Below are 71,691 nucleotides of genomic sequence, written 5' to 3'. Positions count from 1 at the left end.
AATCGCTACTCTTCAGAGCAAAACGGAGCCAAGATTGTCGCAACGAAGGAATGGTTAGCTGCGCCCTTTATACTTTCTGTTCCTGTCATTGAAATGGACTGACATTTTCCAAAACCACCAAACCAAAAAGGCCTTTTGATACCTTCTGTTATAGCTTTGGTGATAACGTGTTTTTCTGTGTTTTACTCTTCCTCTGTACATATACCCTCTCCCACCTTCTGTCTGTCCTTCAGGAAACGAAATGATAAGATTGAATATCTAGTGGGCTGCATTGCCGAGCTTTCAGAGAGCGAGGAGAACATGTTGCTTCGCCATGGGGAGAATGACTTCAGCGTCATGTACTCCACACGCAAGAACTGTGCTCAGCTTTGGCTGGGACCAGCAGCCTTCATTAACCACGGTACTGAAGGGTTTACTGGCAATATAATGCAGGTTGTCCGAAAAATGCTTACCTGTGTAATTTGCATCGCTATGTATGCTTAAGGTTAATAAATATTCATAAGGGAATAAACCAACTTTTTTTTTTTAAAGACCTCACTTCTAAATGAAGTATTTGCTTTTCTGATCTGTTGCAGTGTGTTCTTAATACACTAAGAACTCTTTAGTTTTAGTACAATGTTCTCCGTCTGTTGGTGTTGATTGTCGTGAAATCGGGTCATGGTAGCAACTGGGTCTTCAAGGAAATTCACTCCTTGTTTAGTAAGATCCTTTGAGGCAGAGAAACTGGAAGCAGGCGGAAACCGAGAGGAAATGCCCCCACAATGATAGTGATTGTGCCTCCCCCCAACACAAAAAAAGAGTGCCATAAGATACTGAAATTAACGAATGTGTTCCTAATCTTTTGTATTTTGTATCTTTCTTTTTAGATTGTCGGCCGAACTGCAAGGTGAGTGCCATTATAGGGTGAATCCAAGGGGCTTTCCTCGGTGGGGCTGCGTTCAAGTGTATGTTTGTTTGTCACATGTACCGAAGAAAAAGCCAATGTTATTACATGTGCAGTGCAAATCCAGTGCCCCAATGTTTGTATTGACTGAGGCATTTTGTAATAATAGTTGAATGCTGCTCAGTGTATCGCTTGTTATAATAGTTGAATGCTGCTCTGTGTATAGCTTGTTATAATGGTTGAATGCCGCTCTGTGTATAGCTTGTTATAATGGTTGAATGCCGCTCTGTGTATAGCTTGTTATAATGGTTGAATGCCGCTCTGTGTATAGCTTGTTATAATGGTTGAATGCCGCTCTGTGTATAGCTTGTTATAATGGTTGAATGCTGCTCTGTGTATAGCTTGTTATAATAGTTGAATGCTCCTCAGTGTATAGCTTGCCAAACAAGGCCCTGGTATGAATTTGTCCACTGGTGGGGACAAGTCACTATTTTTAATAAATCTTAAAGGTTGTTAAAACTTGGATTATAGTGTTATAGGCACAACATGTTATTGCGTCGTATGTATGTTTCTTGTCTGGCTAGCTAACCTTGTGACACATTTTCACTATCTAGTCAGTTGGCACATAACGCCATGGCAACAGGTATTCTATAGATTATGCTTATTCATTCAGGTGGTCTCCTGATGTGGCTTTCAGGTTAGGTGTTTTTATGCAATATTAACATCCACTTTTTACCATTTACTCTTTTATAAAACATCTAAATAGAATTGCTGATCCAGGATCACCCGCTGCCTGTAATCTTATTAATTATGCTCTTCGAGGTTGAGCTGATCCCATGTAATTTAGCACTCCTACTCGGATGGTTTTTGAGTAGCAGGTCAGGTGTGTGCCAGCATCACAGCCAGATGGTTCAGTGTGTAACTCAACGTTGCGGTGTGTACCAGTTTGTGTCGACAGGACGTGACACAGCCTGCGTCAAGGTGCTGAGAGACATCGAACCGGGGGAGGAGATCTCATGTTACTATGGCGATGGATTCTTTGGGGAAAACAATGAACATTGTGAATGCTACACATGTGAACGGTACGTCCTGACATGCCCGCTGCCAGGCGCGGGAACGGTACGTCCTGACATACCCGCTGCCAGGCGCGGGAACGCGTAGCATCGTGGATTTACAAAATTACAGATTTTGGGGATTTAAATATAATTAACCCTTTGACGCGTACGATCACACCCGTGTGTTTAGAACGCACCATTAGAACAGCTGGTCAGACCGCGCTGTTATTTACTCACATTTAGCTCAAACAGTGTTTCTAACCTTATTTCCTGATTGCAATTGTTTCAAGACCACACTATGATATTAACCAGGTAGCGAGCATTCAAATCGGATAAGTCCACCACCAAATTGAAGCATGCTGTTTTGCAGACGCCTCACTGGTGCTTTCAAATCCAAAGCTGGGCTGCCGGCGGAGGCTCCGGTGATCAACAGCAAGTACGGGTTACGGGAGACGGACAAGCGCCTGAACCGGCTGAAGAAGATGGAGCTGGGAGAGGGCAGCCGGAGCTCGGACAGTCACTCGGTCGGCTCCCACACCGACATAGACTCTCAGGACACACCAAAAACACACACATGTAAGGACCGGTCCAACACGTGGTTAAATCTGGGGTTGGGCTCCGCAACAATTTATCCCAAGTTTGTTTTTTTCCCCCCGTTGTTTTATTTTTGTGTTACTTCCGCATTTTGACTCCTGTGCTGAATGTATGTATGTAAAATCAATAAACAACATTTTAACATTTATCGAAGTATGTTTTGAAGTCCAATTAGAGTATTTAATAAAAAGGGAGCAGGATGAATCACCTGATGGCTTTCTTTGTTTCCTCCCTTCAGCTGTAAGGAAAAGGACTTCCTCTAGTAAGTTCAGCAAAACCAGGACTCAAACCAGACAGTCTCTTCCCAGGGCTCTCACCTCTACCTCACCTTCTAAACAAAGTCATATAGACAGTAACAGGGTACCAAAGAGACTAAGATCCAAACCCGCCAAGTCTTCCCTCTCCAAAGTGCGGTTGCGGAGTCGGGTTTGCAGCACGGGCAGAGGGTCGGAATCCAAGGCGGCGGCGGGGGCGGCGTCCGGGACCCGAGGAGGGGAGACGGTGGGTCCCGGGCCGGGCCGCCTCGGTCTCCGTGAGTCCAGAACGTCCTCGCTGTGTAAGGCGGGCGTGTCTGTGAAGAAGGAGAAGGATACGGAGGGACCGGTCCAAACCGCTCTGGGCCAGCGAGGGTGTTTGACCCGCCACGCGGCCAAGGAGAACAACACGCCGACAGCCTGCGAGAGCATCCCAAACCAGCCTTGTACTTACAGAACTCGCAGGTCCACCAGGACCCTGGTGAAGGCCCAGGAAGCTGCCGCCGGCTTGGCCGGAGTTAAACTAGAGCCGGTGGGCCTGGAAGGCCACAGCGCCGTCCTCGGTGGGGTAGTGATTAAAACCGAGCCCGCTGACCTGGAGGAGTATCTGGGCCACGGGCTGGGGGGTCTGGAGCTGGCCGGGCGTCTGAACACGAAAAGAGGAGCCGGTACCAGGCGCAGTCGGCTCACTCAGCTCCGTCCTGAGCGGACGATAAAACGCGAGGACTCTGCGTACGGCGAGCCTGTCACGCCGGTGGCTACGGCCCCGGTGGCGTCCTCCCGTAAACCCGGCCACCGCCACACCGACGCCGACACGGCGGACTGCGGCACGATGCTGCTGGGCTTCCCCGTCTCGGAGCGGCACTGGGACTACCACGGCGTGGCCAATGGCAGCAAGCCCCTCCGGAGGAACCGGGACAAGGGACGGGAGAAGGGCCGACGGGACAAAGACAAGGGGTGCTACCGGAGCCGCAGGGCGGAGCGGCGCGGCAGGGGGGACCGATCGCAGGGCAAGGGGAAGAAGAAGCGTCGGATTACGCGCTACGACGCCCAGCTGATCCTGGAGAACAGCGGCGGAATCCCAAAGCTGACCCTCCGCCGGCGGAGGGACAGCAGCAGCAGCAAGACCAACGAGCCCAACGAGGGGGAGCCGATCGGCACACAGCAGCAGGCCAGCAGCACCACAACCGCTCTGCCGCCCACGGGCCAGCCCGCGGGCAACTCCTCTACGTCGGCCTCCTCCAAGATTAGCATCAAGTTCAGTAAGGACCGCTCGCAGGACCGGGAGAGGGGCAGCTCGTGCAGCTCCTACCACGTGTCCAAGCTGAACAACGGGTTCGGATCGCCCGGGCACCACGGTACCGGCAGCTCCACCAAGCTGAAGATCCAGCTTAAGCGCGAGGACGACAGCCGGAGGGTCACCCAGACGCACCCCGACAACAGCTCCTTGAACGGGGAAGTGGTGGGGGGCGGGTTGGGCGGTGGGGGCTTCAGCCTGGAGGCCCGGAACGGTGGGAACCACGGAGTGCACCGGACACAGAACATAGTGGTTGATGATTCTTCGTCTGATGAGGTAGAAGAGGAGGAGGAGGATGATGATGAGGATGATGAGGATGACTACTTTGACGATGAGTTTGAAGACGATTTCATTCCGCTTCCCCCGGCAAAACGGTTGCGTCTCATCGTGGGGAAAGACTCTATAGACATCGATATCTCCTCCAGGAGGAGGGAAGACCAGTCTCTGAGGCTCAATGCCTGATAAGCTCTCTGGATGGAAGTCGTTACTGTGTCCAAAATGGCACCCTCTTTCCCAAACAGAAAACAGCTTTCAATGAGCTCTTGTAGCTCTCTTCAAAAGTAGTGTACTGTCTAGTTAATAGGGTGCTATTTGGAACGTAGGCTCAATCCACCTTTACATGTAAATAAAACACGACTCACTAATCAACTGTCCTGTTGATGTAAAAGAAGTACAGTCATTTAAAAAACTCAAACTAAAAAGTTGCTGAAAATTAAAAAAAAGAATAATAATCAAAACAAGTTATTTTTTTTCTGTACATTTAAAGTGAATGCACTTGTGTTTTATTATTCATAATGAACATGAATATTGTAGAAAGTGTACAGTTATTATGGTGGCTACTCTGTCCTGAAGGCAGACTTTTACTGAACTTTATTTTATTATAATTTTTTTTTGTCTCAGTACGCAATTCTAATTTCTGTTGGCAAACAAAGACCTTTTTGTTAAACACTTACTATATGGGAATATCAGTCCAGTAACATTGTGACGAGATCGGTCTGTTTTTGGTTGTGCCTAGTTTCCATTGTCATATCAGGTCTGCTCGTTACCACACAGTCCCGCCCCACCATGGCATTCTGGTGGGCTTATCAACCTCATCATGATCGGACGCATTGTCTTAGTTCAATGGGAAAACAAACTGGAATTCTGAATGCTAGTTGGAATTTACTCTAACGATGTGTCTCTTCCCATGCAAACTGGCTGTTCTCTGGTATTTCCAGAAGAAAATAAATGATTAGCTACGTTGACTTCGTAATTATGTAGGAGGTGGGGATTTAGCATTTGTGAAGTATATGGGTTTGCATTTGGTGAAGTTATAAACTTGTTGGTAATAATCGCCAGCAGGCAGCCTCAACTAAAAGTACAGCTATCATGCTTTGAAGAAATTGGCGTTAAAAAACATTTATAGATTGATTTTTATAAATAATGTTATTTAACTGCCGAAAATGCTGTTTTCGGCTGTTTATTTTCTTAGGAAGGGATGTCAAAGGTCAGCATGTGGAGGAAAGTCTGAGCTCAGGGATGATAGGCGAGTTACCCCACTAGTAATTACCCGTCAAAAGGCCATTCACGTACATTTTCTAGGTGTACATGGTAAATTCCCACTTCCAACAAACAGCATTAAAGCAAACCGCAATGTTTACACTACATTATGATATGTATTGGGTATTTAAGGGAGGAAATGGACCAATGTTCTAGTAATTTCTGCTTCACTTCTAGAGCCTCTGATGGTTTTACCCACATGGTAAACGGAAAGTAGCAACTTAAAAAAAAGAAATTGCTGTATACCCTCTTACCCATAACCCTCTCTGGTCAATGGAAACATGGCACTCTGGTGGTTCAATCAGTAACACTAATCCAGTGGATCCCAACCTGGGGTATTAGGACCCATGCTGATACTTCACCTGTCCACAGGGGGACTTCAGTTACCAGGCTTATTGGTTAAAAGACATTTGCAGCACTTCTGAGTAACTCAAGAGTCTAGTAAATATTCAGTTGGCAGTACTGTTACCAAAATGGTTGGGAACCACTGCAGCAATCAGTGAAAAGGTCAATTCATGGGTTGAGTAGCATACATGTATGTGATATCTGTATGCTTTTATTTTATAAACATGCAATCATGAAGTTAAAATAGTGTCGAAGAAGTAATGTATTGAAAGACTGTTCATGTTCTGGAAATTATTTAAAATGCATAAACATATTAGTAGTTTATTAGATCCCCTGAAGAAAGAAAAATTACCATTATGGAAAAAGTATTTATAGAATAATTTAGAAGATTAGTTACTTAAGGGCTATAATGCCCCACTCCCAGTCTTTCTGTATATTATTTTGAGTTATTTTAGGGCTGGTATCCCAGACACCAATTAAAGCCTAGTTCTGGACTACAAAAGCTGTTTCGATAGATATTCTCCATTAAACGTGCTTTTTTGTCAATGACCAGGAAACTGGTCTTTAGTGTAAAAACTGCCAAACATTATCAAGGGATCAACTGAGATGAATGTTAACCCCTGTTTTCTGTTCTCCTGTACTGTTCATATCACCAGCAAGCAGCTAATCACAGTTATAAACCAGGGTTGTGTTGATTTGGGTGCTAAATGGAACAAAAAGAGTGCTTCCTTTCCAATGTTGAACTCGTTTTTTGTTTTCTTTTAGAAAATGCTGTGGTATTTAAACCTCTCCACAGGGACCCCGAGGCAGATGCTGTTTCATTTGTTTCGTCTAACTAGCATGCCTGATTCAACTTCTCAATGAATCACCAATCCCTTGAATATGTGAATTGGGGCATGGTAGTTTAGAGCTCCTAGCAAACAATAGTGAAACGCGGGTCCACGTGGAGATGTTTGAGAACCACCACCTTAATGAACACGACCCAGGCTATATTTGTACCTCCACTGTAGGGCCCCTCGGTCAGATGGCACGTTCCCCTGCTCATAGGACCGCAGCATCAGCTAACAGATTTCTAGAACACAGTGTGTGACGTGGATAGCCGATATTTGAAAATTCCTATTTAGGCGTTGTGAGATCTCAATCATGCCTACTGTCTGAGCAGAGGAAAGGGTCTAGTCTGGCTCCATTTTTCACTCTGTACTGTTCTGGGTCTACTGTTTGTGTGCTCTTTGTTCGGTAGCCAGCTGTCTACATTTCTGATGGATGGAATTAAAAAGAAATGTGAATGGTTTGCGGACATTTTAGAGTGTTCTGTGCAGTAGGGGGAAACACTTCAGCATAATTTGAAAGGAGGGCAGTGCTTATGTAAGTCACATGAACACGCCTTGTACTTATTTAACAGTTTTGAATACTTGAAAACAACATTGTTTCTTTGTGAGAATAAACTCTTTTTCTGTGTAGTGTGTTGCCTCTGATGTGTTGAATAAGGAATCATTCAGCTCTGCATGTGTAAGAGTTGCCATCAGAAAAATCGTATCGGTCTCTGTTCTGTGTTTCCAGAATATATATTTTTTTGTAACAGACCTGATGTTTTACAACATAATCCAACTAATGGCTACAAGCCTGAATTTTCCCCTAAAATGTTTTTCTGTTGCTGTCAAGCATTGTTTGATAGTAACTGGATGTTTGGAGTGACTCAATTTTGTTTTCATCAAAGCCATTTCAAACAACTATCATGAATAAAACATAAAAACTCTCTACCTTACAGCTAGCTTGCTATGGACTGTTGTGGTTAGGCTTAAATGACCAATTTTGTATGTTACATTATATCCTTTGAGGCACAGAGGATGTTGCGGTGACATGCTCTTTCATTGTGGTATGAAATATATTTTGGTTGTAAAAGACATTGAGCCAAACTGTGACTCTGAAAACCCGAGACTTTCTTTCAAACTTGGAATTTCATGGCGAACTTAGTAATGACAGTGATTCTGCTGGCAGATGATGCACACATAAACAACATATTACACATCCAGACAAAATGAATGTGAAAACAAGCCCCACACTGTGTTTAGTGTTGCTACATGGTTTTAATTGGTCAATCCCAGATTAACCCTTGCTTCCTCCATTTGCTAATCTCTGCTACTTTTTGTAGATTTGACCAGAATTTAGCCAAAAACTGTATCCGGTCTAGCCAGGGATTACCCAAAGGTCAAGTGGCTAGGGGGAAAGCCAACAGAGATGGCGGGAGCCAGTCGCTTTCATTTGACCCGGAAATGAAAGCGATTGGCGTCAGAGGCCTTGTAGTGTGGACGGCTCAAGAAGACACAGGAATGGAAAACGAATCAGGGTTTTCTCAAAAACATTGGTTAGTGTTGGAACTACCCAGTAGTACTCTGTGTAAATTTGGTGAACGTTAATCAGTTGGATTGGTTTATGATTGAGTACCTCTTCTGAGCTCTCAAGGACTGACTAGGACTAATTAAAAAAGTGATGGTAAAAATATGAGGATGCAATTACACAGAATCCCATGTAGTGTAATTGTAATATTTACCGACATTTTCTATTGTCTGTTGCAGGTTGTGGTGAGGATCATATCATGTGTTGTAATAAGAATTAACATTTTAAATGTTGCAATCATGGTGGGAAACTCATGAGACAGATGCTTTTCAACATCTGACAAGGTATGTCTGTCCCACCCCCACAGCTTCCTAAAATATGACCCCCTGGTATTTATAATGACGACAGAACACGGGAGAGGTGGAGTTAGCCTGGGCTTTATTACAAGGGCGCACCTGCTTCAGACAGTGCTTTGATTGTGATGTCAGCATGGCTTGTGGTTCATTAGAAACGATTGGCAGCTCTTCAATTAAAAGGCTGTGATTGTAAAGATTTGATGGAGCAGTGTGGCTTGTTGGTTCTATCGCTGTCAAGATATGTTGACTTCAGACACTTCATGTTGTTATGTGTCATGCCTGAAAAGCTGAAGTTACTAATGACTTCTCTAATCGGCACAACTTCTTCTGGTTGCTTTTTTTTTTCTTTTCTTTTTTTTTTTTACTTGCGCAGTGACTCACACAACGTTGTCTTGTCCAGCTTAATGCAGTTGAATGAAGGCCACAGTAATGCTACAGAATCAAATATAACCATATGTTAGCTCAGTAGAAATCTGAAATTAAGTGCGAAGATGTCACAGAAACCTGTCTTCCCATCATCAAGAAAACCAGCATATTGTTATGTTGGTCATGTTCTGAGTTGCCTCAGATTTGACACCTTGGTCCTTCTCCATTTCAGAGAAAAGTTAAGGGATGGACATAATCATTAAGGTGAAAAGGTCATGGAAAGCGTTTGTTACATATTGTACAGAGGAAGCCTTGTAGTTACTAGCAGGCGAAGTTGATTGGCTTGAGTCTAAAAGCTCAGGATTCTACTGGCTGTTCAGATTTAAAACACATGCATTCTATACCTGCCTCAAACTGAACTATGAACCTCGAAGATGAGGACGAGCAGACAACCAGCACTCTCCAGATATACATTATTGTAAAACAATGGAAATCAACTACTTTTTACTTTGCATATTATGATAAAGACTCCTCCATGATCCTGTGTCGACCACTAAAGTAAACCTTCTGCTGTGGAAAATGTCTAAGCCTTTGGCTGTAACATCTTGCCAAGTCTGACAGGGAGGCTAGGTAAAAGGACTGCTTATGTGTATAATGCCATTCTGGGCTATAGCAAAAAGAAACATTTGCAAACTTGCCCCACGACTTGAAAGGCTTCAATGAGAGTTCACTTTCTACACATTTGATAGGGTTATAGACTTAATGTCTAATGGATCATATTGTATTTTTCTGCCATCAGTCTGCGCTGAACGTAAGTGCTTGAAAGATTTTCTGAACAGCATGTTTTGTAAGCTTTGCCTTAAATGAGGCCAAATACTTTCCAGTTCTTACAATGATTGGACATGTGTTTGACTGTCAATGAGCCACGTTTTTGAAAGTTTTGTCATGCATGTGTTTTTGTCTACTCTGATGGGGGTTGGACATGAAGAATCAAAGGAAGTGAGAAAAAAACTGTTTTAGCCCAGCTGCTGGGATAATCAAACCAGGGATAAAGCCAGCAACTGGACATATTTGAAATACATTTTAGAGGTTGTCACCATCCCATGGGGAAAGCTGCCATTTGGAAGAGCTGCTGTAATGGGTGATCTTTGCACTGAAACAGAAGTTTCTTCTCATGATATCCCCCTAGCTTGAGTATGAAGCCACAGTTAACTCAAGCGGTATTGCCAGTCATATTTTGGGCTCAAGCATTAGGGGGAGCCGAACGCCTTAATTTGAACAACATTTCTCAAAGACGATTCCTTTAGGAGGGTGTTTGAAATTACAGAGCCTGAAACAGGAGTTGACTGTTGGATGAGTTAGGTCTGCTGAGTCTGAATGCATGGTGCAAACCGTGTTGTGCTTCAGAATCAGATTTAGACCCCAGTTTCCATCCTTGGTTTGAGAGGTGTTGAATGCCATTGGGCATCTGGTTAGAAGTACAATATGGTTCTAAGGGACCAGATAGTTGTGTGGTTGTGTTGTGTGCCCCAGATATCTATGCTGAACATGCCAGTTTGGTTTGCTTGTTTTGTTTTGCCGTCAGGGAATATTGATAACCCACTTCATGGGTATTTGTTCATCAAATGTTATTGAGTAAATAAAGCCATGAGATTGATGTGTGTGTGCTTTGCGGACGAAAAATAATCTTTGACAGCCAGGACTTTGCAACAAAAAAAGATTGACATTTCTGCCAATTTATTGAAGATGAGAACTGAGATTTCTCATGTACATTAGTATTCAGATCCTTTTCCATGACGCTCCATATTGTGTTCAGATGCATCCTGTGATAAAGCACTGAAAGTTGCTTGGGCACTGCATGTGGGACCCATCGTTTTGAAATTGAAGAAGTTTGGAACCACCAAGAATTGTCCTAGAGCTGCCCGTCCACCCAAACTTGAAAAATGGGCAAGACCAGCCATGTTTAGGGAGGTGACCATGAACCCAGTGGTTTCTGACAAAGCTTCAGAGTTTCTCTGCAGACATGGGAGAAACTGCCAAAAGGACAACCATCAGTGCTACAGAGCTCAATCAGGCTTCATGACAGAGTGGCTAGACAGAAGATTTTCTGGTCTGATGATACCAGAAAATCAAAGCTTTCATCTCTGCCAATGAGCCTTCTACAAAGTACTGAATATAGGGTCTAAATACTCATGTACATCGGTACTTCAGTTACACTTTATTTTGAGAGTCCCGATTTACATATCTAGATGTTCTATAGATATTTTGTTGAATCTGTTAATAGGCAGCTTCTTTCTGAGGTTAGGGTTAGGCTTAGAAGAAGGGTTAGGGTTAGGCTTAGAAGAAGGTTTAGGTTTAGGCTTAGAAGAAGGTTTAGGGTAAGTATTAGGCTTAGAAGAAGGTTTAGGGTCAGCGTTAAGCTGGATAATGTTTAGGGTAAGAGTGAGGATTAGTTCATAGTTAATTAAAATGTTACTGGTTGTCAGTAGTTAATCTGTAGAGCATCTAAGACACATTTTTGGTGTAACAGATTTTTAATTTTTTTCATTTTCAATAACTTTTCAATTGCAGAACATTTATAAAAACAAGCATTTGTTTGTCATTGTTAGGTATTGTGTGTAGACTGATGAAAAAAAACAACAACTATTTAATCAATTCTATATTTAGTCTATAACACAGCAAAATGTGTAGAAATTGAAGGGGTCTGAATAGTTACTGAAGCCAGTGTATTTAAAGGCGTTGAATAGTCCATGCATTACGGTACCCTCTTTGCGCGCGAAATCTTCTAGTCTTACCTTTACGGTAAAGCCATGTATTTGGCGGATTCTGTTCAGGAACTCTTCAGCTTTATGTTTTGCGCGAGACATAAGCTTTGGATTTGTAGACTGCCGTTATTGTAAGGGAAGTTAATTGTCAACCAGGTAAGAGGCTTTACAAAACTATTAACGACAGAAAATACATGTGATTTGCTTGTTGTTTTTCAGGCGTTCCTTTAAATTCTTACAATGATTTATAAGGCGCTTGAGTGCAGTTTATTGGGGATTTGGGTAAACAATCGAAGTTGCATTTTGCGCTGTGATTTTACTTTCGTCGACTGCAGCCAATGAGTACTCAATAGTTCTCCAAAAATTACTGAATTAATATGTTGATATGTTGATTTCCATTTATTTCAATAATGTTGATTTTGTCTATTAATTAGAATTCCCCATGTTCAGGAAGCCTATATTGTTTTCAGTTGTCCTGACGAATTCTTAGCGTCCACACTTTCCTGAATTTTCTCTTGGCATGGAGCACACCGATAGATACAGTAGCTTTTTTGATTTTGTGCGGTTTCGTCCCGGTCCTCTGCTCATGCAGTAATGTTAGACCGCGGCCTACGTACTTTTTTTTAATGGCTTTGGTGCTATTTTCGCATGTATGTGGTCATCTTTCTAATACAAAAAAACAACAGATCAGAAACTAAACACTTTTTACCTTCTCTGACAAATACTGAAACAAACACTATGATATAATCAATGTTTAATCTAGAAGTACATGTTTCTCATTTAAATTATGTTCCTACATAGTACTTTCATAAGTTCTTGCACACTTCAGTTTCACTAATCCGATTGCGCTCAATAATCATCACGCAATCGTTTGTTTAGTATTTAGGTTTTACATTGTTTTGCCCACTGTGGTCAGATTGAAACGCACAGAATTACAACTATGGTGTCGGTAGTGTAGTGATCTAAAAAACTGAGCCACAAAGGACCACTGCGACCCCTAATCACGTACGGTAAAATACAGTACATGCTTACCACCGCGATTAAATGTCTGACTTACTCCACATGATGTTCACCAGGTAGGTAACCATGTAAGTGGCGTGGACACCAGCAGTCTTTCAACATGGACCAGGATCAACGTCAAGGGAGAGGAAGCCATTCTTCCTTTGAGTCCTTCAGGGACATCTATCTGGTCTTTCCAGGTGTAGGGGTCTACCATGTTACCCCAAATTTTGGGATTCCACCTTGCAGAGGTGGTTCAGGAAAGGTTTCGAAAGAGTCCCCTGTTTCTGCCCCCTGTACCTGCCCCATTACTCGCCTTACCTCAATCCTACTGAAGATCTGTTTTCTGCATGGAGGTGGAGGTTACCCGTGACTCTGGCATCCTCCATCAGACCCGGGACGATGTGTGTGGTGGCGTCACTGCTGGCTAAATTCAGGCTTGGATTTGCCGGCGGTTTTTGCCGTTGGTGTGTGAATAATGAACATACTCTCTGTGACATGGCCAAGAACATGTGGCCGAAGACAGAATTGACCAAAATTACTGTAGTGTATAGTCTGCGCTAAACATTAAATTTATGAAATTTCTTACCACTTTTTGACAATTCATGAATACATTGTCTTTGCAACAGTGATCGTGGAAGATGGCTTATGACATTGACCACACCATTGATTGTGGGATACAAATGATGGCTTTTCTATACGATCCATGTATCGTATATAGGTTGTGTACAGTAACAGTTTTGCTAATGTGGAAACTGTGTAATGTACTTTGCGGCAGGTTTTGCATGGTTTGCCCTGGGGTGGTTTGAACCACTACAGTGGTGGCATTGTGTCAGGCTGCGGGTGTTGCTGTGCCATGTACTCGTGTTTAACTAAACATAGGGGCTGGATCAATGATCTTGTGGTGAAAGATGTTTGCAAAACAAATAATTCAAAATGTTATTTGTCCCAACGGATCAGTCGCACCTTCTGATATTGTCAGTGGCCGCTCCTGTGGATGCGTTGTGTTGATTGTGTGTAACTCATGATTTTAACAACTTTCTGTCTTTTTGAAAGTAATGGTTTAAAGGGCCAGTCATGGACCTCGTTACAAACCGGGCGCTTTGAATCCTGAACGCTGGTTGCCATGGTATCTGGGACTATTCTGCGTGTATGACTTCGCATCACTTTTAACGGTGCTAATAGTGTTGGTCACTGGTTTATAATTGCTATAAAGCCCTTCAGGGGTTTGTTGTATGTTGCCAACACACCACAGCTGAGCGCTGTATCCAGGCACTCTGCGGTGTGTCGTGCCTAAGAGCAGGTCTTGGCATTGGTTTACTTGCCATATACAACAACCCCTTGGGCCTTACTGCTTGTATAGACCTCTAACCCCCGCCTCTCAGATGTCCCTGTGACTGGAACTGAAATCAACAGATTATATTCGTCACAATGTACATAGCAACTGGTAGGCTAACCGCAAAATGCTGATGGAAACCAGTAACAAGAGTCAACACACACACACACAACACCGGGAATATATGCATATAACACAGATCTCTTGATTCAGGACACCTTCTTTCCTGACCATATTCCCCCAGGTACATCCACACTTCAGCCTCCCAATTTCCAGCTAACTGTTATATTAAGACACCCCCAAATGACAGTGTTCCATGTACAGTTCACACGTTTGACTGGCCTCTATGGAGAACAGGGGGCCATTTGATGTGTGGATAGCAGGCCGAGATGTGGACGTCTACCGCAGAAATGTGTCATGTTCACAAAATCCTGATGAATTTCTATTTAAGAAGCTCTGGCCTTTTCAGCCTGTAACTCTTTCTGGGAGAACAAGTAATCTGATTAGACGCGTCTGTGTCCTAAATAACACCCTGTTCCCTGTAGTGCTCTTTGTGACCTGGGCCGTAGTGCATAGGAAATAGGGTGAGATTTGGGATACAAGCCCAGGCTCTGCGGTTATTTCCACCTCTGGCAGACAGTGCTTTTTAATGACTGCAAATTGGCCTGAAATAAGTCCGTAATGAAGAGATTTTTATTGTGAAAATGTTGATTGTCTCGTCAACCTCAGGTAACGTGGGACGCTTCCGACCGATACGAGCTGTGGTTGCTGAAGCCTAAAGACAATGTCTTGCTTGGTGTGTATTGGACATAGTCCCCCTGGTTGTGAAGTCCCCCTGGTTGTGAAGTCCCCCTGGTTGTGAAGTCCCCCTGGTTGTGAAGTCCCCCTGGTTGTGAAGTCCCCCTGGTTGTGAAGTCCCCCTGGTTGTGAAGTCCCCCTGGTCCATGTATGAACAGAGCCGTGGGGGGGGTAAATATGTGTGTGTGTATATACACACCGATCAGCCATAACATTATGGATCAGACTTTTATTGTCCAGCACATCCCACAGATGCTCGATTGGATTGAGATCTGGAGAATTTGGAGGCCAAGTCAACACCTGGAACTTGTTGTGTTCCTCAAACCATTCCTGAACCATTATGGCTTTGTGTTAGGGTGCTTTATCCTGCTGAGAGAGGCCAATGCCATCAAGGAATACCGTTGCCATGAAAGGGTGCACATGGTCTGCAACAGTGTTCAGGTAGGTGGTACGTGTCAAAGTAACATCCACATGAATGGCAGGACCCAAGGTTTCCCAGCAGAACATTGCCCAAAGCATCACACTGCCCCTGTGGCTGGCCTACTTCCCATAGTGCATCCTATGCCATGTGTTCTCCAGGAAAGCGACGCACACGCACCCGACCATGCATGTGATGTAGAAGATCATGTGATTCATCAGACCAGGCCACCTTCTTCCATTGCTCCGTGGTCCAGTTCTTATGCTCACATGCCCATTGTAGGCGCTTTCGGCAGTGGACAGGGGTCAGCATGGGCACCCTGACTGGTCTGTGGTACACAGGCCCACACACAACAAACTGCGATGCACTGTGTGTTCTGACACTTTTCTATCAGGACCAGCATTCACATTTTCAGCAAATTGAGTTACAGTAGCTCGTCTGTTGGATCGGACCACACGGGCCAGCCTTTTCTTTCCACATGCATCAATAAGCCTTGGCATCTAGGTAAAGTTGAGGCATAAATGTTACTTTATTAAGGTTAGGTTTAGGGTAAGGGAGCATGCAATTTCTATTTTCTGGTCCCCATGAGGGTAGCTTTACGTGTGTGTGTGTGTGTGTGTGTCAACTTAAAAACCTTTCAGACTGGCGCATCATATTCTGGTAGTATCAGCACTTGTAAACAACAAAGTCTGTGAGTTTATACTCCTTCCAGGTCAGAGGTCAGTCCAAAGCCTCTTAGGGCGTATCTCTGGCACAATGAGGGTCTCTTGTTGCTAGTGGGAATCAACATGTCTTAACATTATGTACAGTACATTCTATTTTATTGTTGGACTCTAAATGGGCTCTCTGTCTGTACCGTTAATATAAAAGTAAACAACAGATCCCCCTCTTAAAACTGATCCCAGATCGCCCCCCTCTTAAAACTGATCCCAAATCGCCCCCCTTTTATAACTGATCCCAGATCGCCCCCCTTTTATAACTGATCCCGGATCGCCCCCCTTTTAAAACTGATCCCGGATCGCCCCCCTCTTAAAACTGATTCCGGATCGCCCCCCTCTTAAAACTGATCCCGGATCGCCCCCCTCTTAAAACTGATCCCGGATCGCCCCCCTCTTAAAACTGATCCCGGATCGCCCCCCTTTTAAAACTGCGGGCATGGGATCCCCATAGCAGCGGCCATTCCGGTGCAGTCTAGGCATGCTCTGACCCAGCTCTCACACGGGCAATAATGTGTTTTGGCTTTGTCTTCCTCTCACAATAGCACTCATCATGGCCGAGCCAGCTAGCAGACGGTCGCCCGCCTGGCAGAGCACGAGGTTACCCAGTGTCTGGCGGGGCCGAAGATAACGTGTAGTTCAGAGGAGGGAAAAGGAGAAAGGGAGGTAGACGGAGGGAGAAAGGGAGGTAGACGGAGGGAGAAAGGGAGGTAGACGGAGGGAGAAAGGGAGGTAGACGGAGGGAGAAAGGGAGGTAGACGGAGGGAGAAAGGGAGGTAGACGGAGGGAGAAAGCGAGACAGTCCCGAGTGAAATGGAGTGCGAGACAGAGAGACTCATTCGATGACTCGCGCGTCGGTCTTCCTTTCCCTTGGGGCTTTGTTTTCAGAGCTCCCTGAGGAGCCAGGCAGTGAGGCGCTAATAGACAAATGTGTTAGAAATATAATCACACCAGGCATCAAAAGACTGGGGGTTCACACATTAAACCTGGAAGACCATCGTTTACCTGTGGCATTGATATCCTTTGATCGGGACATAAAGGCTTGTCTGTCGGTCTCTGTTTTTTTTTGTCTGGCTCACCCTGCTTACTTGAACTTTGGTTACCCTCGCCCCAAAATATCTCCTGCTTCAGAGGTAGAACCGAAATAAGTGATCATAAGAACTAAATAGTAATAACGCTGTGATTGGAGGAAAACTGTCTTGTTGATGAAGTGTAATGCTTTATTTATTACATTTATATCCCGGCACTGTAAAATGTACAGTTACAGATAGAGAATGCGTATGCCTTTTTATATTATTTTGTGGTCATATAATTTAAAATGAGTATTTGTTGTACTTTGATCTTGTGATGAAAATATATAGAAAGATAACATTTGTCCGATACCCAGTATTCATATAAAAATCATCATACGAAAGTTATCAGCATGTCGTCATCATCATCCCTAACTGCCAATGACCATGCATTTGAAAATGTCAGTCAAGAAAGTTGTTTTATTTCTGACTGTTCTCCTGTGTATATTGACCCAGTTTGAATGTGTTTAGAGAGCCCGGTCATCTCACGCTGAACTCCTTCTCTGGCCCGTTTCCAGCAGGTTGTGTTTGGAGTCCAGTGGTCGAGGAAACACCACGCCAGCTGGGATGGGGACTTGTTTACCCCCTGTGACCCTGTGGGTTGTTGTTGTTGTTGGGGAAGCTGGGTGGTGGGTGAAGGGTGTGACCTGATGTGAGAGAGGGCTTGTGGTACACAGACCATCCACCTGTCACCCCCGACAAGCGGAAAAGGGACCAGACATCTGAGACTCACTAAGCGTTTTCTATACCGTGATTGTTTTATTTACAACCCTGTTTGCACATTTTTTTTGGATGTTGAAAAAATAAAAAATGTAAAAACAGAATGCAATGATGTTCAGACCATTTATCCCTATATTTAAATGCAAATGGTACAAAAACAAATGTTGAAACAAAAAAATATAATATTTTTGGAAAAATACATGCCCGTTTATTTTTGAGTCCAGCAACACATTTAAAAAATAGTTGGGACATGGGCATGTTTACCACTGTGTTGCATCACCTTCTAACAATACTCTGAAAGTGTTTGGGAACTGAGGAGACCAAATTCAAAATGGGGGCATATATTTTTCAAGAAAATAAATGTCTCCATTTCAACATTTGATATGTTGTCTTTGTACTATTTTCTGTTAAATTAAGGGTTTACATTTAATGCAGTGGAATGCAAAGCATTACATTTAATGCTTTTTTTGGAAACAGGGTTGTAGACGAACAAGACTTGTTGCCCAGTTTGCGTTGGAAATGCATTCTTGATAGTGTGAACGTGTGAAAATGTTGCATCTCACTTTCTGAGGTAATGTGGGAAACATTTGCGACAGATATTACCCACGGCCACTGAGGTCATACCACAAAGTATTGCTCCGTTTGTATTGGAGTGCAATGAGCGGGGATGTAGGACGTCTGTTTCTGTAGGTCTTTGTAGCTCACGAAAAATAATCTAAAAAATATATTTGTTTGATTTCGAGAAGCCACCAAAAAAAAAACATCCCACACTGGCGTCAAAATAATTCTACATTCACCAGCAGCAATCCTGCTGCTTGTTCGGCAAAGAGCGCCATGTTAATTACCAGGTAAATAACATTGGCGTTGAGTTTGTAAGCCAGATCCAATTATTATGTTATATTGTTGTAGTCAATTATATTGTTTTCACAATTGTTGTAGTCTAAATATTATATTTTATGTTGATTTAAGATGTAGCTGGCCCATAGTTCTTTATCCAATCAGAAACATGTAGTGTGGCAGAGGGGGCAGGGACGTTGGGTTTATAGGTAGGTGGGTAGCCAATCAAATAAGTCAGTAATAGTATTCTGTGAGCCGTTAACCAAAACTTATTGTGCAATGTACGCAGCCCATTTTGGTGAAATTTCTGGAAATGAGATTGGTTGATATTTTACCTTTACAGTTGCCTAGGTTCAACAGCATTTCTGACGTTGTTGGACCTTGACATGTTTCTAGCCAGTGGATGTGATGGGGCACACCGCTTGCCTGAAAAATGTGTGTACTGTATTGTACATGATGTCAAATATCTTTCCAGTTTCATAGAAAATAATGAATACGGACGAAGTCAAACGCAAACTCTCCAAGGTTGCCTTGTAATCGTCGAAAATGAAGTGAGAGAGGCTGCCGTATGCAAATGTTGTTATTGCCGGAACTAAGAAGCCAACTAAACGTACCTGTGGCATAACGACAAAAAAGCGAACGTCTACGAGCTGGTCTTACACAATGAGCGCTTAAATTACCCAACACCTACTGTGAAAAGTAAAAAATTACCCAGCGCATGCTGTGAAAAGTGTGACAGGCTTCAGAACTGACTGAGTGAATAATGAGGTAGTGATTATATCTTTCTGATTATTCACTGGTAAATTTATTCAGAGACTTTCATTTGATGTGATTATGGAGGGGTGTGTTAGGCATGTGAGACCGGATAGAATGAGCTACGTGACTTGCTTCTCTTTGGCGTACTATCTTCTGACGGTAATCCTTGCAAGCCAGAACACCGGCAAACCAACACAAAGTACATCATGTGTCTTGCTTTCCATTTAGCCGATACCCGACTATTGGTCGCACCATGTGAAAAGCTAAATTTGGTGTTGCAGGCATGAATGCGTCAGGCTGAGTAGTTGCTGCGCACACACACACATGCACGCACACATCCCTAATCCTTGAAAGGAACGATTATTTATGACACATTTTATTTCCCTAAACTTAAAGCTAGCCTTAATTCCTACCCTTGTGAAGAGTAAAAACACACACACACACACACACACACACACACACACACACACACATAATATGGTGCCACCAGGGACTTAGAGAAGTCTCCCTTTAACATCTCTACTCAGTGAGTGTGAAGTGGTTTTGTAATTTTCATAATAGGATACACCTATCTAATAACCAGGTCTGTGAAGGCTACATAAAGGACATTTTGTGATTTGTTTAGAATTTTTCAACAGAAAACCAAATCCTGATCCCTGCATTAGTTACTTACACTGCCTTTGGAATGCATTCAGGCCACTTCACTGACTTTTGTTGTGTCCTAAACTTTTTTTAATTGATTAAATGTAATGGCTTTGCCATCAGTCTACACGCAAAGCTATAAAAGGACAAAGGAAAAAACGTTTGTGGCAGTTTATTGAAAAGGTTTCTCCAGGGCAGGAGTATTCAGACCCTTTGCCAGGACACTCTAGACTATGCTCAGATGCATGCTGTACTAAATTTATTGGATGTTCCCAGGAGCACAGTGGGCTTCGTCATTGTAAAATGGAAGATGTTTGGAACAGCCAAGTGGCTTGTTGGAGTTGGCTGACTGCCAAACTATGGGCTGGTCTATATAATGAGAGGGAGGACAAAACGCTGAATAGACTTATTTCCATAGCATTTGAATTCACACTGGCACTTTTGAGGCCACCTATTGCTGGAGAAGTTAGAGCGCCAGGGGGGGCTCTTTCGAAAACGTTCTGCACGATACCTCTCAGAATGTGGTGTCTCGAGGTATCAATATCTGCAACTTTAAAACAACAAGGTCATTGAGTCTCAAATCCTTGTGTCTCTGAGAATGTAGTGTACTGTAAACAAGCTCTAAGTAAACCAGGCCAGTAGGATCTATTGTCAGGGAGGCTTCTCTACCAGAAGGACCACCAACCCTTCAGCATTAGATCAGTCCTTCGTGTTCATGACCAGATAAGCCAGTCCTGGGTAACAGGTTATATTAAGAGGGTGCCGAGTTATGTTAGGAATCACACACTAACAATGAATAATGGGGTAAAATGTGGAGGGCCCCATTTTTCATTCGGGGTACTTGTAAGTAACTGAATTAACACTGTCTTATTCTTGTTGCTGATGAGGTATGGTCTGTCAAGTGGAAACACTGAAGGCACCAGCTGATATGCGAACCGGGGGCCTTTGATTCTTTGATTTGGGCCAGTTGCTGCAGGCTTTCCAAGTGTCCTTGCCGATTCGTTGCCATCAATGTTGACAATGTTGAGCAGGCATTATTAAATTGCATCCCTGTCTCAGCCCCCGGCCCACAGCCTATCTGTCACTCAGTGTTCTGCAAAGCCAATCTGGCATTTGCTTAGGATATTGTTTTCACTGAGGAATTATTGGAGCGTCTGTCTCCCTCTCGCCCCACCCACTCTCTTTGTGCAATGGGGGAAGTGTGGTTACATGAATCACAAGGTGTCAGAAAGGAGGGTGCTTCGTGTGTGTGTGTGTGTGTGTGTGTGTGTGAGATTCTTGGAATTGATAACCTTGTAATTATATTTTATCACTCTGGTTTAAGTTACCAAATGAAAAACAGGTTTCAGAAGACCCCCATGTTTTATCAGCACAGTACTAGATTTAAATAATCTACTGCACTATTGAATTCAAGCAGCCTTCAGTGTAGAAGTCATAGCACAGTTCTGTTGAACTATAACTGTCATGAGACTTCTATTTAATGTCATTCATTTGAAAGGGCAGCTCTGCCCAGGTCTCCAACTGTACAGCTAGAATACCTTGCCGGTTGTTTTCCTCTCTTGACTGCTTCTTGAAGAGGATCTAGCTGAGGTGATCGATGCTGATCAGTCTTAAGTGCTGTGTGTGTGAGCTGTTATTAGGCCACGCAATTAGAGGCTTGATCAATAACGCAATTTTAACTTCTAGGCTTAGGAGATCACTGCTCATCTACTACCCCCAGACCCTAATGGCTGTTGGCAAAGGCACTGTCCTCTCCCACCGAGTTCACTTTTCACACAGTGCTCCTGAGTAACCCGAATTGCTCTTCTAAGTACTGTAGCTATGTATAGAGCGGATAGAAATGGAAATGCATCTGCTATATTTTGGTGTAACAACGGTGTTTCTGTACACCAAGGAAGACCAGGGATTTCCAGACTGCCATGAGACGAACTGAAACTGAAGAAATGAGGCACAGCTGGATACAGTGGACCGGCAGATCACAGCTGGAGGGAGGGAAAGGAAAGAGATATCTCGAAGGACCATCTTGACAGAAAATAAATTCAGTAAATTTGTTTGTTTACGCAACCAAGGAGAACGGGGGTTCTGTACTCCCCCCCCCCCCCATACCCTTTTTAATGATTATCTGGGGTAAAAAAAGATCTTCATTTACAGTATTTTCTGTATAGAGCTTCAAGCCATTTAGCATTCTGTGGTCTCAAGCATGTAAACCTGACAACCTGCATCAAAAATAATGTCTGCTTAAGAGAAGTGTCTGGTAAATATGAGAAATATGGAATAATTGCAAATATAAATGTTTGTCTATCATAGAATCCGTACTAAGTACATTTTCATGTACTCAGAATTCCCATTGGTGTTTTGGTGGTGCTGATGGTATACAACATTTATGATCCCATTCATTTAAACAGTGCCCTCCGAAATTATTGCAGGCATGGGAATTGCCTGGACCTTACTATATGAAATTATTACAGTGCTTACATCACAATACAATATACATTATTCACTTTTCTCATTTGTAATAAATGTTTTCCATTGATGGTAATACGTATACGGACAGACACACAGGCCCAAATCCACTACACTTCAGGAAATATTACTTGGGTGCCGTTTTGATTTGGTTTAGGGCAGAAGTTACAATTGGGGGTAGTGTTAAAATCTGGGTGGGTGTGCGTGCATGCACTCCCGCCCCCCTGTAAGGTCTGCCTGAGGAAGATGGCCCAATTCCATGGAGACAGAGAGTAAAGCTGATACTCCAATTTGTCCCCAAACAAACCCTGCAACTCTGTGGCTTTTAACATTTTACAAAACAAGTGTAGTAGGCTAAGCAGTGTAATTGTGTTTTGGTTCAGCAGAATTTTGTTTTTATTATAAACAAGGACAGCATCATTAAATCGATGACTGTCTAAAAAGGCACGCAATGTTTCCAACTCAGAACCCATTTGCATCGCGTACATCCACTTGACTACAACAGGACTGTAACTAACTGATTCCAAGAATATCTTGAGTGGTCTGCCCAATGAAATGCAAGCCAATCAGCCACATTTCCTGATCTGTCCCAAATCGCCCCCTTATCTCTCTACTTTGGACCAGTGCCGCCGTACAGAACTTCGCAGGGAATAGGGGGCCATTTTGGACCCGTTGTCGTTTAGATGAGGCTGCATAGATCCTAGTTAGGTGTAATGAGCTGTGGATTGACACAGATTTCCCTGCTGGATCTGGGCCCATCTATTCACTGGAGGCCAAAGGGTTATTAGTGACCAGGGCAATGGGACTCGGTTAGTCTGGATCCCTGATTGACTGACTGAAAGTGTGGAGAGTTACTCTGCGACACAAGTTCCTCCTTTTCCTACATTTCCAAGTGATTTTTAAAGCGGACCAAAATGCCCACGTCTCGATGTCAGAATTGTCCTGGTTTTCTGCGCTAGCGCCGTCCGAGACCCATGCTTGCTGCTGTAACTTAATTCCATTTTGCATCGTTAAGCCTGTCGGGCGGCCCCTCGTCGACTTCACTATGAAACCTTTTGCTAACATCAACCAGATGTCTTCAGTATATCAGCCCTCCTCCTCCTGCTCGTTTGTCTTTTGCGGTTTGAAGGATATTAAACCGAACGCTGTACGGCACTACGGTTCAGGATTTTAAGACGTTGTACGCTATGTACAGTCTCAACCGCCATGAGGTTCTGCTTGTTTCACCCGCAGAGACTTGTGTCCGGGCACTGTGTTTATGGGACACAGAGTACACTCCGTCGGTCGGTGCCTCTGGCGGTCTGTGGTGGGGGAGCACTCCCGCCTTTTCACCGGCCTCACCTACTAAGGTGTAACATCCTTTGGGTCTAATGTGCCTGAAGACAGAAAGCCATTTGAGATGGGAACAAATGCATTGCCATGAATTTCAATGACCGGCAGCACTTATGTCTGGACACACACACACACAAACACACACTCTCTCACTCACACGTGTGTATATACACACCACTCCCAGCACCATGGCAACTACTGTTTCTACTCTGCTGAAAGGTCAGTGTTGATCCGGGTGAATTCATGGACATGCATATTGTGTCTCCCTGCTAGTGTGTATAGATTCAGATGATTTCAGGGGAACCAGTTTCGGGGGCAAAATGTGTTCAGTTTCTGGAGTAAGATGTGTTCAGTGTCTTTGGTAAGGCTTGGTGTCATTTGTGTTCATGGTTGAAAAGGCACAGAAAGCCCAAGGGGCAAGTTTAGCCTCAATTTAGCATTACAATGTTACTTATTATTGTTTCCGCAGAAGTAAACAATCCATTTACTTCAGGTCCACGCTGAAGAACATCTGCGACATTTCCTGTATTGGGACTTAACCTATTAATATGTGACCTTTTGGTGAATGAGCACGTTGCTTCTTTTGAACTTCATCAGCTGACACCGTTGTTCTGTTGGACAAGTTGTGTTATATTTTTTGTACAGGCTCCCTGAGATCCAACCAAGGCATGACACACACACACAAACTCTCTCACTTGCACGCACACACACACACACACACACACACACACCACCTGTGTAATGTATTTTTTCTCACAGCATTGTTACAGTGCAGTTGGTCTGTGTGGGGTCATTGATTGAACAGTCGTGGAGTTGCCTCACATACATTGTCTCGGCCTTGGGATTGGTGAGCTAATCTTAAACCATAAGAAACAGCTGGTCTGTTCCACAGTGTGACCCCCCCCAAAACACCCAGCGGTGTCCTCCACCTAGGGGTAACCAGATTCAGTAGGGTGAAATAAGGGACGTCTGGTCACCCTGCCTCCTCCCTTCTGTGTTTTCAGGAGTCCTCAGTCAGTACCCCCCCCCCCCCCCACCCACCCACCCACCCCCATCCTCCAGCCCTTATCGACCATGAGCAGCAAGACCCACCCCCCGCTAATGAAGAAGCACAGCCAGACGGATCTGGTGAGTCGCCTGAAAACCCGGAAGATGCTGGGGGTCGGCGGAGAGGATGATGACGGAGAGGTTCACAGGTCAAAGGTCAGTAGCGTGCAGGCACACAACTCGCCGGATCGTTTATTTTCATCTCGATTGGTCAGTGAAGCAGCTGTTCAGCACAAATCACATTTTCCGAAAGTCAATGTGCCGTTAACTCGCGAGCCAGTGAAAGTCGTCCGCACGTCATGGGCTATGGTAACTTTTAGAAGTTGCTAGAAAATATATTAGTTGCATCTAGTTATTTCCTAGCAGAATTCCTTCGAATGGTTTTAGTTAGAATCACTTGATTGATGTTCTTTTCAGTGATGTATTTCTTTGGTTTTCTGTTGAACAAAACCCCCAGAAAATCTCAAAATACATTTGATCATGGCTGCAAATTATGTAATTTACCAAGCATGACACATTTTTTGGGGGGGTGTTGGGTTTTTTTCTCCACTTATTTTACTCCATGTCTTACAATGTTGTGGATATTTATTGTGGTTTGCCGTTTCTGGGGGAAATTCATGGACATTCGTGGTGGGTATGTTTTTATGACTATTTAATGTTCTGTGGATGTCTTTCCAATACCCATTCTTACCACTGAAAAAGATTGGATCGATAATAAGATCAGTTAGTGAAGAAAAATCACAGACTGGCTGTCTGTTTGAATACAGCCAATTGTACCATTATAAAATGTGTGAAATTTTCTCAATATGTCTCAAGTTGAAAGCCTCCAGTTGTAGTGCAGGCAGCCATTACCAGTGCAACTATGACAGCTTTGTTGTGAGATTTCTATTTATTTTATAATGAGTAGGTAAATTAACAAATTAGGGTTTCTTTGAAAATAATGGTACATCCACAAGTATTGTCCTCAAATACTTTAATTAGAGATGCTTTTTTTCATCAGAAAAGGCTTTTTATTCACATGGTCAGCCTGGAGTTCTTTTGGCTTCAATGACAGGCAACAGCAACAGATGGTGTCCTGATACTTACATGAATCCACTGAGACTCTGTTCATGGAGATGGCCTTTGATCAGGCATCAAACACCTGCCTGTCACTTTACCTCCGTCTCTGTACATATACTCTCCATTCGTCCCGCTTGCTCTCTCTCGCTCGCTCCCTCGCTCTCGCTCCACACATTCTCTTTTTGATTAAAGCTCCTGTGATGGGTGGGGGCAGGCAGGTATTGAATAAATGAAAGGTTGAAACAACATGGTGGCTGCCGTGTGGGAGGAACAGGAAGTGGATGAGTGGCGTTAAATATTCATGTTGTGTCCGCGTGAGGTGACGTCACTCGTGGTTATTACACTGGAGCTGTAGTCTTTGACCACGCCTTCATTTGGTAAGGGATTAGGTCAACGTTAGACAAGCTGCAACCCACGTATTGGAGGATTACCGAAAAGCAACAGGCTTCAGACTTCCTGATAGGCGTTCATGTAGGAAATGGTGTAGAATGTACAAATGTATTCACCAGGCACTGTTGCCTGCCGTCCTGAAAATCATGTGCGGAACGCACGCTGTTGATTTCCTCAGTCCCTTGAATCCCTGCGTCCATTTCCCCCGCGTCGGTCACAGGGAAGAGGGCACAGGCTGAGGTTCTGATGAGGAGTCGTGCCATTTTGACATGCAGTATGGACGGCCAAATATCACGTGCACAGTCATTTCTTTTGCATTTCGAACCTTATATTTGCTTTTGCTTGGGAGCTTACAGCTTTTCCTGTCTGTGTTAATATGGTATTACACCCTGTCAGGACCATCTTCCGGTCCCCAGAAACCAAATGGCACCCTATTCATTTTTATAGGGAACTGATATTAACCAGAGCCATATGCATCCTATTGAAAACAAGCACCACAAAGGGAATGGAATGTACTCCCTTTTCTTTTTTCTGGTTGGTTGAATTGGGGGGGGGGGGGGGGGGGGGGGGGGGGGGTTCTGAATCTGAAATACACTGTCAGCATTCCCACCATGGTCTCTGAGTGTTACATGTTGTTTCCCAGACCCTGGTAGGAAGAGGTCAATGTCTTCCTGTTTGTCTAAAGGTTTTTCCAAGCTGGTTGTATATCTGGACCAGTTTGGTTTCCTTAAAGGGTATTATTTCTTCCTGAGGCTGTATTGGGTCACCTGTCTGGTACTGTTCTATGTATCATTACTTCAGGTATGTGAGACGGGAAGAAAGGATTGACTTTTACCGTACACTTTTATTGATTTATTTGTATAATATGTATTGAAATGCGTTTTTCTCTTTATCTTACAGATCAGTCAGATGCTTGGAAACGAGATGAAGTTTGGTGTACGCGAGCCAATCGGCCTCAGGTAAGCCCAGTGTCTCTGATTAGGACTGCTAATCTAGAATCAGTGTGTCTGCGTGCCCAATTCAGTGTGGTCTAGAACTAGTCCCCCCTGTCTGCGTGCCCAATTCAGTGTGATCTAGAAGCCCAAAACGAAACTAAATCATCCTTCCCACTACGCCCACGACCGTGCTGTAATCATTGGTTGAAACTGCCGCAAACAGAATACATTTTGCAATTAAAAATAGTTTGTTTTGAAGAAACTCTAGTAGATCCTTAGCGCTTCCTAGTGTTCGAAGATGAGATGGTCCTGTATCAGGGGTTCCCAAACTTTTTTGGCCGACGAGCCCATTTCGATATCAATTCTCGCGACCCCAACCATGTGAAGAAAAACTATATAATTGGAGTTTTTTTTTTTTTTATTTGAGGCTGTGAGAATCAATTGTATCATTGTCCCCCGACCCCATTTTCATATCAGGTGACCCCACATGGGGTTGCGACCCCTAGTTTGGGAACATCTGGCCTATATTGTCTTCGGTCTGTATGACTGCATAGCTGGAATCTCCACCATCAAGTTACATATGCTGCACATCGAAACAAGAGTCCTACAGAAGCTGGAGGATATAAAAGAAAAGTAGCCATGAAAAGAAAACGAATGTCCACCGACCGCGTTACCTCACCGCGTTACCTCACCATATCCAAAGGACACCACTTTTCCTGTTAGCTATGTTCCTTTTGCCGAGGGGCGTGGTGTAACGTGGCGTGCCATAAACGGAATGGGGGCCCTTTGGAACAGTGTCTTGGCAATGAGAAGATGTCTGTCCCCTAGACTGGGCAATAGTAGGGCCCTTTACAGTATATGGAAAAGTGATCCCTGGTCAACAGTAGGGGCATTTAATAGTGGAGAATAGGGTGCCATTTGGGAAAGAGCCCATGTTCTCTGAGCTGTGCCTTGTGATTCGAGTAATAACTGGTGAATACCTTGTTTCTGATCAATATCTGTTTAAAGTGAGTATTGATCAATGGCTGTGCTTACGTCTCTCTTGTGTTCATTTTCTTTCCAGAATATGGATTTTCATGTCTGCTGTCCTATTCACGACTATAGCCTTCATAGTAAGTATCATTCGTTAACTGAACACTAATGAGTCCACGCTTGGTGGAATGAGTTTGTTTGAATATGTCTCGGCTAACTTTGCACAACTAGACTGTGCAATAAAGCTAAGGATCTATGGTCCGGCCCTCGTAATTCAAAGGGATGCTGTGTGTTTATAAGGATGGTCAGGACAGGGCTTTGGTTATTAGTGTTATTGCAGCTACTTAAACACTGGGATGCCCCTCCCCCCTCAGGCTCTGGCGTTTCCCAGTCAGCTGTATGAGTTTGTGTTCGAGATTCGCACCACCAGGATCTCCATTCGACTGTACGGAGGAGCGCTGCTCAGTAAGGACCGCCCACTGTTACACCTCAGCTTGTGCACAGAAACACTCAATAATAAACAACATATGGTACACAAAACACACACACAGTCAGTCGCTCTCATCTTATTTTGATCTAATTATATTGGACAAGTCAAAGCAGTGTACTCTCTAAAAAAAAAAAAAAAAAAGGGATGTTTATTTTACATAACAGTAGTTTGTCATTTTGGTCAATATTGGTTTCAGTTTTTGTTCACAAAAAGTGTCTTTGATGAAAACTCTGACATTGGGCTGTAATGCAGGACATTATTTCTGTCCAGCATTCTCATCATAATCTTGTAAATGTGTTACCCAAATTTTATGAAATGTGTCCACGGCTCACAACTCGGAGTCATTTCTAGTCTTCAAATGAAATGTGTTTTTCAGTCAAGGGTTCTTGAAATAATCCTCACTGAGCAAACCTAACCCAATGACTAATCAAAATGACATTTGGAGTTAAACTTTCAAAGTTTAAAGTTTCAAGCTGTTTGTAAAACTCCATGGTTTACTTTTAATGAAAGAAATATTTTCATGTCAGTCAATGTCCTCAAAGGTAAATGTCCACATTTTGTGGTGAAAAGCAACTTCCTCATTGTTACGTCACCCAACATCCCCACCTACGCGACGGCATGCAAGTCCAATGGTTGAGCAGGTTTTGCCGGGACGTGCCATGTCCTCTCCAGAAACATCAGAATGGACTTAAACTGATCCATGAAGACGTACAGCAGTGGGATCGGACAGCTGTTTGGGAAGGCCAGGCTGGAAACAAATGGAACTCCGATGGTGATGACCGTTTCTTACCGGTAGCTGAACTCTGTGAGCCCCAGCACAGGAAGAAAGCTGGGATGAATGTGGGAATCTTAACCGTACGACGGGAAGTCCAGGCAGGGCATACCACGGAAACACACCAGTCCACGTGGATGACAGCCGGGATGATGAAGTGTGTGAAACTGTTGACAAAGGCGAGTGAAGAAATGCAGTGAAGAGAAAGTCGGGAGGCGCGCCGTGTTGGGGAGGCGCGCCGTGGTGGGGAGGCGCACCGTGTTGACAGTCTGCTTCACCTGGAGTCCTGTCACCCAGTTGCATGGTGATGAGTGGTCTTTAGCCAGCTCTGTTTCCAGGAGACATAGGAGTGATGTTTAAGACTACTAGAGGTGTAACCGTACGCAAAAGGCACGGTTCGATATGTACTGAAAATGTTCAGTCTCTGTTTGGTACGATTTCAGTACCCTGGAAAAGGTATTGCAAAACATAACATTTCTTTTAATTCAATACATAGTTATAAACTTGGCCCATTGCCACTGTTGCTACAGCTGAACTAGGTAGGATGGTTTCAGTAAAAAAAACAATTACAGCATTTTGCAATTACTCACCGGTCAGAAAGCAGTTCCACACCAATGCCCAATGGAGAATAATAATATGGAAAAAAGAATTACCTGTTTTTTTTAAAAAGCGTTAACTCAGAGTTCAACATTATTCTTAGCCTTGCTAAGGATAGTTTAGGGTTCGTTGTTGCTAGCTATAGAGAGCTAGGCTACGTCTTCTTCTGCTTCTTTGCAGTTTTCGTAGTGTTTGCTGTAGTAGACAAGGGAGGTGTTGGAAGTTTGTCATCCTGGTCTCTAGCTGCCATTATAGTTTCTTACAGTAAGCAAACTTCGCTCCTGTTCTTATGCTTTATATATCATCCAGGTAAAATGCGTGTTCACAAAGTAATTCAAAGAGGAAGCCCAGCCTTGCAGAAGGCAGTTGGCTATTACGGAATTGCAAGAACAGAATTGGTTGGAAAGTAAATTATAATTTGACATTGCACTGGCGCTGAACTGTCTGTGTTGCTAAACAACAACATGTTTATAGGGGACGAAACTTGAGTTTTTCTTTTACTGAACAAATCCTACCTAGTGGAGCTTTAACTGAAAAGCCGTAATTTTACCAAACGGGAGACGTTAAGGATACAGGAGGTTCCTCAAGCACATTTATTTACGAGGCTGCATTGCGTAACGTAGGAGGCCTGATTGGGCACAAACACTTAAAGGCAGATGTCCGTTTAACGACGTGCCTGGAAGAAATGGGCGAAGTTGTTTCATCTGAGTAAAACTCAAGCAATGTTACACAAGTTCATGTCTATTAACGTGCACACCGGTGCCTCCTTCTGAATCGGCGTTGGCCCGACGCCCCTGTGTGAACCGACTGGCCCTGAACGCAGCTTGGAGGCTTCTCCTAAACCAGGTGCACCTGTGCCCCATCAGGCCTCATAGGTTGAGGATGAAAGGAGCCCTGAGGGGGATGAGAAGTATAAGCTATAGAAGCCAAGCAGTATGCGCGCCTCTCTGAATCGTTCTCTGCCTGGTGTTGGTAGAATGTTTGTGATTTTTATTAATTTTTTTCCACTGCTCCTCCCTTGATTTGTGTTGATGAAATGTCCTCCATGACCTGGAACACTTGTCTGGTGTCTGTTCCCTCTGTCTCTCCGAATTACATGTCTAAAAAGTATTTTTTTGTCCTGGTTGTGACGTTGTCTGTATGTTTTATTGTTTGGATAAAGAACCTTATTCCACCACTGTTCAGACCTGCTGCATTAAAATTCAGGTTTCCTTCAAATCTCCCATAGAAATTGAAAGATTGAGGCTTTTATTCTTGTTAATGAACAGATTAAATTCCCCTGACATTTCTAGTTGCTGTTCATCTGCATGTCCCCTAGAGGACAGTGGCACACTGAGCTATGCAAGATGATGCTTTACAATGTGCTGTAATAGAGAGAAGTGCTATTGTCTATGTACTTTTGAAATAAAACTAACATTTCTTCTGCAAGAAATATAGTTGATTTGGTGATATTACTTTCTGACTTCAAATGTGTCTTTGAAGTCAGACATTTTTCAGATTATTGTTCTTGACAACCTGAATATGTTAGTGTTTGCAGTTTTGGGCAGGTATTTTTTTTAAGTTTAATTTTCGAACACTGAGCCTAACTCATTACTCCTTTGTTTCTTTGTATGATTGGTGAGATTTGTCCGATGTTTACCAACTCACAGTAGTGCATGCATCTTCATACTGGTCCCCTTTGGGAATTGAACCCACAACCAGTTGCAAGTGCCACGCACTAAAAGAGGATGTGCTCTGGTCATGGGTCAGCTGTGAAATATGCCATTATCTGTCACGATTTTCCACCTTGGTTACAAGGTGTGAAGTTGAGATCTTGCAGAATATAGATTCCTCTTACATTTCTGTTTTTAAACGGACCTGTTGCTAGTAAAGCCCACATGCCTTCTTGTATTTTGTTATATAGTCTTCACAATTTACAATTAAATTTAAATCTAACAAGGTGATTAAAACTGGATTGCTCATGACATTGCTCCCCACTGTGAATTAAAAGAACAATTATTGTGTGGGTGTGTCCGTGTGGGTGTGTCCGTGTGGGTGTGTCCGTGTGGGTGTGGGTGGGTCCGTGTGTGTGTGGGTGTGTCCGTGTCCGTGTGGGTGTGTCCGTGTGGGTGTGTGTGTGGGTCCATGTGTGTCCGTGTGTGTGTGGGTGTGTCCGTGTGTGTGTGTGTGTGGGTCCATGTGTGTCCGTGTGTGTGTGGGTGTGTCTGTGTGGGTGGGTCCATGTGTGTCCGTGTGTGTGTGGGTGGGTCTTTTTGTGTGTGGGTGGGTCTGTGTGTGTCCGTGGGTGGGTCTGTGTGTCCCCGTGTGTGTGTGGGTGTGTCCCCGTGTGTGTGGGTGTGTCCGTGTGTGTGTGTGGGTGTGTCCGTGTGTGTGTGGGTGGGTCCGTGTGTGTGTGGGTGTGTCTGTGTGTGTGTGGGTGGGTCCGTGTCCGTGTGGGTATGTGTGTGTGTGTGTGTGTGTGGGTGGGTCCGTCCCGTAATGGCAGTTGCTACAAGCAGATGAAGGTGCAGTCCCTAAATTTGCTTCAAGTGCTCTTTATATTCAACTATTACCCTATGAGGTCCAGAGCCTGCTTCATCATTAATCGCACCCAACTGGTTTGTCGGGTCTAAAGACCTTGGTTAGAGGGTTGCAGTACACAGTGGAAGTGGCACTGAAGTTCAGGGTTGAGTTTCAGGGTTTTATAAAGTGCTACTTATCTTCTTTTTTTTATTCTCCAAATGCCATGTTGCTAGGAAGACATTGCAGATGGGCTCTGATGTGACGTGATCCAAGAATTTCAGTAATCCACGCTTTTCACACCAGTTATAGCAGTCGAGTAGATGAGATGGATTAAAGGAAATTGATTGCCTAACCATACTACTAACGGAACCGCTTTTTACACTGCCCACCTTTTTACACTGCCCACCTTTTTACACTGCCCACCTTTTTACACTGCCCACCTTTTTACACTGCCCACCTAACTCTAGTGCTAAACGGCATACTCTTTCCCCAGGTGTGTCCTTGATCATGTGGAAAGGTCTGTACACGGCAGAGAAGGCCATCATCCAGTGGACCCTGTTGACCGAGGCCTGCCTCTTCGCTGTCCAGTTCCTAGGTGGGGATCCATTGTCTTTGTTGTTCTCCCTGGATTCACTGTCCTGAAAAACAGAAGGCCAAAGCCGCGAAGATGCGTCACTGGTCATTATTGGCGTGTGATGCATGTTGATGTGTTGGCGTCACTCTGTGTATCGTCAGCAGGAATGTTAAATATTATTTAAAGGATTATATTGTTGGCATAGCATTATTAGTACAGCAGGTGTTGTTATAAGCGTGGTACCTTAATGACCAGGGTTAAGTGTGTCTGATTGATTGTCTAATTCCAGTGACCACCATCACCCTGATGGAGCTGGGTCTGCTGTCCAACTCGGCCATCGTCCTCCTCCTCAGCGAAGTCCTTTTCCTCATCATCACACTCCTGTACTATTACCATCTGGGCCGTCGGACCAAGAAGACTCAGAATCATACATTTAGCAGCTGTGATTAGACCAGCGATACCTGAAGCGGGCCACCGGGCCCTCAGCCTTTTATACATCGGCTGTTTGATGTGTGCCAAAGCTACCCTGTCAAGCAGGAAGACTGTCATTTCCATTTCCAGTAGTAAATATGACTTGGATGCATTCGTGTGCTTTAAACCTGTTGAGAAATGCTGATTGGTTGATGACACACAAAGTCCCTCGACCAAACGTTAAACTACAGCTGTAGGTGTATTCCTTTCAATTAACCTTTTTGTTGTTGCAAAACATTCACCTTAAAACAAAAGATTATTTGCGGTCCTTACCAGCATGTGGTCAACACTATCTTCCACTAACTTGGTTAAAAACACAGTCTACATGACTTTGCTTAAAAAAACAATTCAAACCAATTCTCCAACAGGTCCTTCATTGGTGGAAACAGGCAGGCTAATGTTGTAGTAGACTGGACGTGTTGAACGGCTGAGGGTTACGGGAACCGGTTCTAGATGCCCTGGATTAGACCCAGAAGATCCAGAGCTAATGTACAGCCCAATTTCTCATTGGACGGATCTTCCTTTTTGCGTGAAGGAAAGATGTTACGTTAAACGGTCGTTCATGACCCGTTCATGTAACTCTGCCAAGTTTTGTTAACTTCGACCGTTGGAAGAGTTGCATGTTAAGCTCCCTTGACGAGTTTAGACTGTGGCTTCAAAAGTAGCTCTCGGCTGTGATTGCTTGCCCTCCCAGTATTGTTCCTGCGTCCCAAATGGCACGCTATTCCCAATTTGGTCCATTAGGGTACTTTTGAGTGCGGTTGCCGATAGGGCTCTGTTGACGTCGTCCACACGGAGAGTAGGGGGTAGGGGGGGACCATCTGGGACGCACACCAGGCCAGGTTTTGTTTAGACGGCCACAAGTGGTTTCTCATCCACGGAAGTCCATCTGCTTCACAGACAGACCTTCGTCGGAGGGTTTAGCGGTTGTAGAACTGGCGTAGACGATGCCAGAGAGTTGGTTTTGTTTGGGGTCCAGTCGAAAGGATCCTGTCTGGTGTTCCGCTGTCTGTGGGTGTTTCTGGGAGAAGGACCATGGCTGTTTGTCTGCATCTGTTGTAGTTGGTTTTTAGCTGGATTGATAAAAGACTGTAACAACGAACCAATTAGGCTAATGAGTCTTTACAGTTTTTGATATGGTAACCAAGGCGCATTGCTGGAGAATCATTGACTTATCTGGCTAACTAAAGGTAAAATATAAGGCAGGGTTGTTTAGAGAAAATGGAAGGTAAATCTTGTCAGGTTGCCTCAGGCATCTTTATTCACAATTAAATGGCGTGTGTTCAGTTAAACAGAGTGTACTTTGGATTTGTAGCACCTTTTGATAACTTTCTGCTGACAACAAGCAACGTCATTCTCTTAATGTCTGTATTCCTCAATACAGCACGTCTTTCAGTGCATTTTGGGACCATTTTTAATCATGAATGGTGTAAATGCTTTAAGTTGTGTTTAAATGTTATTGTGTCTCTATTTTAAATGTAATTTGAGGAGAAGTATATAGACAAAGTATTGTATTTTGCAAATGCAACGTTATGTATAGATGGACAACAATAAATGTACAACTTTTCAGTGTTTTCCTGTTTTATCATTGCTGAAACAAATCTTCCACCAGTATGAATGTTACTACCGAGCTATTCCTGTTTCCTGTTATTCCTGTTAGTCTGACATTTACATATTTTGTTTGGAACCTTACATCTCTGCAGGGCGTTAACAGTAGTTTTCATCCAGAAGGTGCTGTCTGTCTCCCCCGACTACAAACACTTTTGCTGTAGTGGCCACCTCCTAGATCCAGAATAAACTGAGTAATGACTCCCTCCAGCCAAGGGTCCTGGGGAAACGGTAATGACTCCCTCCAGCCAAGGGTCCTGGGGAAACAGTAATGACTCCCTCCAGCCAAGGGTCCTGGGGAAACGGTAATGACTCCCTCCAGCCAAGGGTCCTGGGGAAACAGTAATGACTCCCTCCAGCCAAGGGTCCTGGGGAAACGATAATGACTCCCTCCAGCTAAGGGTCCTGGGGAAACGATAATGACTCCCTCCAGCTAAGGGTCCTGGGGAAACGATAATGACTCCCTCCAGCTAAGGGTCCTGGGGAAACGATAATGACTCCCTCCAGCCAAGGGTCCTGGGGAAACAGTAATGACTCCCTCCAGCCAAGGGTCCTGGGGAAACGATAATGACTCCCTCCAGCTAAGGGTCCTGGGGAAACGGTACTGACTCCCTCCAGCCAAGGGTCCTGGGGAAACGGTAATGACTCCCTCCAGCCAAGGGTCCTGGGGAAACGGTAATGACTCCCTCCAGCCAAGGGTCCTGGGGAAACGGTAATGACTCCCTCCAGCCAAGGGTCCTGGGGAAACGGTAATGACTCCCTCCAGCCAAGGGTCCTGGGGAAACAGAGTAATGACTCCCTCCTGCTGAGGGTCTACATAGGAGCCAGGCTGCTCATTCCCTGCATCTGTATTTATGTTCCATAACGCCCACAGGCATTAGGTGTGTGTTTGTGTGTCCTGTGTTTTATTATTTGTTTTCCATCCAGGGCAGGAAGGCACTCTCTTCTCTGAGTGAGTCCTCGTGATGGAACCACAACCATTTATGGAAACAATGGTGCCCAAGGGATCAGGAGAACATCTCCATTAAGGTTCTTCATACGAAAATACCACCTCTTATGCGCGCCCACACTAGTAGCTCCTAAATTATAATTGTGTGTGACAGTGTTTTTGTTACTATTATTCTTTTATCCATAGTAGCACAACAATAGTTGGTTATGTAATATATGTCATTTTAATGTTGTTGTTGTTATTATCTTTCTCATTACCTACCTCAGCTGAAACACATTTTTAGTCTGGGCCAAAACAGGAAGAAAAGAGGATGGGACTAAACTGTGATATGTCTCTACTGCAGTTTCCCACAGAGACAGAAACTATCTGTAACTAACCTGGTCTCACATCAGTCTGTCTGTCTTGTAGCCTGCTGTAACTAACCTGGTCTCACATCAGTCTGTCTGTCTTGTAGCCTGCTGTAACTAACCTGGTCTCACATCAGTCTGTGCCCTTGCCAAGTGTTTTTGCTGAGAAGGCAGTAGGTCAGGTTCAGGGACCATGCAGCAGTGCGTGTGCTCCAGAGATGGGCGGAGACCACTGGGCTTCCCCACTGCCAATTTTCTCAAACATGTTTGGCCAACGAATGACAGGGTTTTGGCTGGCGAAGGCTGTGCACCCCCCCCTCTGCCAGAGCACTGCCATGACCCCATCTTAGGTCAGTGTCACATGGAGACGAGAGGGAGAGAGGTCATCCCCACATGCTAATCTAGGCTGTCCGACAGCGTCGTACGATGGGAGGCCGATGAACAGCGCTACGTCAGACCGACCTGTAGTGTGCATTGTTCAGGACGCGGCAACACACACACTCACAGACCGGGCCCTGTGTAACAGACACAATGCCTTATTGTGGGGACTAGAGAGCCACGTCAGGCCCCACTTCGTGCAGTCCTACGCTGACACTTGAAAACGTGACGCCTGTGATGGCATAACCCTGTAATCTGCTTATACCAGTCAATGATGCCCCTAAACAAATACCTCACTCCCACATTCCTTTTCTTATCTAAACATGGGGACTCAATACTTTAATCAGTAAGAATACATCTGTTCAAGAAATTGCCTGATCCTGCCGCTCTGCAGCCCTGTCAGGGCCTGATCCTGGCGCTCTGCAGCCCTGTCAGGGCCTGATCCTGCCGCTCTGCAGCCCTGTCAGGGCCTGATCCTGCCGCTCTGCAGCCCTGTCAGGGCCTGATCCTGCCGCTCTGCAGCCCTGTCAGGGCCTGATCCTGGCGCTCTGCAGCCCTGTCAGGGCCTGATCCTGCCGCTCTGCAGCCCTGTCAGGGCCTGATCCTGCCGCTCTGCAGCCCTGTCAGGGCCTGATCCTGCCGCTCTGCAGCCCTGTCAGGGCCTGATCCTGCCGCTCTGCAGCCCTGTCAGTATGCAGAGCTGAGTGTCCTGTCCCAGGGAGGCGTTATAGTAGAATAAAAACATAAAATAGGCAATTCAATGTGCTTTACACAGAATAAGAATTATAACTGGTAGATTCTGTAAAAGCTGTAAGGCTAACAGTATGGTTAAGTTTAAGCGCTCAATCACAGGCACGTGAAAAGAGACGTTTTTTTAAAACCTAGATTTAAAAATGTTTCGGGGCACGTCTAAGATCCTTCCAGTTGTATTCAGTATAACTGCTAAATGCAGCTTTGCCGTGTTTAGTGGACTCTTTAAGTCATTTAGCAGTCTCAACTAGAGTGGGTAAACTCTTGAACCCCTCCCACTGGGGAATTCGAACCCATAACCCTGGCGTTGTAGGCGCCTCTGTCTTAACTGCATTGGTTACGTGGGTACAGATCTACGGTCCGCTTCAGTGCCCCCCCCCCCCCCCCCCCCGGTCGGCAGGGACACTGACCCGTAACGCAGAGGTGATAAATTGATAACGTCCCTGAGAAAGACGTTTTACTGTGATGTCTGTAGGATCACTGAATAAATGACTGACTGCCTTTGGTTGGGGCCCCCTCTGTCTGTCTGTGGGACCTAATCATATGGAAAATAGTTTTCACGTGTGTATATAACACCTTGTACCTGTGTGAAATAGGACATGTATAATAGTTTTCTTCACATCATTTACAGTACCTTCTGAGGTTGGCCACAGGGTGAAAAAACTGCTCTAGATCGAGATGCCTTCCGGCTGGGATCCTGGTCTGAGTTGGGTTCCTCTTGAAAAAGATGAATCTTATTAAGACAGCCTTTATAAATGTTTAAATAAATACGCAGCTCTTTCTTCCAGTTCTGCAGTTAAATGGCTGAATGTCTGTAACACCAGTCTTCAGTGTTTCTGGAGAAGCTGGCATATGGCAAAAGCACCTTTGTACAGTTGAAGTGCCTTATCTTTATTACCAGGGGCAGACAGGGATCAGAAGTAGACCCTGGCATTTTTTAAACAGAGCATTTTCCCATGGGGGGAGGGGGGGGTTAGTAGACAGGAAAAGGATCACTTGGCACCAAAAACCCAAGTTGAACCGGCAGGCTGAGCTAAACATGGCTAGGTTGGAACTGCATAATACAATATTCTGCCATTAGGCATTTGTGGTATTTAAATGTGTGGATCGTGGGATTGCCATCTTGATCTGTACAATGAGATGGTCTGAATCAATAGGCTGCTCCCTGGGTTTTATGGTTCTATAAATAGACACAGCTTGGGGCTGCAGCTTAATTATTCCCTGATGGAATTGCCCAAACAGATTCAACCTACTTTGAGAATGCAGCAATACCCATCTGTTGACTTGTCAACAACACTATTTTCATACACTTCATAACCAAAAGTAATAGAACCAACCAACGCTTTTTCTGTTTTGTTCTCGAAACAATTATAATTCTATTCTGTCACGTTTTTTTTTCTCATCATTAATTATTTTATCTGCCGCATGGCGGTGGTTCAAAGAGGATTCCCCAGTCTGTCGTCCAATGCGTTACGTCGACCGCGCTGCTTGTGACGCTGAGCGTTGAAAGAAGCAAACCGCAGGGTACGTAACGCGCTGGGCTAGAGCTACAATTCCCAAGCTGCGGTGTTGTCCGCGCTACGCAACGCTTCATGTTCACACTTGGTTTTGCTTTGTTATTACCAGTCTACACAGGCAGGCAGGCAGACAGACTTACTGCTCGGCTCACAGGACAGACCTGTTGATTGCACAAAACATTCCTCTGTAAAATCAACGCAAAACCGTAAGTAGTCTTTATTTCGACCAGGAAAACTTCATGCAACAGTTTGTAGTTTTTTTTGTGAATGTTTGTCATTTGACTTTGACAGGAGCGCGAAGTATTTTTGTAATTACACTGTTGAAGTTTTGGCGAGCCTTTCAGAATAGAGCGAAGTTGAAAGGTGGTGGCTTTCTGTAGAATTTATCATTCGACATAAATGTGTGGACGCAACTTTTGGAACGATGAAAGCAATGATTATGTTAAATATTGCTGATGTGGCGTGCGTGCGAGGAAGTGGTTGGGCATCAGTTCGCGCATGAACAACGCTAATTTAGACCAGTCCTCGGCATGTATTAGGACGTTGTAACCACGTTCAACATACCGTTGTCCGTTTTACTGCGGGTTTTACTGAATACATTGTGGCGAAGTTATCCGCTGTACTGAATTACAGATGCATGATGATAAAGAATATGCACGTTTTGTTGTTCGACCACATCTCGACGTTTCTTGTAGTCTTCTGATTCTATTTAAAATGTTTTAACAGTGGTGAGTTGGAGAAATTGAACATGCATTCCTACTCTTTGAAACGTTAATGGGCAGCCTTGGACACCATCGAGTTTTCCGAAACAATGCTAAGGATTTGTTCCTTTGTTAGACATCTGTCGTTGTTTTTTCTTCCATTGGCTGATCTGGAATGATCTCCCATGTTGATATTAGATTCAGCCTGTTGTAGTCTATTCGTCATGTTAACGGGCTTACTAACTCCGTAATAATGCTTAAGTCGTGTCGCTTACGTTCACTGACCTCCGCATGCTGCTAATGTGTTGTTGACTTCCAACACGGAAGTTACATCTAAGTTCAGTCTTGCTCATAAGTACTGGCACCCTTGGCCGTCATTCACATATGTCATTATTTATTTTAGAAACTGTTGAGTAATTAACTATATGTAAGTTAATTCCACAAAAAAATCAAAATTTCCTGGACAATGTTATTGGCACCTTATTAAAGAAGTAGTTAATAATGAGGTGATTATGCTTTAATTAGGAATTGAGCTCAACCTGTGGTGAGTTGCAGGAGCATGCTGTATGAAAATCACTGATTCAAGCAGAGAATTTGATGGAATGTCACAGAAAAAGATTGTTAGATTGGCGAACGCACCTTGATCAACTCCTACACAGATTCAAGCTGACGTTTAGACACAAAGCTTGAGGACAGGGTCTGTCACCAACACAGTGATCAGACGTCATATGGAAAGAAACGCAAGAAGACCCCACTGCTGAGAGAGACGCAAGAAAGCCTGACTGCAATTTGGCAAAACACACCTTAACATGACTGTCTTTCTGGGTGAATGCCCTGTGGACACAGAGTGCCAAATTAGAGCTTTTTGGGGAAAGCTAAAAGAAAATGAAGCCTTAGAGGAAAATTACTCCTTCCCCACAGTCAAACATGTAGGAAGTTCGGTGATAGTTTGCGATTACTTTGCTGCCTGTGGATTAGGAGAATACCAAAGCATTTTGGAGTCCAGTATCAGAAAGCAAATTACTGTCTGTTTCCTAATTTTAAATTATATTCGATACAGAATCCCAAAAAAAGTTCTGTAATACAAACCGTGATCTAAAGAAATCAACAACCCTGTTTCCAAAAAAGTTGGGATGATGCATAAAATGTCAATAAAAACAGAATGCAACGTGCAAATCATCTAAACCCTCAATAGAAAATAGTGCAGAAAACATATTAAACACTGAAACTGAGACCTTTTATTGTTTATTGAAATATATGCCCAAAACGTTGGGAGAGAGGCAACAAAAGACTGGAAAAGTTTTGTCATGCTAAAGAATTTAACCATGGTGGTGTATCACACAACTAATTAGGTCAATTCACAACAGGTCAGTAACATGATTGGGTATTAATTCCCAAGAGGATGATTCACTCAGAAGTGAGGATGGGGAGGGTTTCACCACTCTCTGTGAAAGATGGGCAATCAAATAGTGCAACGATTTAAGAATAATGTTTCTCAACATAAACTTGCAAAGTGTTTGGGGTTCTCATCCTCTACAGTATATAAAATCATTAAAAGATTGAATGTCTGGAGAAATCTCTATACACAAGGGACAAGGCCGAAAACCAGTATTGGATGTGTTCTTTGGGCCCTCAGAGTGGGACACAATTATGCAAGTTATAACTCTACCATGCAAAGATGAAACCAGATATAAACTAGATCCAGAAATCCTGCCATCTTCTCTGGATCCAAGGTCATTTAGGATGGGCTGAGGAGAAGTGGAAAACTGTCCTGTGGTCTGACGAATCAAAATGTGAAATTATTATTGTGAATCATGGACGCTGTGTCCTCTGGACTAAAGAGGAGAGGGGCCACCTGGCTTATCAGCAGGCAGTTCAAATGTCAGCATCCATGATGGTATGGGGGTGCATTAGTGCACATGACATTGGTGACTTGCATCGGTGAAGGCACCATTAATGCAGAACAAATATACAGCTTTTGGAATATACAGTATTTTCGGGGAAGGCCTTGATTTTTTTCAGCGAAGACAATGCCGAACAACATTTTGAACGTATTACAACAGCATGGCTCCGTAGTAAAATTGTTTGGGTGCTAAACTGGCCTGCCTGCAGTCCAGACCTGTCACCCATTGAAAACATTTGGTGCATTATGAAACAAAAATATGACTAAGACCCCGAATTGTTGCGCAGCTGAAATCCTATATCAATCAAGAATGGGAAAACATTTCACTTTCCTAACTACAGCAATTGGTCTCCTCTGTTCCCAAACGCTTACTGAGTATTGTAAATAGAAGAGGTGATGCAACACAGTGATAAACCTGCCCCTGTCCCAACTTTTTCCTCAACTTTTTCGAAATACTTTTTTTCCAAAAACAAACATTTGATATGTTGTCTTTGTACTATTTTCAATTCAATATCGGGATAAATAATTTGCACATCATTGCATTCGGTTTTTATTTGCATTTTACGCAGCGTCCCAACTTTTTTGGAAACCGGTTTGTACATTTTAGACTTGTTTATATAGTCTATGTAAGTTATTTGAAGACAGTGCATGCAGTCCCTGTTTTGGCAAAATGCTCTCTTTCTGTCACCATGAATAAGGATGAATTACTCAGGCAGAGGGGACCTGATCTTACATCAGCTCTCCTGTTTTGAATTTGACACAGAGAAAAGGTTGGTTGGAGTGTCGCCAGGGAAATAGAATTCCAGTGATGTTAAAAGCAGAGGCTGTGTGTTTTCATTGCTGTCTCCCTGCGGGGGAAAGTTTAGCCTGCAACTGAAATGGCGGCATTCCCTGAATAGCGCGCAGCCTTTCAGCAGGGCCTGTGGAGTTTGCCATTTGGAATGCAGAACAGAAAGTAGCGGGTCAGAGGATGAACCCTCAGGGACACAACCGGCGTGTTGTTTGCCTTTAAAGTTACAGTAACGGTTGAAGCATGGACTAATGTGGACAGACAGGCTGTGCACATTGGCCTGGTGACTCACTGGCCTATATTCACCACTCAATCTCTTCCATACACACACACACACACACGCACAACCCCTCTACCACGCACACACAACAGTCAACCTACGCTGATAGTGTTGTTTAGGCATACTATTGAACCAACCTCTGTCAGCGTGTTCTTCTCTGTGTGTAAAGTTCACGGGACAGTGTCCACGCTGGGTTCACAGGACCGTGTCCACGCTGGGTTCACGGGACAGTGTCCACGCTGGGTTCACAGGACCGTGTCCACGCTGGGTTCACGGGACCGTGTCCACGCTGGGTTCCTGGGACCGTGTCCACGCTGGGTTCCTGGGACCGTGTCCACGCTGGGTTCCTGGGACCGTGTCCACGCTGGGTTCCTGGGACCGTGTCCACGCTGGGTTCACGGGACCGTGTCCACGCTGGGTTCACGGGACCGTGTCCACGCTGGGTTCACGGGACCGTGTCCACGCTGGGTTCACGGGACAGTGTCCACGCTGGGTTCACGGGACCGTGTCCACGCTGGGTTCACGGGACCGTGTCCACGCTGGGTTCACGGGACCGTGTCCACGCTGGGTTCACGGGACCGTGTCCACGCTGGGTTCACGGGACCGTGTCCACGCTGGGTTCACGGGACCGTGTCCACGCTGGGTTCACGGGACCGTGTCCACGCTGGGTTCCCGGGACCGTGTCCACGCTGGGTTCCCGGGACCGTGTCCACGCTGGGTTCCCGGGACCGTGTCCACGCTGGGTTCACAGGACCGTGTCCACGCTGGGTCGTGCAAATATCAACCTATTATCAGACTGATCATTTCATATCTGCTCCTCTGTTGAGCCGAGCCGTTTAAACAGTTTGCCAGGCAAATCCAATTGCATGTTTGTTTTGTTACAGCTTTATGTGGGCCAGTGACACTGCTAGAGGTGCGTGCTGTGTGTGCGTGCATGCGTGCAGTGTGTCATTGTTTTGGTGCCCCACCTTCTTGTCTGGCGCTGTGCCTTGCAGTCTTTAATTTCTTTAGAGATGTTATGCTGATCACCTGTCTTGACACGATCATTGGGTTTTCCTTGCTGTGTTTCAAGCCTTGAGGCATGGCCGTGATTATTACTGACCCAGGGCAAGTTCTTTAAGTATTACAAGCATTTCATGAGATCCAAAGCGGTTACCTTACCAATCGCACTGTGTATTAAGGTTCACAGTGCAGGCCAATCAGTGCTGACCTGTGCCGCGGTTTGTATCATTACACCCCCATTGTTTCCACACTCAGGTGAACGTTGTTTATTTTTGTGTATCAAGTTAGGTTAATTGCAAATCGAGTGTTGAATGCGTTTGAAATACGGACAGGCCTACAGGTAACTGCATTTACTGAGTTCGGTGTTTCTTAGGTCTTCACAGCAACATGACCGTAACCTCCTCAAAAGGTTCCAGTCAGCCTTCATTCCATGTTTCTCCGACCGCCTCGTTAGGCCATTTTTGTCACGCTAACAGACCGTCTGCATTCCACAAAGGGGAGAAACTACAAATATGGCCCGGAAGTCAACAACAAATATGGCCCAGTTTGTAGATTGGGGATGCCAGGCACCTGTCTAGTGAATGGCAAGTGTCCGAATGTAGTGTTCAACAGGTTGTTTCTTACCTCATTTATTTAATTTAATCAAATGTGTGTTCTCAACTCCACTGACAAACCCTGAAACCAAACCTTGGACCGACAAGTCAGAATAGTCCATCATCTCTGGCATTGGAGAACACCTAATGACTACTAGTCCAAACCCTCTGGGTTCTGCTCTGTTTACATGTTCCCCATTGTCCAGGGCTTCAGGAGGGGCCCGAGCGTGGGACTTACTTCTCAGCAGGGGCCCCTTGTCATCCCTATCCTACTCTGGCTGGTTCCCATGAAAACACCCCCCCCCCCCCCCCCCCCCCCCCCCCCAAAAAATATAGTTGTTTAGAGGCTGAAACCTGTTCTGCCGTGATCAGGACTGAAAGCTTCTCAGGTTGCGTTAATTTGTAGAGAGAATGGGACCCTGCTTTTTTCTCTTGCGCGCTGTCTCTTTATAGTTCTCTTTCACTCTAACTTTTTCTATTTCTCTCTCACAAGTTCACGTGGGGGAGGGGTAATATGCAACGGTAGGAAATCGGCTGGATTCCTATACCACACATTCAACTGTAAATCAACCAATGCAAACAATGTGCAGATTTGTGTAAATTCATAGACAAATGGATTTAGCCTCCACATTTTCATTGGTCTTCTAATCCAGTGGTTCCCAACCAGGGGTACTAGGACCCCTGGGGGTACTTGGCCTCTCCACAGGGGGTACTTGAAAACACTCATAACACCATAGCCTTACTAGTGAAATTAACATGAGGGGGTACTTCAGGGGTGCTCCAAGCTACTGTTCTAATCCACTCCTCCTAGTTACTCTATAGTGACGCTATCTCCAGTACACTGCAAGGTGTTGGCCGACCGCGCCTTCTCCAGTTACCTCTTCCAGGGATCGTTTTCCGTCTCCTAAATAGCAGTTAAAACCGCCTACGGTCGGAGTTGGTCATAAAATAACACTGTTACGATGAGAAAAGGGGATATCTTTCACATGTCTGCTGTTGTCTTGGTGTTGTTGGTGACTGAGCAGCTGCCTACCAAATCGCACCATTACAGTGTATTTAGACAGCATTCAGACACCTTCACGTTCTGCCAACTTTGATGTGTTGTAGACTAATTAATTGCAGACTGATTGATTGATTGTAATTGATTACATTTACTTACTAATCAGTCTACACACAGTACCCAGTAATGACAAAGCAAAAGCACCTTTTTAGAAATGTGTGCATAAGTGCCCAGACACTAAGCACTTTGTGGAAGTGCCAGCGACCACAGCTCTGAGTCTTCTTGGGTATGCCTACCAGCTTTAGACACCTTATTTGGACAATTCTCCCCCATTGCTCCTTGCAGTTCTTCTAAAGTTCTTTGATTGAATGGGGAGCATCTAAGAACTGTGACTTTGAGGTCTCTCCACAGATGTACAGTGGGGTTCAAGTGCGGCTTTGGCTGGGCTACTCTCATTCAGAGACTTGTCCTGAAGCCACCCAGACATTGTCTTGGCTTACGCTTTGTCTTTGTTGTGTTGAAATGCAAATATTCACCCCAGACTGAGCTCCTGTACCCTCTGGATCAGGTTTTCTTCAAGGGCCTCTCTTGCTCCATTCATTATTCCCTCAGTCCGATCTTGTATTTCAGTCCCAACCACTGGGAAGCATACCCACAGCGTGTTGCTCCCACCGCCATTCTTCACTGTAGGGATGGTATTAGTCAGGTAATGAGTGGTACCTTGTTCTCACCTGGAGTAGGGCTTGGAATTCTTGCCTATTAGTTTGCTTTTGCTCATCAGACCAGAGAGGATTTTCTTCAAGCTCTGCAGACAAACTCTGAAGCTCTGTGAGTGTAGATGTTGGGTTCTCTGTTAAGTCCCTGACTGTAATGAAAGACTTGGTGGTTCCAAACTTCTTTTCTTTCACAGCAATGGAAATTCAAGTAACAAATTTAATTGATTGGACATGATTTAGAAAGGCACACACCAGTCAATATAAGGTCCCACACTTGAGTCACGTCACAGCAAAACCCAAGCCATTGTGACACAGGATGCATCTGAGCTCAATTTGAAGTATCATGCCGGAGTCTAAATGCATTGACATATAACAAAAAATAGAAATATTACGTCTATTATCAGTTAAGTCAATTACCCAAAACGGAAAGTATTCAGTCCCCCTTTCCATTTTTTACTTACAAAACTCTCTGTAGGTGGTACTCTTGGCCCAGGACAAAATGACTAGACATTAGGGTTAGGGGTATCATGTTGGATATAAGGCTGGAGTGGGGTTTTCCTCTCTTGTCGTCTTCATTATTTTGTCAAGTCTTCTCCTTTCTGTTCCGAGAGCTTACATTGTTACAGTGGCTGAATGCTTACATTGTTCTGGTGGCCCACTTGAAGGTGTGTGCGTGTGTTGGTGGCAGGGTTTATTTTAGCGAGGGCACATGTTGGAGAACTGTTTGAGTGTGTGCATGTGTGGTTCTAACCATGAACTGTCCGTGATGTCGATTACTTCCTCACATTGTTGGGTTCACAGGTTCCGCCCCTCTCCTGGAATTTCTGGAACTGCTGAAAAATATTTTCTAGTTATATTGCTTCCATATGCTGACGAAGGTAGAAACCCTCAGTGGTGAACAAGTCATTAAAAACTTACAGAATAATATACATTTATTTGTTCATATACATTTATTTTGTTGAAATATTTATTTTGAATTAAGTTATCCTCTTAGGTGTTTTTATTTGTTTAACATTTTGGAACCGACTATTCAGCAATTCTGTTTATGTGGAAAATTGTGTTGCTATTTTATTTTTCTAATCATAGAGGGGGCATAATGAGTCCTGTCATATACAGAATAGGATTTAATGCTGCCCACCGTTTATTCATACTGTATTTGTATACATCATTTTCACAGGATTATGTTTTTGGGAGGGTATTTCTGCTTAGTTGAAGTTGCGTACGCCGTGAACGAGCGCATACACAACTTGGTTCTTGGTGCACACACACCAAAGAAAATGCGTATTACTCTAAAGCTTTATCCAGTTGGATCCTGTTTTATTTTAACTAAAAATTCCTCCAGACTAATTCATTGTGTGTACAGTATAAATATGAAATGTTCAAATATAAGCTTCAAAAGATTTAAATTCCATATCTCGAATTTAATGGGCTCAATAAAATTGTAATGTAGCCTTTTCCAAAAATATTTATTCCAAAATAAAACCTTAGTGGTCAAGATCCTGGCAGATTGTGAAAGCAGAAGGACCTTTTGGGAGTTTTTACTTCAACTTTGATCCAGTATTGTTTCTCTACTGTCACTTCCTCCTTCACACACATGCTTACATACATGCACCAGTTAGACCAAATGAGTGTTGTTTTCTCTGTTAAACCTTGAGGACTGTTGCATCCCCAGAATCCCAGCAGATTGCCTCCTGTGCCTGGAACAGCTAGCACTGGAGGAGTTAAAGGAAGGGATATTACTGAGTAACTGAGTAGATAAACAAGTCAGTCCAGTCCTTTTTGTCGAAACCTGAGGTAAATGTAGAAGAGCTCTGTGTCCCAAACACTATTGTTTGAGTGCCCATTGGCCTGATTCAAAACTAGCACAATACATATGGTGCCATTTGAATGAGGCAGTCATATGACCCTATAGTCTTTTGCTGTGGTGTCTATTAGGATATTTTATGGTTTGAGGAAAAGAAGAAAAGTAGTGAGATTTCTGAAGCTGTGGAGAAAAACGGGAGGCAGATTGCTGTAGGTTGGCCGAAATGACAGATAGAGGGTTTGAACTGTGCATGAATTCAGTGTAAAGCTTATTTTTTATACAGGTCTCGTCTTTCAATGTTATCTTTTTAACTACGATTTAAGCCATTACAACTGACCCTTTTTGAGGCCTTTGTGAATCCTAGGCTGCTGTTGCTGTCAGTTGTTTGTATGCCTGAGATAGGAGGAGGTGGGGGGGCCTATTAGGGGGAGGGCCCTATGAGAATGGTGGGGGGGCTATGAGGAGAGGGTGGGGCCTTATCCAGATAGCCTTGTTGTCCATTCACAACAGCTATGTTAATGGATTTCTGTCGGCTAGCTGTGGCAATCAGAATCACCTTTGTTCACTAAGTACACATGCCTGGAATGTCACTTGATGTGACTGCGCTGATAGTGATGGACGATATGGAGACAGAATACACAACATCTACACAAAGGTGACATGGTTAAATAGAAATGGATGGTGAGCAAATTGGATAATGAGTCAACGTGTTTACGTCATCTCTGAACGATGACTGCTGTCTGTGTCAAACACACACACACACACACACAAAACTAACCACACACGCCCTCTCAGGGTTGTGCCTCAGCTGCGGGTTAGACCTAGTAGACAACATTTTGTCTTTCAGATGTGTGGCAGAAACAAAAATGAAAGCTGTTTTGCATTGACGTCACAGGTTGTGTGTAAAATCTTAGTATCAGTTGCTGAACTCTCTTATAGTGTTTGTGTAATTGACCGTTGAGTTATAAACCAGACGGGGCATTCATTCTCTGCTTTCTTCTGAAGAGAAAATGTGTAAACTAAGGGCCTATTCATATCACTGAATATTATTGGAATAACGTTTCAATGTGAATACAATTAAAATATGTAAAGAGACAACTTTCCCAGACTGACAATGAACAATGGTTTTTGTGTGCGCCTTGACCTTGCCAAAATGTAATTCCCTGTTCTTCCCCTACCTAGGGTTCCCTGACCCCTGACCCCTGGTGCGTTTGTAGTTTATTTTGTTTAGGGCCCATGTTAGAGCAGTACATGTGCACCAGAGGTGATCGATTGCTTGACCCCCCACATCTGCCCCCCCCCCCCAGATTTGGGGGGTGTTGTATTACTGGTAATAATAAGAATTTCTGCATTTCTTTACAAGTGAAACTGAGGATCATCAGTCATAACCTTTAATTTCTTATCTGCAAAAAAAGCTGCTATTGCTTCCTCCACAAATGCTTGTCCCCAGTTGCTACGTAACTACGTTTCTGTGTCTGTGGTTGTTGCGGAGTCTCTGTACTCCATCCATCCATCCATCTTCTTCCGCTAATCCGGGGCCGGGTCGCGGGGGCAGCAGTCTAAGCAGGGATGCCCAGACTTCCCTCTCCCCAGACACTTCCTCCAGCTCTTCCGGGGGGACACCGAGGCGTTCCCAGGCCAGCCGGGAGACATAGTCCCTCCAGCGTGTCCTAGGTCTTCCCCGGGGTCTCCTCCCGGTGGGACGGGACCGAACACCTTCCCAGGAAGGCGTTCCGGAGGCATCCGAAACAGATGCCCAAGCCACCTCAGCTGACCCCTCTCGATGTGGAGGAGCAGCGGCTCTACTCTGAGCTCCTCCCGGGTGACCGAGCTTCTCACCCTATCTCTAAGGGATCGCCCAGCCACCCTGCGGAGAAAGCTCATTTCGGCCGCCTGTATCCGGGATCTTGTCCTTTCGGTCATGACCCAAAGCTCATGACCATAGGTGAGAATAGGAACGTAGATTGACCGGTAAATCGAGAGCTTCGCCTTACGGTTCAGCTCTTTCTTCACCACGACAGACCGATACATCGACCGCATTCATGCAGAAGCTGCACCGATCCGTCTGTCAATCTCCCGTCTCTGTACTCAACACACAATTTATGAGCCTGGCGTTAAAAAAATATCTTGCTCTTGTTTTACTGCCTGACTCGGGTTCTGTTGAAACCGCTGGGCCGTCTTGTCATTAGAGGGTTTCTAATGAACGCTAGAGATACTAGTGAACTGGTCCAGGTTGCTGAACAACGAGATGTCTGCCTCCCAAATGGCCCTGTCCCTTAACCCCTGGTAGGTCTCCAGCTGACCTGGGTAGATATCATCAGTGAAACGTTTTGTGCCCCTATGCTGTGTGGCTGTCTCTGTGTGGTTCTACCAGTGTTCGCTGCTGTATATGTTGCCTGGCTCTCCCTAACGTGATCCTGACCTGGTTACATTTGTGACGTAGATTTAGCTTAAAACTGGCTTCATGGTCAATAATGCTTTCTAGTATTCTCTTTGAGGTTGAGTTTGGCCTGTCTGTCTGCCCATCTGCCTTTCTCTCTGCCTGTCTGTCTGCCCATATGTCTTTCTCTCTGCCTGTCTGTCTGCCCATCTGTCTTTTTCTCTGCCTGTCTGTCTGCCCATATGTCTTTCTCTCTGCCTGTCTGTCTGCCCATCTGTCTTTTTCTCTGCCTGTCTGTCTGCCCATATGTCTTTTTCTCTCTGCCTGTCTGTCTGCCCATATGTCTTTCTCTCTGCCTGTCTGTCGGCATGGGCTTTGGATGAGGGTCAGCACCAAATCACTCACGCCCCACCCCACACCGCCTCACGCCCCACACCGCCTCACGCCCCACACCACCTCTGCTGGTATTGAGCGGTCGTCAAATATTTCACAGAGGTTTCCGTCAATTTAATGGACAGCTAGAGGCCATTACTTGGCTGAGAATGGGGAAGAAAACTGAGGGTTGGTGGGGGGTGGGATCGGCAAGCTTCAGACTCTTCACAACCCCCCCCCCCTCGCTGTGCGATATCGAGGTCAACTGTGTTGTGATGTAGTGTTTCAGGGTTTGTGTTGCTGGGTTAGAGATCAATGTGCTGGTTGTATAACAGTGGTTTTTGGGGTTGTGGGTTTGAATGTTGTTGGGTTTATTTATTTACATTGTGTTGTGACTGTGAGTTTTTGTGTTGGTCGTTGTACGTTCCGCGTGAGCTTGTATTCCTGATAGCATGTCAGTAATCCTAGAGGCTTGCTCCACCAGACACAGTCATTGGAGCAGCTTATCCTGCAGGTCTTGGGGTTTCGTGCATCTGTCACTGCTTATACTGTAAACAACACACACACACACGCACACGCACACACAGATTGTGTAGACCACCCAATGCACTTTTTTGTCATTGTGTTAAAGTCTTCAGTAGTGATGTCAGACGGACCTTTGATTGTTTAAAAGCTATTACCGCTTGTGAACAGTCCTTAAGTAGTGTTTACTATTCATCAGAGCTCTCCATGTGGTCATGGGTCTGCTCATTGTTTGGGCTGTGTGCAATTAGCCTGTAATCTTCTGTGCCTCACTGACCACACAACTGGACTGTAGGACTTGTCATGAAAGATGCAGAGAAAGAAGAGGGCCCGCTACTGGGAGTTGGCCCTTTCCCATCTCGGCAACCACAAATCTGTGTTTTCACAATTGTCTTGTCAGTTTAATTCCGTCGCTCAGTCGCCGTTCTTACCCAGCGGGTCTGGGTGTCACTTGGCTTGAGCGACGGATTTGTCCCAAATCTATTTTGTATTTGAAGATATTTAGGACCAGTTTATAGCGAGTCTCTCATTCTGGAAGGTAACACAGCTTATTTCTGTTGTGGCTGACATGGTGCTGCGTTCTGTCATCATCGTGGTACTCTGACATATTGTCCAATAATAACATGAGCTTGTCTCCTCTTGTCTACAGAGAAGTCGCCATGGGTAAGGGATGCATTTCGGCCACCAAGTACTTCCTGTTCCTCTTCAACCTCATCTTCTTAGTGAGTATTCCCTTTCCCCAGGACAAACACGTTTCACAAGTCTGCATTTTCCAGTTATTTTCCCATATGGAATCCTCTTTCCCTACATTTGACCAGGCACATAGGGCTCCATGGGAAATGGTCTTGGGACAGTTTGAGATCAGTACGAGGGCAAGAAAGAAATCAACAACCTACACACATCTCCTATAGTCTTGACCTCCATTTCACTTTTCAAATAATTCTCTTCCTGACCTTAGAGCCTACTCTTAATACAACCTATATGCTTCTCTTTTCCTCTACCCCATCACCTCCCATGACTCTTGTATCATCGCCTGTCTGCCTGCCTGCCTGTCTTTCTGTCTGCCTGTCTTTCTGTCTGCCTGTCTGCCTGTCTGCCTGTCTGCCTGTCTGCCTGTCTGTCTAACCAGTTTATTAATGAAAGAGCAGATGGTGTTTTGCAGTGTATTTACTATGGAAAAAGTCATCTTCTCAGTGCCAGGCTGTGTTTGTGTGTGTCTCTGTCTCTCTCTTATCCCTTCATTTCAGATACAATGTAATGTGTGATTCAGAGCTGAGTTACACAGACATGTAGCAAATAGCGTCAACAACCAACTGGGTTGGTGTTGAGAAACAAGTTTGCAAGCAGTGAGCATCATAAGATCAAGGTGTTAGATTAGAGTGGCCTAACATTATAGGGCCACATCAGAGTTAAAACAAATCAAGGGACGGCCACAAAGACTTTCGTATAACCATGATGTATGGCAAAATAGACCTTGTTGGGGATATTTTGCCACTCACCGTTACAGAAGAGGGGTCATGTTTAGGGTTAAAGATCTGGGAATCCTGCAGGCCTGAGAGGAATACACACACATGCAGGCTGTGATGCCACACGATGGCTGTCAATGTTGATGTTCACATCCACTCTCTTATTCCTCTCTCGTTCTTGTTCTCTCGTCCAGCTCTTCGGCACCCTCATCATTGGATTCGGACTGTGGGTTCTTTTGGACAATCAGAGCTTCATGGCCATCCTGCGTAAGTGCCTGCATCAAACGAATGAAGAGGTTTTAACGGTTTGGGCTTCGGAGGTGATGTTAAGTCTGAACGACTGGTCGGAGAAGGTCAGGGTCCTTCGACTAAACCACTTCTTATAGGGGACACTGAACAATGACCGAGACATGGAACAATGAAGAATTCCACTTTTAAATGCTAGCCAATTTTCAGCTTTAGCCTTTTGTTTTTGAGTGTGTGTGATCCACCTGTCAACTGTTTGTTCACATACACTAGAGACTAACTCTACTCGGCTAAATGTGATGAAGTGAAAATCTGTCAGTTGTTTTCTGTTCAAGGAAAACTATGTTGGAAGGTGAAGGATTCTGTTCTCCTCTCTGGGTACTCCTAAGCCCTCCTCTCCTCTCTGGGTACTCATAGCCTCTCCTCCCTGGGTTCTCCTAACCCCTCCTCTCTGGGTTCTCCTAACCCCTCTCCTCCTCTCCTCTGGGTGGTACTCCTCTCTGGCTTAGGGTCAGGCTGGTGCATTGTTCTGCCGGGGTCTGTTAAATGAGTTCTAATACAACTAACATAGCTGGGTGTGTCCTCAGCTCTACTATGGGTAGAGTAGTGTGGGCGTGTTGTACTGTTATTAATGATACTTTGATCATTTTTCAAGAAGCAACAAGTAAAAACATGTTAGTCGTTAGGGCACGGCTGTTCACTTACATTTACTTTTAAACTGCCAAGTAACGGTGAGTATTTACCACAGACCCGCGTTTACCACAGACCCGCGTTTACCACAGACCCGCGTTTACCACAGACCCGCGTTTACCACAGACCCGCGTTTACCACAGACCCGCATTTACCACAGACCCATCTGCCTGTTGGATGATCAACAGAACCAGAACCTTCCACTAGGCAACTGTTACACATTTAACTTCCCTTTTTTCTGCATCTCTCTTTCTGTTAATCTCATCTCATCACATCTGTTCTGTCCACTGACAGATTGATGTTCGCTCACATCTGCAAGTGAAGAGCATCACTCACACACACACACACACACACACACACAACAGCACACACTTCGCTCTTCACAGATGCGAAACAACACAGACCACACATACAGACACATCTCAGTGACGAGTGCTACCAAGCCCTATACTCTCCCAAAGCCTGGCTCAGAGTCAGCCATTGAGTTCAGCCCTGCAGACCCAAGCTGAGCCAAGTCCGTGCCAGTATCACAGCCATGCACCGTATCACACTGGGCTTCGGGGAGACAGGGTGGCCATTATGGAGACATTGTCCGCTGGTCTGGGGCCCAGTCGACAGGTGGTCTGCCCACAGACACTGGGCCCTTTCTGCTACTGTGGCTGCTGGCTCCAGCCATTAGCATGCATAACGTCAGCCGCAGCCCCGCCTTACTCATCAAGCGCATGTGGTAGTATGGAGGTACACACACCCATGGACCCCCATTCACATGGAGGAGGGAGGGAGAGAGAGACGGAGGGGGTGAGAGAGGCGGGGGGACAGGGGGAGGAAGAGAGACAGTAGAAAATAAGTAAGTAAGAAAGAAAGAAAAAGAAAGTGAGGGAAAGAGTAATAGAATCAGTGATTTCCCTCATTCTCTTGGTTGGGGTGGAGTCAGAGTTCGTTGTGCCCATTAAATTAAGCATCCTGTGGTGAAGATCTGTAAACTAACCTTCTATTACAGCAGATTTCAGCTTGTTCGTTTGTATTAGTTCTACTTAAAAAAAAAACGTTTTGCCGAATCGCGTAAGTGGAGCCGGCCAAGAAGAGAGAATGTCTCTTACTGACTGATTGACTGACTGACTGTATGAGTGCCTGAGTGCCTGCCCCTGGTTATTTAGCGTAGTGGTTCGAGATGCGGATTCTAATGCAGGGGACCGGTGTTTGAGCCTCTCAGCTGTCCAAGCAAATTGAGCATTAGGATTTGTTCAGGTTAGACAAAAACTGCCCACAACCTTCAGAAGCTACGTTATAGTTAGCATAAAATACAATTTTGTTTACAGTTATATTCCGACTATTTCTGGTGGATTGCGAAGGACGCATCTGTGCATGCTTTTTGGGGTGACCTAATAAAGTATAAAGTTCATCTTCAGTCTTGTTAGCAATTTCTCAATTCTTATGACTATTCCAAGTAGTAAGTTAGTAGACACTAGTAAGCCTATTATTGACTAATATGCTGTAAAACAACCAGTGCCAAAAAGCCATACAGTTCATAGATGATATTTGTGGTGGAGGTAAACTTAATAAGAAACGTTAGTCAGTTTAACACAATGCTTAACAGTCTCTAGCGAAATATTCAAACTAGGCTTGATGTTAATGCGTGACAATATTATCTAATATCGAGACGCTACACTGACACTCCGCAAACATGCAGCTTGGTGGTGTAGTGGTTAAAGAGACAGTCACATAGGGGACTCTGGTTCCAATCCAGTGAGGGCAACAACATTCATCCCATCTAATCGGAGGCCAACCTTGTTACAGTAACATCACAACCAGGAAGAATACATTTTTTAAGTGGGGAAAACAACAGCTCAATCCCAAATAACTACTTCATGTTTTTCCATCTATTTTTCAATGTTTCATGATGTCGGTCTGGACATCTCACACATAAATGCCCATCCTGTGAAGCTAGATTATATTTTTCTGTATTTCTAAAACCTGTTTGATAGAGAATTTCTTATTCTGGTCATCAATGCTAGCTCAAGCTTGCTCGTTCATGGAGATATAGCTAACATAAGCCAGCTTTTAGGCTCCTCCCTGTTAGGAATATGCACTAACAGAGGATCCATGATCTGACAGGGTGGAAATGTTGTTAGAAAATATGAAATGAATGGCTTAAGTGAATATGGATTGCTATTAACATAATGTGTTGATGTTAGTGTATTTTATGTTGAATGAGAATTTTTGTTATTGCTTTTCCACTCTGTTATTCTTCATTTCAGCATGTTTTGCTGTAAATTTTTTCCAATCACAATTTAACAAAACCGTCAAATGTAATGTTTTTTGTATTTGAGTTAACTTGTAGCGAGTGAATTGTTCAACTAAACATACAAAGTAGGACAAAAGTATAGCTTAATAATTATCTGAGGATTGAAAGATAGAACATTTGATGTCTTTGCAAACCCAAATCTCAGTTATAATCAGCAATAACTCCGTCAGTTAAATGATCTATACGTCCTTAACTGGGTTGTACCATGTCATAGGTCTCATTTCAACAACCTATTAGGATGTAAGTGCCTTCAGTTTGACCAGTATGATTTTAAAATAACATTTAAAATATTTTTTTTTTTCTTTTACTGTGCAAAAGCACAGAGGTCCAAATGGCGCCGCAATGACCCCTCTCTCAGTGCCTTACTTTTTAACACTCCGTAGTGACTCAGTGGAGCCCTACTTGGCAGTAGTGAACAGGAGGCTTGAAGTGGAGCCATTTGGGATACAGGATGTGTGTCCCAGGTTGATGTCTTCATGTTCCCCAGTGAGTCATATTTCTGTGGTGGACACATTCCTTCACCACAGCATTGTTGAACACGCGTACGTGCTCTTTCACACACAAGTACATTCTCACACACACACACACACACACACACACACTTACTTTGTTCTCCCACCCCAGCCTCCCCTCGTAAACCCTCCGTGATGTTTTTGGGGGGTACAGTTGCTCTCCACCGGCTCATATCCCAGGGGTTCTAGGAGCCCGAGACGTTTCCCACTTCCGTTACCGCTTTCAAACCAAAACGCCACATTCCCTGACGTCAGCACTTTGCAACACACAGTTGTTCTACTTCAGTAGACCAAGTTCTGTGTAGTTCTGCTCCTGAAGGATTGCCCCCACCAAGCCAAACACCAGGTTAAACCCCTTCAGTACCAGAGCGTGGTCGAGATATACGCTTGGCTGTTAAATTGGATTACGTTGGACTTCCAACATTCGAGGAACAGTGAGAGGATGTAAGAGGTGTGTGTGTGTGTGTGTGTGTGTGTGCGAGATGACACTGCTGTGTACAGTTCTTCTTCTTTCTGGTCTTGTGGTGTCAAGGGATCCTGAGGGTTCCTTTTTTGTATTTCTGGGTTTTGAGAAACGTTTCTGTGTTGCATTCCAAATGAGTCACACCAGATGATTATTACATTGTAAACACACATCTATTTTGGTCTAATTTGCTTGGTCCCAGACTGCTGCTATTCATTTATCCATGTTTCACATTTCGTGTGGTACAACAGTACGGTGTGGTAGTCTCCCCTAAAGGGCTTGTTTCCCAGACACTGGGAAGCAGTTCCAATGGCAAACGTCATTTAATATTTTTGGTCTCTGCTTAATTGGTTTCTGGGAAAACGTCCATGATCTAGTCTCTCGGCATTAGATCTCTGTTCACACTAAACGCTGTAGATTCAGTTTTCCTGTGTCCAGAACTTAAGATATTTGATCCTCGAAAACTTTTCTCTTTCCATTCAAAAACCTCAGGATGTTTGGCAGAGGCACAAGCACAGGCGTGCACACTAGTCCTTGGAGCATGCAAGTGCACGTGTCTGACAATGTTACGGACACTAATTCTGATCGTAGGTGTGATCTGATCATGGTTAGGATTCTTTATTCCCTGTATAACATCTGACCATAGGTAGGATCAGATTATGGTTAGGATTTGCTATTCCCTGTATGACTTGTCGCCAGTGTGACTGTTGTGTTGCCAACATGCAAATGTTGACCTGCGGGTGCTGCCTGTGTAGAAGAGTCCTCCATGGCGCTGAAGATCTCCGCCTACGTGCTGATTGGTGTGGGGGCTCTCTCCATGCTGATGGGGTTCCTCGGCTGCCTCGGGGCCATCTACGAGATACGCTGTCTGCTGGCCCTGGTGAGACCCCCCCCCCCACACACACACACACACACACACACACGATGGCTTCAGTCAGTTGTGTGTTTAGTCGTAGTAGAAATAATAACCAGACTGTTAAGTCAAACTAAAAAAGCTTCCATTTGCAAAAGCTGTGTTAATATGAATGAATTAAAACCAAGTCGTCACTAGGAGTCACAAGACCCTTCATAGGCTCTCAGAGCAGACCGAGGCAGGCTCTCAGAGCAGACCGAGGCAGGCTCTCAGAGCAGACCGAGGCAGGCTCTCAGAGCAGACCGAGGCAGGCTCTCAGAGCAGACCGAGGCAGGCTCTCAGAGCAGACCGAGGCAGGCTCTCAGAGCAGACCGAGGCAGGCTCTCAGAGCAGACCGAGGTACTAGAGGTATTGTGTTCTTCTAGAGATCAGTCTAGTCAGTTATTTTCATGGACTGGTTTTAGAAAGTATTCAAACCCCTTCACTTTCTCCATATTTTGTTGTGATGTGAATTTCATTGCTAATTGTTTTTTTTGTTTTTTTATATGCTACCAAGCTACACACCACCCAATCACGACAAAGCAAAATCATGTTTTTCAAGTCTTGTTTGGACAGATGCTTTCAATCACTTATGTTGGACAGAGGTTTTAACTCCCATGAACCTCTTGTTCTCTCACAGTACTTCACCTGCCTGCTCCTGATCCTCATTGGTCAGGTTGCTGCCGGCGTACTCATCTACTACAAGAAAGACCTGGTGAGTGATGTCACTTCCTTTGCACTGACGTTTGGCTGTGTTTTTAGATTTAAATGTGTTATGTGGAACAGGCACACCTATAGGATTGGTTTCAGGAAAGTAATCAAGTTAGATCGACTCACGCATGTTTAACCCTGCTTAAAGGGAGGGCCAATCTGCAATTATACATCTTTTAACATTTTCTTAATTATACTATGGAGGCTCATTGACTGTTGAAGAATATAACTAATGCACTTGCATTTCTTTAGACCCATCTCTTAGCTGTTTGCAATGTCCCTGTTGTTCTTGTTTGAAACAGGCTCTTCAAACCACCCTATTCTGTTTACAGTGTGTGACTCAGAACAACACTGAAACGACATGTTTTTAAACCGCTTCATCCTCATTCCTTTTGGCCTGGGAGCTGACATCACGGGGGTTGAAGCATAACTAAAAGACAGTAACTTAGATAAAAAAAATCTGGCCACATTGTAACAATCGCAGTATGCACTGTCAGTTTCATTTAGATCTGTGCCATGATAACACGTCTTCCAAAATGGCATTCCCCATCCTCATGGCACCTGCTCAAAATGAATGAGCTGCATGGGGACGTCAGTCCTGTTCTGGGCCGGTGTTTAGCGCCCCTCTGTGGTTCGCCATTGAAACTGCAGGGCATAATGCCGAGCATAGTGTGGTGGTGGTTATATATTTCTTGACCAGGTTGACAGATTTGATCAACAGTATACCACAGGCCTAAATCCCGCTTACTCCCCTAAAAAACCCTTCCCAAATTCAGTTTTTGCTCTGTGACCATAGCGGTCCATTATTTTGTTCATGCACACTGTCATCAAAAAGTGCGCAAATTGGCCGGAAACTGCCCCACCTGGCAACACGGCCTCAGCAGGCCTTTGCCCCAACAGTCGATCAGGGTGTGTCGGTCAGGGTGTGGGTGAAAGAAGACACTCATGGTAGGAAGACACAGGAACCTCAGAAACCTGTAGTGTCTCCCTGCCTGCAGTGCTGTGGTGGGTATTAGACCTGTAGTGTCTCCCAGCATGCAGTGCTGTGGTGGGTATTAGACCTGTAGCATCACACAGAACCCACAGTTTGTACTCCAGAGGTTCTTAGATGAGAAGATCCCAGAACAATCCCCAGTAACTAGCTAATAAGGAACATGAACTTTCTGTGGTTCTGTTCTTGAATGTCTCACATCTGGAAGCCTTTAAGCCAGTTGTCCCAGTTTGCCCTTTTATTCCAGTGTTTACCCATGAGAGCTTGGTAAATGTTAGCCACCGCTCCCCAAACATTCTAGGTTACTAGCCAAGGTCACAATGCCATAAAATAAAGCATTGATCCCGATCAATGTATTTGCCTTGATAAAATCAGCTGTCAGTCTCATTATGTGGGGCAGCAGATTGTTTTGGCAAAGTCCAACTGTCAAAAACCAAATGTTAAGCTATTGGCAAGAGGGGAGAAGTTCTCTCAGAGAACGTTTTTTAGATTTTCTATTGGAGAATGTTTGTTTTATCGACTGGACTGTTGGGCAATGAATGCACATTGATAAATGAAACCGAAAGGTTGACTGACATTATCTGAGGGGAAAGTGTCAGGGAATCAAACTGTTCTTAATCAAACAGCATCGAGGATCAAAACCACCAGTTGGATATGATGTCTTTATTAATTAGGTTTTAGGATTTGCTAGTGATGACGTTGAATTAAAGAGACACCATTAATTGATTATAGATTTTTTCTTCTTCTGAGTTTTGTGAAGTATTTCGAAAGGAGAGTTCCGGGCAGAGGTGCGAGGTTGGCTGCAGTTCTGGTGTAGATGGTATCGAGTTATAAAGTCATACTGGATAATGTCAAGTTATAAAGAATATACTGGATAATTCTGAATATATATTAGAATCACTGGATAATGTTGAGTTATAATAATCCTATTGGATAATGTTGAGATTAAAAGAATCATATTGGATAATGTTGAGATTAAAAGAATCATATTGGATAATTACTCAAATGGACACATTCATGCTTTTCTTTAACATGACTAAAGAAGTTTGCAAAGCATTTGAGATAGATTCCTGGGCCACGCCCCATGTTGGTGTGGCCGATGAGCTTCACCAGTCGGCCTGGAAGATGAAGTCGTCATCGTCGTCGTCGTCCCCCCGCCACAGCTGATGTCATTTCCTGTAGCGGTCTGTCTACCTGGCTGTGTCTGACTCACTGAGTTTCTATTACTGACTGATTTGCTGACTGTTCTTTTCTGTCAGCTGAACGAAGAGATGTCCAGCGTTGTGACCCAGGTCCTGGCCAACTACCCCGGGAAGAACGGCACCACGGAGAAGGCCTGGGATTTCATCCAGAGGACGGTGAGTTGATGGCACTGACCAACCGTAACAACAGTAACCCAACCTGAGATCGGTGTGAAGAGGCAACAACATTCTACTGTGAGACTGGAACCCGGGAACCTGATATTTGCCCCTATCAAATGTACTGAACAGAAAGTGTTTTAAGGGTTGCACCCATGTTTCATGAGCCGAAGTAAAATATCTTATTTCTCTTGTATGCAATACATATTTTTTGAAGTGATTAGGTGAATTCCTTTCACTAATGTCCTCTTCATATTAATAGTAAAACCCTCTTAAGATTGCTACATTTTGCTTTTATATTCTTGTTCTGTTTATTTGGAAGTAGTCGTTTCATTTTTCGAATTGTTATTATACATTTTTACTTTCAATGTAGGTCAATTCAAAACAGTTCATGAGTCTGTAAACAAAATCCTCCTGTAGATTTATGGTCAAGAAGCCAGTTGTGTGGGGTGGGTGGGTGGTTGGTTGGGGTTGTGGGGGGGGGGGGTGGGGGGTGGGGGTGGGTGGGTGGGGGGTGGAGGGTCTGCTTAGCATGTTCTCCATACAGACATTAGACTTTTGTGTGATTAATCTGGTGCCTTTCCAGACTGTTACCAAAATATTTGAAACCCAAAGCTGTTAAAATGGATTTACAAAAAGGCCTTTCGCCAAGCTATTAAACCTCCCTGTCTGAAAAAGTTCCAGTAAAAAGATTCTTATAAATTCCTAGGCTGAATCATAGGTAACCCCATTTCACTCCGTTTTTTATACTATTGTAATTTGCTGGCAAAAGAAATATATATTTTTTAAATCTATTCCTGTGAATAAAATACAACTATTTAATCTTAATGTCCTAATGTATATAAGGCATAGCATTCATCATTTTGATCCAGTCAAAGAATCAATGAACACATTCTCCTGGCGCACTTTGCGCCTCCTTGTTTCCTCAGTTTATTTTCCGGCACCATTTTATTCATCGTGGCTTTATTCTTTTCTTCAACCCCGTCCCGTCAGATGGAGTGCTGCGGGTGGACCAGTCGTATGGACTGGCACAATAACGCCGTCATAGTGAACAGTTCCCAGCTGTTGTTCCCGTGTTCCTGCCAGAACGTTTCGCTTGCTGACTCTAACTCCACCTCCAACAGTGGCTTCTGTGAGGCCCAGTCACCTGACTGGCCGGTCTTTGACACGGTGAGAACGACGGGTGGAGTCATCCAGTTGATCGATTGATTTCCAGGAACTAGTGACACTCTGCTGGTCCGCAGCAACTTCAGGTGGCACTGAAATGCATGCTAACTCTGACAGCCCCTGATGGTGTTGTGTTATTAATAGACCTTATGACTCTCCTTTGGTCTCTTTGTCTCTCTCTGTTTTCCTCCCTCAGGGCTGTTCCGTCAAAGTAGAGAGCTGGCTGCTCGCCAACGTGGGAATGATTCTGGGAGTTTGTGTGGGAGTGGCCGTCATTGAGGTGCAGAACAACATCTACTGTGTTGCTTCTCGGCTGAGAGCCTGGGGACCCCAGAGTGCTGCTGGTTTTCTGTTCAACCTGGTAGTGAATCGCAGTCACCTGGTCTATATCAGTCCAGGGGCTGTAATAAAAAATCTGCAGTATTCCCGGGTCCGTAGGCTTTCTGTTGAGAAACTCTTGTCTGTGGGTCTGTATGAATAGGAATGGTTGCTAGTTTGCTGTCATTGACTTGAATGGGGACACCAATTTATTCTGTTTTTACGTTCAGTATGAATGTTTCTCTGCTTATACTGAAGTATGAAACGTTGGTCCGTGCATCGTATTCCAGACATGTTCCACGTGCACCTAATTTCTCCCAAAGGTCTGTGCACGTCTGCGTTTTCATTCCTGTTAGCGAGCATTTCTCCTTTGCCTGGTTAATCTGTCCGCCCCAAAAATCTTAGAAATTGTTGCGTTTATGTTGTTTTCCTGGGAAACAGTGATTTGAGAGCTTCTATAGGCAGCAGCTTTGTTTGCCCTGAAAAGTCAGGCAGCACACTCAGCCAGTCAGATGTTAAGAATAATTAAGGAGCATGAGGAATTCCAGCTGGCCTTTGCACTCTGACCTGATAACCCCCCTTTTTTCTTAATGTTTTTAGTCATTTTGCATACGTCCTTTTGTAGAGCGACTGACAGATAATGCAAATGTTTTAAGACTGCTTTTATAGGCCGCAAGGTAAGACAACCACTTAACGCGCTTGTAGGGGAGTAGAGCAAGGCAACAGTGGCCTTTTCTGGTTCATTGACCTCTATTGAAACAGAACAAAATGAGGGTTGGGAGATGTCTTGATTCCTCATTAGCCTCCAAATGTAGTGCTGCTATTAACCTCTGACCTTTGTACTCCCTGCAGCTCCTGGGTCTGATCCTGTCCATTTGCCTGTGTAAGAGTGTGCGTACTGAGGAATACACCAAAGTGCCCAAGTACTGAAGATGAAGGCACAAACAGTTCACAATTGCGCACACACACAGTGACACACGCATAACTGAACAAATGTGTTTTTGCTCTCTCTCCCTATATGTGGAGAAACATGTTTCGGTACAAATTTTAAGATTTTATTTTATAAAAAAAAAAAAAAAAGTGGTTTTGTTTGTATTTTTTTCTAGGCACTTTTGTCTTTTCTGCCAGTCCAGTTTCCATTGGAGCACTTTAGAGACTGTATGTATGAGTTATGAATCAAAAAGGATTACAGGACTGGGTCACGAAGAGAACATGAGGGAGAGATGGGGACAGGAGGGAGAGATGGGGACAGGAGGGAGAGATGGGGACAGGAGGGAGAGATGGGGACAGGAGGGAGAGATGGGGACAGGAGGGAGAGATGGGGACAGGAGGGAGAGATGGGGACAGGAGGGAGAGATGGGGACAGGAGGGAGAGATGGGGACAGGAGGGAGAGATGGGGACAGGAGGGAGAGATGGGGACAGGAGGGAGAGATGGGGACAGGAGGGAGAGATGGGGACAGGAGGGAGAGATGGGGACAGGAGGGAGAGATGGGGACAGGAGGGAGAGATGGGGACAGGAGGGAGAGATGGGGACAGGAGGGAGGTGGCCTGGCTTATGTCTTACTGATTGTACTCCATGTCAGCAGTCAATGACTATGATGAGTGGATTGTTAATACTGATTGATACACAGGCTGGGATCCAAGATTGGAGTTTAGCAGGATCTTCTTTTAGTTTTAGTCTCACCCCCTTGACTTCTGGCTCAGTTCAAGTTTGCTGGCGAGAGTCAATAAGTCCAGCCTTAATTCAAATACGACATGTAACTTTCTTCTGTTGAAAAATGAATAGTTGAGAGATTCCCATGAGGGATTTTTAGTTTGAGGTTGTTTGTGTGTGTGAAAATGTAATTTGCATTCACAGATCTTAAATTGGGATTATGGCCAAGGTTATTTGACCTGACTAGAACAGGAAGGGATTGGACAACTGGAAAACCAACTACATGATATTTTATTTTCTGTACTTTTGTATTTTTGTTTGTACCTTGTATATAATTTTAGTGATTTCATCAGCCTCTGAATCCACAACGTCAGCATTTTGATAAAACCTTTTTTTTTATTGCATGTTTTTTGTATGTATTGAATTTTCTGGGGCAGTTTAGATTTTTATATAGACAATTTTGTTTAAAGTAATAATTATAATGAAATACTAAAGAGGACCAATATTCTGATACATTTAAGTGTCTTTGCTGGTATATTTTGTCCCCCCATATCGAAAATCTGTGTTTACAATTGTCTTTTCAAGGCAAGCAGAACTTTTTAATTATGAATTATTTGCTGCCTGTGGCCTCCTTTCCAATGTGAGTTACTCCATACCTAAACACTCAAAATATCTAATTTTACAACAACGTTTGAGAAATAAACCATTTAACAATTTTACATTTTAAATCAGGGATATACAACTTTTTTCAGTGAGTAAAGAGCCAATTGGGAAAGCAGAATGTGTGTTCTGTTTTGGGGACAAGATTCAGATCAGAAATGATTTATGTATAGTAAATCATTTGAAATTCTTTTTTGTCGCTTTTCATAACGTAAAAGAAAAAAAATACTCAAGTTTCCTTGTCGTTGTTTTGATAAAACTTCCTTGACCTTGGAGTAATTTTTGAACTATAGGACTATTAATGAAGAATGTGAAATTCTGTCTGCTAGCTGGATCAGTTAAAGTTAACTCACCCCATTGATTCTGCTCTGTTTTGTCAATAAACATTGAATGGAGGGATTTGTGTGTGTCTGTTTGTCACTGTGATAAATGTGTTGTCTCGGTGAACAACTGAGCAAGAGTGTTTAGTTTGAGAAACAGACACCTCACAGGTCCTTAAGTGGCAGCTTTCTTAAACAGTACCCACAAAACACCATTCTCAACGTCAACAGTGAAGAGGCGACTCTGGGATGCTTCTAGACAGAGTTCTTCCTCTGTCCAGTGTCTGTGTGCTTTTGTCCATCCTAATCTTTTCTATTTAATGGCCAGTTAGAGGCTTTTTCTTTGGAACGCTGCCTAGAAGGCCCGCTAATCTTAGATTTTCTGTGAATTTTTTACAGATTTAACAAGTAGAAGGAACTGAACCGCTGCATATTACACTGGACAGGAAGCTGACATTTACATTTTAGTTGATACCCTTTTCCAGAGAAGCTTACAGTTGAGTGCTTACATTTCTGGCCTGTCCCCCATGGGAATGAAACTTTTATAATCTCTGACAATGGAAGCACTGTGCTCCAACTCACCTACAAGGCTCCGTAAATCGTGAATCAAAATTTCTTAAGATAGGATGTGGGATACAAGGGTCCGTGAATCCAGACTTTTTAAGATAGGATGTGGGCTACAAGGGTGTGTGAATCCAGACTTTTTATGATAGGATGTGGGCTACAAGTGGCGAGGCGGTGCTCTGCTTCCTTGACATCTCAATCAATACAATTAATTTACATTTACAGAAATAAATAACACTTTTTACTTGGAGGTGCTTGGCAATTTCATTAGGCTGATCACGTGACTGGACTGCACCTCTAAAAAGATCTCTTGCAGAGCAATGTCACCATCTAGTTGCTGAAAAAGACGAACCACCATATTTTAGACATTTGGCGATGGTAGATCCAGTAAGTCAGGGCTTTTCAACTAAGGTCCTGGAGGATGGAAACACTTCTGGTTTTCATTCTAATTCTGCGTGTTGGACTACACTGAATATCAACGCTACACATTCGGAAAAAAAATGACATTAGTGAATGTGATAGATGGGAACAGTATAACAAGTTCTTTAGAAGTATTCAGATGGATCCTCTTTCTGATTATGAGTCCTAAAGAATGGTGATCTAATGAAAATGTAGAACATTCTAAACGTTTAAAATTGGCCATCAATCCATCAATGCCTGAGATATTTACAACATAAAAAAACTACTTTCATTCAGCCCTAAAATGCAGGATTAAGATGTCATTGATCCAGGGAAACAGTGTGTGTGCACTTTTTCATACCGGTCCCCCGCAGGAATCAAACCAGCAAATATGGCGGTGCAAGCGCCATGCTCTACCAACTGACAAAAATTATGTTGAATATAAGACATAAGACAAGTGCATTTTGGAGGTTGAATGAACCAAAAATAAGTTTTCTGGACTTTGAGCTCATGTCTCCTCATTTAGTCACCAGAAGGGCTAAAATAAAAAAATTAAAAAGATTTCTGTTCAAAAGGGAATTGGAACATACATTAACCTGAGTGAACTGACTGAAATAGAACTGATCCCAAATCTGCTAACCACCTGGACGAGGGTTCATACAAATTCTCTCACCGTAGCTGAGGGAAGAAAGACCCCAGACATTCAGTGTATAACAAGGGTAAAGACAACAAGGGTTCAGTCCTGGAGGACAGAAAGGTGTCTGGTTTTTGTGTTTACCCGCTAGTCAATATAGTTCCTGATTAGGAGAGGACACAAACCAAAAGTATTTTTACCCTCCAGGATCTGAGTTCATACAGTTCTTCTAATCAGGTGTCTGTGTCGACCACTAGAGGGAGCAAGCGCTCTGGTCACCAACAACAGAGTGAATAGTGTCTCACCTCAGGGGTTTGATGGAAAGTGTCTGAAGAGGCTGTGGTCTATGGTACACATTGTTTGATGCTAGACATTAAACACATGCATGGGCCAATTTGTAACTGTATGGCCTGATGTCTGATGTACATTTAAATATATACAGCTCTGGAAAACATTGAGAGACCACTGCAAAATTAGTTTCTCTGGTTTTACTATTCATAGGTATGTGTTTGAGTAAAATGAACAGTTTAGCTTTATTCTATAAACTATAAACTGACAACATTACTCCCAAATTCCAAATAAAAATATTGACATTTAGAATATTTATTTGTAGAAAATAACAACTGGTCAAAATAACCAAAACAAGATGCATTGTTTTCAGACCTCAAATTATGCAAAGAAAACAAATGAATACTCATTTTTTTAACAACAGAAAACTAATGTTTTGACTTAGGAAGAGTTCAGAAATCAATATTTGGTGGAATAACCCTGATTTCTAATCACAGCTTTCAGTTGTCTTGGCATGCTGTTGTCTTTCACATTGCTGTTGGGTGACTTTATGCCATTCCTGGCACAACAATTAGAGTAGCTTGGCTTTGTTTGATGGCTTGTGATCATCCATCTTCCTCTTGATCAAATTCCAGAGGTTTTCAATGGTGTTCAGTTCTGGAGATTGGGCTGGTCATGACAGGGTCTTGATCTGGTGGTCCTCCATCCACACCTTGATTGACTTGGCTGTGTGACATGTAGCATTGTCCTGCTGGAAAAAACAATTCTCTGAGTTGGGGAACATTGTCAGAGCAGAAGGAAGCAGGTGTTCTTCCAGGATAACCTTGTACTTGGCTTGATTCATGCGTCCTTCACAAAGACAAATCTGCCCCATTCCAGCCTTGCTGAAGCATCCCCAGATCATCACCGATCCTCCACCACATTTCACAGTGGGTGTGAGACACTGTGGCTTGTTGGCATCTCCAGATCTCCGTCTACCCATTAGACGACCATATGTTAGGCAAAGCTGAACATATGACTCAACAGAGAAGATGACCTTACTCCATTTCTCTACAGTCCAATTCTTATGGTCTTCTGCAAACTTCATCCTGGCTCTTTTTTGCTTCTCATTGATGAAGGGCTTTTTTCTAGCTTTACACGACTTCAGTCCTGCCACTAGGAGCCTGTTTTGCACCGTCCTCGCCGTGCACTTCACCCCAGCTGCCGTTTGCCATTCTTTTTGTCGGTCACTTGATGTCTTCCTACGGTTGTTGAGTGACATTCGAATGAGGTTTCATGTATGTTTCTGCTTTAGTTAACCCTTCAGTCATTAATATGCCTCTATAACCTATCTATGAATGGCTTATGAGGAAGAGGGGATGGGTGAGGAGGGGCAGGAGGGGGAGAGGGAAGAGGAAGAAGAGAAGGGGAGGAAGAGGGCCTGAAGGTGATTTCCATGACATCCCTTCAGTCTTTTCTCCAGGTCCTGATTGACAAAACCACTCCCTCTTCCTCTCTTTAACAGTCTCCCTGGTCTGAACCCTAAAAAAGAAACTGTATTCCCTCCTCTTCCCTCTGTGCCAGTGTCACTTTCTGCCCTTCATTCCTCCACCCACCACCCACACCCTCCTCCCAGCCTTATATATCCTCTCTTCCACCTACCACCCACACCCTCCTCCCAGCCTTATATATCCTCCCCTCCACCCACCACCCACACCCTCCTCCCAGCCTGATACATCCTCTCCTCCACCCACCACCCACACCCTTCTCCCAGCCTGATACATCCTCTCCTCCACCCACCACCCACACCCTCCTCCCAGCCTGATATATCCTCTCCTCCACCTACCACCCACACCCTCCTCCCAGCCTTATATATCCTCTCCTCCACCCACCACCCACACCCTCCTCCCAGCCTGATATATCCTCTCCTCCACCCACCACCCACACCCTCCTCCCAGCCTGATACATCCTCTCCTCCACCCACCACCCACACCCTCCTCCCAGCCTGATACATCCTCTCCTCCACCCACCACTCCCAGCCTCTACTTCGTAGAGGCTCAGAGGACAGTGAAAGTTGCATGCCCTGGTAAACTGTACTTCTGTTCAGAGAAAGACATAAAGCCAGGGGTTAAGTATCTCAAATCAAAACATCAAACTCATTGGGAGACCTGTAGAACATTTTGAAACATAAAAGCATAAATGAAACTGGTCAAATAATCAACCTATTTAGAAAAAGAGACACAGATATTGCAAATGCTTTGAATAAGCATGCACCCACAATTCCATTACAACATGGAACAGTCTAAATAATATATTGAATTAAATCAAAGGATATACTGCCTCTCCACAATGACAGAAATATCATCAGCTGGCCTTTTCCTTGTAAAGAAAAAAAGTTCTGTTCACTAATTTAAATATTACAACATTCCCAAATACATTGATTAATTTACCATTTCTGTCTGGCTTTAGACCCAACCATTCTACCAGAACAGCATTAACTAATCTTGCTAATTCAACATATTCCTCATTGGATCAGTGACATGTTCGATTTAGATGGTCATTCAATCTTACAAACACCGGTTTCACTAACAGACTGGTTTGAAGCATATCTTTGTAACAGAAAATACTGTTTTTCTATATGGACAAAAATGGCACTCAGTAAAGGAGCACCTCAAGGCTCTGTACTAGATCTTTTGGATATAAATGCCCAATATAATTGTTGTTTACAAGCTTGATCCTACACAAAAAAAGAAACAGTTCACAAACATTCTCTCACCACTGACAGCCTAAATGTCTTGATTGAACTGTGCATTGTGTATATCTGGGATTGCAGAGTAGGTGAAGGTCAAGATGGGTTCACGTTAGGGTCATAGGGTCACGATAGTCACGCATGGGATCGTGACACGTCCAGTGCTAAAGAGTTGTCTGTGTGAGAAACAACGGCTGACAGGAAACAGTAGTTTGTGTGTGTGTGTGTGTGTGTGTGTGTGTGCGCAGAGGGTGTATTGTCTACAGTATGTAAAAGACAAGCTCTGTGTCTCGCATGTCCAGACACACCAACGCACAGACATCAATCCACTCAGAGTAATTCCTTACAACTGACCATGACAGCTTATGAGGGCACAGGGCAGAGGATGTTTTAACCACCAAGGTGAGCACCTGCCCAGACATAATCATTTGGTTTCATTTATAAAGGTGTTGAATGTCATTACAACCAAATATACTGTATTTACAGTAGTATTTCATATAAAACAAATTGCATTTTCTCTACTGTATGTTATGGTAGATTATCTGTTGTTTGCTATCTGTGGGGAAAGTTATATTTTGTAAAAGATCTCATGTCTTCAGTTTTGAAATATGGCATTATTAATTGTAAACATCAGAATGTGTTCTTTCTGATACTGAGGGAAAACACATCAACAGAATGGGACTGTGGGAGGATTCAAAAGTCACATTTTCATGTATCCTTATAACGGCTTAATAACCAACTTTTCTTTGTGAGATAATTTTTTTTACTTCATTGGTAAACAGTCAATGATGGTGGTATAAATATAATCCTCAAATGTGTTTTTGATAATAAAATAGAATTATACTTACTGATATTTCTTATAAAAACAGATTTCTTTAGAAAACATTTGTGTATGGCAAAATGGATATAAAAATATATTTATCATAAATGATATGTCTTTTTCTATATTAGAGATTTATTTTTAAAAGGATATCTTTAAACAAACATTTTACAATGTTCCTGTTTTCATGTTTTTAACAATTGAATTCTGGACATGGGTACCTCGAAAGTTCCTCTGAAACTTGTGTGCATTTGTTATAAGATGGCGCCACAAATGGCCGCCTCAGAGAAAATAAACCTCTGTGTTCCTTAGAACCCACTGGGCATAACCAAGAAGTTCATAGTATCATAATGGACAAAGCCATGAAAACACAAGTGAGGATGTCGAAAAGCCTAATCAGAACTGCAACAATAAGCACACAAAGCCAACATCAAATTGCAATTTGTGGCCTTCATTCAGTACGACCACTCTATTTGAGAGAGGGCTTGTGTCTTACAATGCTGTTCCCTAACCAATGCATCGCTGTTCTCTTCATTACTTGCCTTGTGTGTAAACCTCTCGAGGCTCACATGTCAAACCTGGAAGCAACACGTTTCAGCTCAACCAAATGTCCCTTCACAGCATTTCATTAGTGCCCCACCAGCATTGCTGTACAGGGGAACAAGGGTGCCAGTTGGAACGCAACTTCTGACATGAATGCAGTGTGCATTGATTCAGTATTGACGAGGCTATGTCCCGTTGCCCATGGAGCTGTCAGATTGAACTGTACGCAGTATTCAGTCTGGTCTCTATGGGTGTGAAGACGACTGAACAGAGACATTCAGCTCTTCATGGATTTTACACCTGTCACTCACACTGTTGCCGTGGTCATTGCTATCATTCTGAAGCTGCTGCCATAATGACAAGCAGATGTGACTTTAAGTTACACTATAGGGGCTTCGAAATAAAACAACATCGCTGAAGTAATATTTAATACAAAACAAATAATATTGGATAGAAGGCTAATGTACAATATATTTCTTTCCCCCCAATCGTTATCATATCACCATGTATTTCTACAGCTAGCATGTTGTCATTAGCTAGCAAAGACAATATAAAATAGGTAGCAATGCTAACGTTAGCTAGCTAAAATTAGGTGGACACTAACCAGTATTAACCAAGCGTGCCGCACAAGCCCTGAAAAGTGAAGCCAAAACGTCTCGATC

General features: G+C 44.0%; 3 protein-coding genes across 7 annotated transcripts in view; all 3 read left to right on the top strand.

Moving 5' to 3' along the window:
* Window positions 1-7,427, top strand: part of LOC105029585 (histone-lysine N-methyltransferase KMT5B) — a 12,889-nt gene extending 5,462 nt beyond the window's left edge. For all 5 annotated transcript variants that reach the window (XM_034297618.1, XM_034297621.1, XM_034297616.1 and 2 more), the window contains exons 5-10: window positions 1-53; window positions 234-400; window positions 867-886; window positions 1,829-1,965; window positions 2,309-2,514; window positions 2,771-7,427. The exon at window positions 1-53 is cut by the window's left edge and continues 57 nt beyond it. In XM_034297618.1, the coding sequence (XP_034153509.1) occupies window positions 1-53; window positions 234-400; window positions 867-886; window positions 1,829-1,965; window positions 2,309-2,514; window positions 2,771-4,545 (2,358 nt within the window). In that variant the 3' untranslated portion in view covers window positions 4,546-7,427. The remainder of the gene's footprint in view (window positions 54-233; window positions 401-866; window positions 887-1,828; window positions 1,966-2,308; window positions 2,515-2,770) is intronic.
* A 17,496-nt stretch (window positions 7,428-24,923) lies between these two features.
* LOC105029584 (tumor protein p53-inducible protein 11) lies at window positions 24,924-35,254 on the top strand. Its single transcript, XM_010903015.5, has 6 exons — window positions 24,924-25,081; window positions 27,275-27,333; window positions 28,373-28,421; window positions 28,656-28,746; window positions 33,136-33,237; window positions 33,506-35,254. Exons 1-6 carry the CDS (start codon window positions 24,953-24,955, stop codon window positions 33,664-33,666), a joined length of 591 nt encoding a protein of 196 aa, XP_010901317.4. The 5' UTR covers window positions 24,924-24,952; the 3' UTR covers window positions 33,667-35,254.
* A 4,000-nt stretch (window positions 35,255-39,254) lies between these two features.
* LOC105029583 (CD82 antigen) lies at window positions 39,255-63,700 on the top strand. The gene is made up of 9 exons (XM_010903014.5): window positions 39,255-39,442; window positions 51,949-52,021; window positions 52,960-53,032; window positions 57,737-57,861; window positions 58,514-58,588; window positions 60,835-60,933; window positions 61,927-62,103; window positions 62,297-62,380; window positions 63,271-63,700. Exons 2-9 carry the CDS (start codon window positions 51,959-51,961, stop codon window positions 63,346-63,348), a joined length of 774 nt encoding a protein of 257 aa, XP_010901316.2. The 5' UTR covers window positions 39,255-39,442; window positions 51,949-51,958; the 3' UTR covers window positions 63,349-63,700.
* Window positions 63,701-71,691: the final 7,991 nt, after the last annotated feature.

The sequence above is a fragment of the Esox lucius genome, chromosome 2 (assembly GCF_011004845.1).
Source record: "Esox lucius isolate fEsoLuc1 chromosome 2, fEsoLuc1.pri, whole genome shotgun sequence".
Taxonomy (NCBI): Eukaryota; Metazoa; Chordata; class Actinopteri; order Esociformes; family Esocidae; genus Esox; species Esox lucius.
This window is presented reverse-complemented; position numbering and strand designations above follow the sequence as displayed.

What these genes read in the sequence shown, in the direction of transcription:
- LOC105029584 (XM_010903015.5), top strand. Translation starts at nt 24,953, where the DNA reads ATGAGCAGCAAGACCCACCCCCCGCTAATGAAGAAGCACAGCCAGACG. An exon ending in CGCGAGCCAATCGGCCTCAG is followed by an intron (nt 27,334 to 28,372) that starts GTAAGCCCAGTG and finishes TTTTCTTTCCAG; the next exon opens with AATATGGATTTTCATGTCTG. An exon ending in TCACGACTATAGCCTTCATA is followed by an intron (nt 28,422 to 28,655) that starts GTAAGTATCATT and finishes CTCCCCCCTCAG; the next exon opens with GCTCTGGCGTTTCCCAGTCA.
- LOC105029583 (XM_010903014.5), top strand. Translation starts at nt 51,959, where the DNA reads ATGGGTAAGGGATGCATTTCGGCCACCAAGTACTTCCTGTTCCTCTTC. An exon ending in TCTTCAACCTCATCTTCTTA is followed by an intron (nt 52,022 to 52,959) that starts GTGAGTATTCCC and finishes TCTCTCGTCCAG; the next exon opens with CTCTTCGGCACCCTCATCAT. An exon ending in GGGATTTCATCCAGAGGACG is followed by an intron (nt 60,934 to 61,926) that starts GTGAGTTGATGG and finishes CCGTCCCGTCAG; the next exon opens with ATGGAGTGCTGCGGGTGGAC.